The sequence below is a fragment of the Solanum lycopersicum genome, chromosome 9 (genome assembly GCF_036512215.1).
Source record: "Solanum lycopersicum chromosome 9, SLM_r2.1".
Lineage (NCBI taxonomy): Eukaryota > Viridiplantae > Streptophyta > Magnoliopsida > Solanales > Solanaceae > Solanum > Solanum lycopersicum.
In genome coordinates, this window is record NC_090808.1 from 51,059,104 (window position 1) to 51,131,192 (window position 72,089).

Consider the following 72,089-nt stretch of genomic DNA (forward strand, 5'->3'; position numbering starts at 1 on the left):
GTTAGCTTGGATAGATCAGAAGTAACGTACATGTTGGCCCCAGTATCCAACAGCCATTCAGAGGAGGGGCCGACTTGAGATGCATAACTGGCAGGGTTATCACTATTTTGGCTCTCCTTATGTCGAAACCAGCAACGAACAGCGGTGTGTCCTGTTTTCTGACAGATTTGACAAGTTGGACGATCCCGCTCGTAAGTGCCCTGCCCGCCGTTGGAAGATGACTGCCCGCCGCTGCCGAAGGAGTGCAGGCTGTTGTTGCTGCCATGCTGCTGACCGTCGTACGACGGACGACTGCCCTGCCGACCACCGCACCCGCGGCCTCCGCTATTTCTGCCGTAGCCGCTGCGACTCCCCTGCGGCCGCCACCACGCCCCCCGCGATAGTTCTGGCTTGCGGTGAGGGCAATGGCCGGCTCCATAACAGCGGCTTCTCGGAGAAGAAGTTTGCTCTCCAGATCCACGTTGATTTCTTCACTTTTTAGCCACGAGGAGAGAGTAGCCAGGTCAACGGGCGTTGGACTGATGCGAACCACCTGTTTAATGGAGGAGTAAGCTGATGGGAGCGAACGATGCACATGACGAGATCTTTTTCGGGAATGATTTCGTTCACGGTGTCGAGGGCTGTGATGATGGTGGAGACCTCATCTAAATACTCCGCCATAGTTTTCGTGCCTTTGGTAATTGTGTGGAGACGATCACGCAATTGAAAAATATGAGAGTGAGAAATTGATGCATAGCGTGTTGCGAGGGCCGTCCATAGGGCTGAAGTAGTTGTGTGGGATCGGACGTGTTTCTGAACCGTGGGAGAGATGACCGCCGGCGGCGGTTCTGTGCTTCCATCGACGTATTTGAGAAGGTAATTGGCCTCAAGGGCTGTAAGAACGGTGATTTTCCATGTAGGGTAATTTATATCTTATAATTTTTCGGAAATCAGGGCATGAAGATGCCTGAGAAGGAGTTTAACGTCAGAAGGAAGTGAATCGAGAGGATCCACCTCGATTGTCATGGCCGCCGCCGCCTAAGAGAAGAGAGGGAACGATCGGTGCCCTAAAGAGAGAAAAAAACCTAGAGAAAAGAAGATCTAGGTTTTCTGGCTCTTGATACCATGAAGGAATATTGATTGTATTGAAGTGTTAACCTAATAAGGGAATCCATGGAAGATATATATAGGAGATATAGGAAGGAGTACTAATCCTAATAGGACTAGGATTAAGGAGTACTAATCCTAATAGGACTAGGATTAGTACACAGTAAATACTAATATTATTTATTTAATACTATCTGTTATTAACCAGTAATACACAAACTTTTTGAATAAGTGTTTATATTTTAGTTTAGGATGAGTAGTATGTTAATTATATTTTTGAAACAAATTTAGATGTTAACTATATTTTTGAAACAAATTTAGAAAATTTCTTCTTAGGATATAGGTCATAATCCTCCCTATCGACTTGAATTTGATCAATTTATTTTTTAGATTGATATGATCAACTTCTTTTTTAGATTGATGCACCTCATGACCTTGAAGGAACCTTTCAAAGTTTGAACCAAAAAAAATATGTTCTTTGTAGGTTCAAAAGGTACTTGAAAGTTATAGATTGTTGTGAACAAATGATCACTGAATTGATGTATTATACAATATTGTGAGGATCATTTCCAGAAATTTGTTCCTACTGCATCTTTTTCAAAAATAAAAAACTCTTATTGACATATTTCGTACCTCACATTCAACTATTACTGCTAATTCCAAAGGTCTTATTAAATATCAATAAGCATTACATCTTAACTAGCTGCACATGCTCACAACTTTTCAAATTAAAAACTAAAAGCTCCAAAATTATCTGTTCAAAATCGATAGATGGAGTTTTCACGAATCGATGATGAAAATTAGAAATCAAACTGAGTGATTGACTGGCTGGCGGCAGGCTCAAAGGCGATGCAATGTCGTCTCTAAGCTACAGAATCGCGGGGGATAGAGAAAAGTCAAGGCTTTTTAGGTATTATAAAATTGTGGGAAAAGAGAGATGCTTGAAAAATAAACGTCTCTTATTTTAATTGTTTTCCTTTTTTTTAGTCAAATTTGGTTAATAATATTTTAAAATACGAGATCTCACAAAGTATCTTATTTTAAAATATTATTGATCAAATTTGACTAAAAAAGGAGACTTAGGGAAGTCTCTATAATTTCTATTTTATTTTTTATTTTCCTAATTAGAGACCTCGTGAGATGGAATATTTAAGGTAAAGTAGCAGCAAAATTACTTTTAAAATAAGTGATCGATATTAATTTTTTTTATATCTTATTTAAAAATAAATAAATAAAAATTATAGATCAAACTAGTGACCTCGTGAGTGTCTCTTCATAGCGACCTATATTTTAGGTCTCTTTAACAGATTTTTAGTAGTGTGGTCAATTTTAATTTCCAACATTGTTACACCTCAACTTCCTTAATAGAAGAAATAGCGACAATGAAGATAAAAGAAATTGACTCAATCACTTACAGATGATTCTTTGATATGTAACTTAAACTTTCTCGATCGTTAACCTGAAGCATTCTCCATGCATTCTGCTTTAGATGCTTATTTCTCAGCTCTAATACCATATTGAGACTAAGAGAAATGAGAAAAAATGTACATTATCTAAACTACATTTATATACAATACGACTAATTTAAAACTACTACTAATCACTATTAATTAGATAACTAACTAACTGCTAAACATAACTAACTTATGGACAACTCTCATGTACATATGCAGCTCATGTGATCCTTTTGATAGTCTTTCTCTTATGATTGTTTAGTATTTTCAGTTTTTTTATCCAATTATAAAATCGAGCAAAACATATTATAAGTAATAGTGAAAGTTGGTTTCAATGAGGCAAAACAAACATTACGAGGGTAGATAAGAGAGTATTTTGTATTCTTGTTCCTATTATAAGATCGTTAATTATAATTACCATATTTACTAAGTAATTAACAGTTGGTAACATGACAAGTTGAAATTATTTCCTAGAAGAAGTAATTGCTCGTTTTACTCATGTGCAACTCATGTGATCCCTTCAGTAGTCTCTCTCTTATGTTTTTTTAGTACCTCAGTTTTTTATCCAATTATAAAATGGAGTAAAAACATATTATAAGGAATATTGAAAGTTGGTTTTAATGAGGCATAACAAACATTATGGGGGTAAATAAGAGAGTATCTTGTATTCTTGTTCCTATTATAATATTGTTTATTATAATTAACATATTTACGAAGTAATTAACAATTGGTAACATGGCAAGTTGAAATTATTTCCTAGAAGAAGTAATTGCTCTTTTTACTCATGTGCAGCTCATGTGATCCCTTTAATAGCCTTTCGCTTTTGCTTGTTTAGTATCATCAGTTTTTTTTATCCAATTATAAAATGGAGCAAAACAGATTACAAGTAATATTAAGTTGGTTTCAATGAGTCAAGACAAACATTATAGGGGTAGATAAGAGAGTATTTTGTATTCTTGTTCCTTTTATAAGAGACTAACCTCCTAGACTATGACTGATATCATAGAGACACGTCTTAACTAAACTAAGGTCCTATTACCCCCTTGAACATACTTTTTAAAATTTTTTGTATAACATGTCACAACTCATAATAGCAAATAATAAGCTAAGAAACTAAAAATAATCACTTTTGAAAAGAAAAGGAAAAATCTGGAAAATTTCCTAAGATAAGAAAAAGAAAGTGAATTTTTGTCATTTTCAAACGGTCATAACTTCTAAATCATGATTAGTTAGAGTATGTTTTTATATGGTTGGAAAACCATTGGAGATATCTTCCCAACACCATCAATTTTGTGCATACTCAACATCGTATGAGGGAGATATGCTTATCGGTAGTTGGGCTATTGGATTGGGGAAGGTCCCAATCTGAATTTTTGTAAGGTAAAGTGGTCTTTACACCCAACTATTTCCTAATTTGGTTTGAAGATTTATTAGGGTAAAAACTAAGCCTAAGTTAGTTTTAGAAAATATTATTCACGCTTAGGGTTTGGGAGAAAAAGAGAAGAGAAAAAGGAGAAGGGAAAAGACCAAGAATTCATCAACAACGCCAAGATCGTCGAGTGGAATTCATCGGGGTGATCCCTATCAAGGTATGTGAGATCTTTCTGTGTTGGGTTAGTTCACCCACACTCCAATATATTTAAATCAGCGAGTTTTGAATAGATTTAATGATGTACATTGAAGTTCTTGAAGAACAATGACTGAATTTTTGTTAGGCGAATTGTAGTATGTTTTAGTTGATTTGATTCGTGTTTTTGTATTGCTTTTTGAGTTGAATATATTGGGTATTGGGGGTATTAGTGATCCTAAGTGTTTAGGGAAAGATCCATTGAAGATTAGAAGCTTTAGAGATGAAAAACGGAGAAAAAAAGTCAGAATTCTCATTTGAAAGACCCGTGGGCGCCGCGCCTGCCAGAGCCCCTAAGGGCAGGCTCTTGCCGACATGTTCTGGCACGCCACGCCATCCAGAGCCTCTCAGGACAGCCTCTTTCCATCAGGCTCTAGTTCCCCGCGCCTCTCAGATCACCAAGGTTGCCTGGAGACCCCATCTTTTCGTACTAATTCCTAAGTGATGTACCTACAATTCCTAGTCGATTCCAATACTTTAAGGTACATCTAAACATCATGAAATCATCCATAAACATGAAATCTTGAACCTTGAATCCATAATCCAATTAAAGGAAAGTTAAGATCGATGTCTAATAAGTTAAGAGTTAAGTTTATAAAAGGTTAAGAGAAAAGTCAAAGTAAAGTTTCTTAAAGTCTCCAAGAGTCTTACTTAAGTGTTTTAACTTCGTTTTAAGGCTAAATTTTTGAGTTAAAGAATGAGTAAAAAGTGAAGTCTTTCCTTCAAATAAGTATAAGGGAACTAAGTATTCCCTAAAAAGTTGATTAAGATCAAAAGATTCAAGTTAAGTAAAGAGTAAATAGTTGAATTCATTTCTCAAAGATATAAGGAACTAAGTATTTCCTAGAAAGTTTATAAATGTTTTTACATTTAAGTTAAGAGGAAATTAAGATCTCCCCAAAATGTTTGAACAAGAAAAGGAAACATTGATTCCAAGAGAGCTTTTAAAGCTAAGTGTTTAGCAATTATCTCAACTCAAAGAAAGGAAGTTATTTTAAAAGCATGAGCTAGAGTATATTTTGGAAGTAGTATTGAGCACCGATGTGGGTATGAGAGTTCATATTAACTCAAGTCTCCATGTAAACCATGTAATCATTATGAGTATTAACCGATCACACTTTTTAGATGATCATATAAGTTAATCTAGTGGAACCACTAAGTTAAGGAGTCCTATGCGATGACAAAGTATAGGATAATTTTGGCAGCGTGGGCAAGACGATGTATCACTTCTTAGGCTCATAGTGGTGTTGTCGGTTAGAGAATCTCCCACAGAAACTATATTAATTTCATATATAAGTAAAGTTGAGTTTATTATAGCATTTCTTTAACAAACTAAGATGTTTTACTGTTTTACAAAGCTTTATATATATTGAATGTATTTTAGTTTCCTTATATATATTGAGTTGAGAATTCATGAGTATGCGAGTTTCCTTTCAAGATTTAAGTTGTTTTTTAGCATTCCAACTCGCATACTCGTACATTCAATATACTGATGCTAGTTGGCCTGCATCATCTTATGATGCAGATGCAGGTAACCAGGATCAGCATCCAGCGCATCGTTGATCCAGTTTGAGCACTCAGAGTAAATGGTAAGTCTCATTGCATTTAGGAGGATCCTTTTATATGATTTTCAGTCTTTTTCTTTATTAGAATGTTGTGGGGTTTGTTCCAACATTCATCTTAGTATTATAGAGGCTTCACAGACAAATAGTCTGTCAGATAATCATGTTTGAGTCTCTCGTCATCTTGCATCCAGATATCCTATTTTGAGACTTAAGTGTCAATTTGGACAAGACATTCTAAGTTATTTATGATATAGAATACTCATTTTACTATTGAGTTAAGTCTTTCGTCTGAGTTAAGTAAGTCAGGCCAAGACTTCGCTCAACGCCAACAATGGTCATTCGGTGTCGACCACGTCAAGGGTGTAAGCCGGTTCATGACGTTTTATACAATCTTTTGTCTTACGTGGCACACTCTGTGAATCTACACAATTGAGACACACAAGAGATATTTTGATTCCATATACACCAAAAAGGTGCACAAAATTGCAAAAAGAAATAAGTTTGGGGGGGGGGGGTAGTAATATGACCTTAGTTTAGTAGTATATATTTATTTGAGGATATTAAATTAATATAATGAATATACTTTTTAATATTAAAATATTATTATTTAGTTATAATCAACCATAATATTAGTTTTTTATATTATGTTGAAAGTTTTGTATAATTTGTTTTTCAATTTTAATATACATATGAGAATATAGATATAATCGGTGTTTTAAAAAATGCATTGGGGTGAGTCCCGGAGCGAGCTCCGAGGCGAGACACAACAAAAACATATCGGGGTAGTGTAGAGGCGTAGTTCTCACGGGGTTACGTGTCTTTCGATGAGGCGTACATTTAGGCGCAATACACGTATTTGTGCAAAAACTTACGCTTATTAGATCTTACTAAAATTAGGGATATTTTAGAGAATTGTCACTATATTTTCTTCCTTATATACTAATATTTTACATAACTTTTACTTTTTTATTGACGTTTCATATTTGTAGATAGAATTTTCAATTAAAAAAGTTAACTTTAGCTCTTACTTATTCTTAGCAGAAGATCCTACTCCCACCATTTTGTGTTTTTGTGCAAGATGAGTGTCAATTATCTTTTAATGATAATACTTGTGAGTTTATGACCATAGATTTTTGCTGCACTAAGCTATCTTATGTTGTTTAATAGCAAATGAATTTTTTTCTCACGTTTTCAAGTACTTTAAATACATTATTCAGTTGGTTTAATTTAAGGTTTTCAAATGATGTTTCTTCTTTATTGTTTAGTTTTCTAGACATCATTTCATAGTTACAACATTATTGCTATGGTGTATCTCATGTATTATGTCATATTTTTGTGCTAATAGTTAACTCATGTAATAATTATAATATTTTTTCTATATTTTATTTCTATTATTTTTCTTCTTTTAATCTTATTTTATTAATAATTAAATGATAGATTCGTAGGATTTATTCCCATGAGATCCTGGGACTTATGCCGCGTCTTGAGACTTACGTCTTGTCCCGTAATAGATAAAACTCCTCGTCTAATGGCCCACCTTTTAAAATACTGTTTATAGTGATGTTAATATTATAAAGATTTCGATATTTGAATGTTGATTGACATTAGGTTATTTGTTTTGTCGTTGTTATTACAATATGGTGTTACTATTTAAGAAATAAGTTTTTTTTTATGTGTTGATAATGCTAAAACTTTTTAAAAAATAATTAAATATAAAATTATCAACTGATAAATAGGTGAACGAATGTTACATATTCTATATTTAATGAGGTCTCATATTTGTTTGATATAGGATCTAAGTCACATTCATTTACTTTTTGTTTTAATAATTACATTCTTTTATATTCATAATATATATCATTCAAATCGAGCTGCATTGTCCTCGTTTCAATTCATGTCGGATGTGGATCCTACATAATATAGATACTTTACAACTAAATTTAGTATAAGCTTAAACATACAAAAATTAATGATGTCTATGTGAATATAGAATGTTGATTTTTCCTTCTTAGCTAAGCTTTTTTTTTAAAAAAAAGAAGCTCTATTTTAATTTTTTCCTTGACAGAATGTTATTCAAGCCTTGTCAATACAAATTAGGAAAAATACTCGATTTAAAAGTGTTACGACTGATCTCATCGTTATAGAAAAGTCAGCGTAGACTTTTTCATAGTAACTTGAAATTGCCTAACTTAGTTCAGATTTGGACAAAATCGGTGTCGTTAAAGTGTAGGAAAATATGGTAAAAATGGGGTGATTAAGTTATGATTTTGATTACATGAGGGGATAGATAACCGTTAAAGAATCTGTACAACTTTACTGAATTTAATTCGGGTGAGTAGAACTCTCGGAATGAAATGGTATTTTCAGAATATCATTGTTTTAAGGTGTGTTATGAAATTGGGGTCTTGGAATTAATTAAATAACTCACCGTTTCGTGCAAGCCGCCTTGGCACTGCATTTGGTCGCTCTGGCGAGGCTGCTACACTTTTCGACTTTGAGAGATAAGGAATGACCTCATATTGATAGTTTTCAATCATTCTTGAGGCTAACGGTAAGGTTTTCATCTCTCGAATCCGTTTTCAATCCGTAGAACCTATTTTCTTGGGTTATTATCAATAAGGGAGGGATTTGAATTGGAAACCATGGTGGAAAAAGCCCTAGTTTGGATACTTAAGATCATGGGAATGATCAAAGGTTGTTAGAATTGTTAGTGATCCAAGTAATTAGTCATTGTTTATTGATTTCTTTATTATATTGATTGTTTGTAGACCAAGAACAAGTAGAACAAATTTAGAAAGGGAATGATCAAGATTCTTAGGGTTTCAAGCTTGTTTCGAGGTACGTGATGATTGTGACTCTATGATTATATGATGTTTGTTTGTTGTTGCTTCATTATGATGCATGTATGTATGAGAATGTTCCATTATAGATCATGTTGTTGTAAATGTGATAGATGAATGACCATATGCCAAAACTCATTTCTTGATTGTATGACTTGAGAATATACTTGCACTTGTGGTGTGTTGAAGAGATCAGTTTTCCACGTTCTGACATAACTATCTCGGATCGGTTGTCACGTTTCGGCATAAATATGAGATCGATTTCAATGCTCCGGCATAAATATGGGATTGATTGCCACGCTCTGACATAATTATTAGATCGGGTATCATGTTACGGTATGCTACAATTTTTTGTTTGGATTCCATGAGAGGACCAACTGCTTGACATAAATTGTGTATCCTAAGAATTGTGAAATTTTACGTTGTTCATAAATATTGATAATATTGTATATGTTCGGTATATGCATGTGTTTATGATGGTGTATTAATTTGCTTATGTTACACTTAGTGGGATATCCCCGTGACCCTACTAGTAGGGATGTACATAGGTCTGTTTGGTTTGGTTTTTCATAAATAAAAACTTAAACCAAATATCAGTTTATTAAATCTAACCAAATCAAACCACCTCGATTTCGACTTTAGTTGATTATTTAGATTTTTCTATTCTTTCCATTTTTACAACTAAATGGTATTTGAAAAATAGATCAAATATATTTTCACTTACATGTGTGATAATCTAAACTTAAAAAATGTTAACTGACTAGAAATTATCAAAAATACAGTAAAATTTACATGAGTATGATTTTTTTTTGAAATATCAACGTTGATTATGTTAAAGCAATAAGATTAAAGGCTACGACAAACTGAATACAAAACAAAATATTTACAAAATATGCTGTTAACTTCGAATTTGAAAAACTATAACAATATAATTGTATTTTTTTGGATTTTAATATAAAATAAAATATTTAAAAATTTTACTAGCCAAATGTGAAATAAAATATATAAATATTAGAAACTATAAGCTAACTAAAAATGTATTAACAAAGTAAATTATAAATAATATTTTTTATCTTTAAAGAAAATTGAATTTTATATATATATATATATATATATATATATATTATGTCGGTTTGGTTTGGGTTCGATTTAACATTTTTTATTTTAATACCAAACAAATCAAGAGTGGTCGGTTATTTTCAACCTCCAAACCAACCAAACCAAACCAAACCACAAATTATTTTTTTTCGATTTGATTTGGTTTGTCGGTTCGGTTTGGCTTTACGATTTGACTTGTACACCCCTACCTACCATAACAGTGTGATTTTATACTAATATAACACTTGCTCTAATTTTTTTTATGAGTACATGGCATCTTCAGGCGGCTATTGACATACCTCGCATAAAAGATCAGTGATCATTTTAAGTTCAAGGGTGAGCTAGTTCCTCCGGGCTTCCTTGGTTTCTCTTTAAGTCTTTGTCCATGTTTCTGGACTTAGACTAGTTCTTAGATGCTTCTTATATTGGTCGGGTTGTACCCATTTTCGTTTTAGACTTTGGTTCATTGTTTATATGTTTTGGTACATTGACTTTCAGATTGGTGTTATTTTTTCCCGCATTGTTAGTTGTTAGATCTTTTTGAAGTTTATGGGAACTTCAAATTTTAGCTATTTAACTTGCTTCCATAATTCAAATACCTTAGTTTGGCATAGTTGTTTTGTTTGAGTTGTACTAGTGGTTCTCCTAACAGAGGGTTAGTGTGGATGCCAATCACGACGGTCTAAGTCGTGACAAAATTGATATCAGAGTTGAGATTCATTAATCTCGTTGTACCAAAATGAGTCTAGTAAAGTTTTGCGGACGGTACATGAATGCCTTTATTTTATTCGAGAGGCTATATAACTTTAGGAAATCTCTTTGTTTTCTCTTTTCTCCTTTCGTGTTATGACTTGATTCCAATTGGTATCTGGAGATTCAAATTGGTATTTAACCTTCTTCACTTTTCCATACGGAGATGGTTAACACTAGATTCAACGTTGTTCATCCCGTCTCTCCCATCAATGCTCCAGTGGAGGACTTTGCAGCGAGAAGTTGCGATTGAGGTAGAGGTTGAGAAGAGTTATAGGAGGAGGTTGTGGAAAAGTAGCACCTATTGGGGATAAATATCCTGTTGAAAATGCTCTTATGAATGAGAACCCCGTGCACATAATGAATAGATAGAGGAGAATGTTGATGTTGAGGATGTTGAGAATGCTGAGGAGGTTGGACAAGAGGGAAAGGTACAGGCTGAGATGACTCGTGTTCCTTCCATAGACCCAGTATTAGCTAAGCAGATCATGTCTTTCTCGAAAGGGTTGGTTCCTTCTGTTCAAGCAACTCAAGCTCCCGTCAATATCCTATTGTTATCACTACTCCCAAGGTGGGCAAAAACGTGGGTAGTAAAGCTTTCTTCTGTTCTGTATTGGGTTCTGTACGACTGGTAATGGACATGAGATGTTGACCAAGTTTTAGAAGCTAAAACTGCCTATGTTTTAGGATTCTGGGAGTGAGGATGCATATGATTTCATCTTAGATTGTTATGAGAGGTTGCATAAGTTGGGAATTGTCCATCAACATAGGGTTGAGTTCGTGACTTTATAGCTTCAAGGTGAGTCTAAGCAATGGTGGAGAGCTTATATGGAATGCAGATCTTCAACTTTACCTCCACTAACTTGGACCTTATTTCATGCTCTGTTTTTGGAGAAATATGTGCCTAGGACATTGAGGGATCGTAATAAAGATGAATTTAGGGCTTTGGAACAAGGTGGTATGACAGTGGCTTCTTATGAGCCCAAGTTTCATGTTTATCTAGATATGCTACACAGTTGGTGACCACTGAGGAGAAGGGATCCGATTATTTATTACGGGACTTTATTCTTCTTACAAGTATTATCCAATCATATGACTTTTGCAGGGAGGAACCTTAATGGGGTAACTAACTATGTTAAGAAAGTGGAGATAGTGAGGTGAGACGATCACGATAAGGCATTGACAAAAAGGGACAAGAATTCAGACAAATTTTAAGGTTCTTATCCCAGAGGTTCAACCATGCCCGCTTCTACAAGTAATTACTCAGGAACTCCACTTCATAATTTGATTTAGTATAGCCAGAGAGTCATACCTTTAGCATATAATAGATTATTTTTTTATCGCACCTGTTACAACTGTGGAGATCCTAGACATATAAGGAGAGATTGTCCTCTACGACGTGTATTTGAGTCTACGTAGCAGCAGAATAGAGCAGTAGTACCCGTAGAACATGATAATAATGGTCGAAGACGTCCACAAGGTGTGAGAGGAGGTAACCAGCGAGACCATAGAGGTAGAGGAAATGATAATGCAGGTAGAGGTAACGTGCAACCAGGAAGGTTGGTGGTTCATCAAGATGATAGTGTTCAGTGTCATGATTTGCCAAGAAAGAATAAGTAGAGGCGTCTGATGGTGTGATCTCTTGCTCTATTCTTGTCTGTGATCGAAGGACTAATGTGTTATATGATCCGAGATTCCTATGCATTTTTGCAATTTGCGTTAGATTTTGATATGATTAGTGATGTACTTGATGCCCCTATCCATGTTTCTACCCTAGTTGGAGAATCGGTCATAGTCACTCATATCTATCGTATTTGTCCTGTTTTGTATATCAGTTTTCAGACTAGTGTTGATTTGGTGATTTTTGGATATGACTGACTTTGTTAATATCTTATGCATGACTTGGTTGTACTATGTTGTGTTAAATTGTAATTTGTAACTCTAAAAATAAGGGAAGAGAAAAGTTAGAGCGGGAAGGCGTGTATAAGCCTAAGCAAGTTAAGATCATGTCCTCCATTTAGGCTAGGGAAGGGGTTTTTAGATTATTTGGCTCATATTCGGGATGTAGAGGTTGAGACTCCATCCATTAATTCCATTTATGCGGTGTCAGAATTTAGAGAAATGTTTCTTACTGGTTTGTCTGGTATGCCTCCGGATAGAGATATAATTTTTTGCATTGATTTGGAACTCGATACACGTCCCATCTCCATCCCTCCATATCGCATGGCCCAACGGATTTGAGAGAGCTTAAGGCTCAAATCCAATAGCTTTTTGATAAGAGATTTATTCTTCTTAGTACTTCCCCATGAAGTGCTCAAGTTTTGCTCGTTAAGAAGAAGGATAGTAGTATAAGAATGTGTATGATTACCGACAATTTAATAGTCATTATTAGCAAAAAGTAATCATTGCCATAAATAGATGATTTTTTTAATCATTTTCAAGGTCAATTAGTTTTATCCAAGATTGGTCTAAGGTCTATCTACCATCAGTTGAAAATTAGGCCTGAAGATGTGCCTAAGACGTCGTTTAGAACTCGCTATGGGCACTGTAAGTTTTTTATCATGTCTTTTGGTTTGACAAATGTGCTTAAAACTTTTATGATTTTAATGAATGGGGTGTTCAATCCATTTCTTTATTCTTTCGTCATAGTTTTTATTAATGATATTGTGGTCTATTTGAAAAGCGAAAAAAGGCATGACGACCATCTTTGTATTGTTCTGGCATTCTTCGAAAACAAAGGTTGTATGCTAAATTTGTAAGTATGAATTTCGGTGGAATTCTGCTTCATTTTTGGGACATACAGTTTCGATAGAACGGGTAATGATAGATCCTCCAAAGATTGAGGCGATTAAGAATTGTATTTGGCTTACCTCTGTGACAGAAGTTAGGAAGTTTATGTGGATCGCTAGATACTATCATTGATTTGTGAAGAACTTTGCTTCTATTGACCACTCACCTGACTAATTTGAACAAAAATAAGGACATACCATTTGAATTGACCATTGCACCTATTCTAGCAATACTAATTGAAGGTGAAGATTTTATTGCTTATTGAGATGCTTCACATTTTTGTTTGGGGTTTGTGTTGATGTCGGACAAGAATGTTATAGCTTATGCCTCGCATCAATTAAAGGTGCATGAGAGAAATTACTCAACACACGATTTGAAGTTGGCAGCAGTAGTGTTTGCTTTTAATATTTGATGGCCTTACCACTATAGGATTAAGTGTGAGGTATTTACTAACCATCGTAGTTTCCAGCATGTGTTCACTCAAAAGGATCTGAATTTGGGATAGTGAAGATGGATGAAGTTACTCAGGAATTACGATGTGAACATTCAATACCATCCGGGAAATGCTAACGTTGTGGCAGATGCTTTGAGTTAAAAGACAGTAAGTATGGATATCTTCACTTGATTGAGTGTATCCAAGCGACCTTTAGATAAGGAAATTCAGACCTTGGAGTGTAAATTCATGCAATTGGGCATCTCAAAAAACTGAGGTGTTATCTAGCATTGAAATAAAAACCACATTCATAGATAAGATCATGGCCAAACAATTTGAGGATGATAATTTGAATAAACTTAGAAAGAAGACTGCACTTGGTATGACAAAAGCGACCAGTCTAACATCAGAAGATATACTTAGTTCCAAAGGAAGAATTTGGGTTCCTTGAGTTGAGGATTTGACTCTAAAGTTGTTGATAGAGTCCCATGGTTCATGATATTTTATTCATCCGGGTATGACCAAAATGTTCATTGGTGGCCGAGCATGAAGAAGCATATAGAGGAGTTTGTGGCTAAGTGGCAAAATTGTCAACAATTGAAATACGAAGACCAAAGGCCTGCAAATTTGCTTCAAAGAATGCCAATTTCGATATGGAATTGGGAAATGATAGCCATGAATTTTATGGTTGGTCTTTCCAAGACCTTGGGAAAGTTTGATTCTATTTGGATAGTGGTTGATAGATTGACTAAGTCAGCCCATTTTATTTCGATAAGAATAGATTATAATGCTCAACAATTGACTAACTTTATGTGAAAGAGATAGTCAGGTTGCATGGGGTGCCCCTCTCTATCATCTCAGACCATGATACCAATTTACATCTAAGTTTTTGGAGGAAATTACATGAAGAATTGGGTGCATAACTCACTTTTAGTACAACCTTCCATTATAGAGTCACAGAGAACTATTCAAGTGTTAGAAGACATGTTGAGGACATGTGTGATTGATTTTGGAGGGTATTGGGATAATTTCTTATCTTTGTGTGAGTTCTCCTATAATAATATCTACCACTCCAGCATAGATATGGCACCATTTGAGGAACCCTATGGGAAAGGATGTAGATCACCCATAGAATGGTTTGAGGCTAGAGATGTAAAACCATTGGGGTAGATTTAGTGAAGGATGCCCAAGATAAGGTGAAGAGTATTCAAGCTAAGCTCTTAGCATCCCAGACTAGACACAAGAAGTACGCGGATCATAAGGTGCGAGACATAACGTTTCAAATAAGTGAGATTGTTCTTCGTAAGGTATCATCCATGAAAGGGGTGATGAGATTTGGAAATAAAGGTAAGCTAAGTCCACGATACATTGGTCCCTTTGAGGTTCTTGAATGTTTAGGCCAATGGCTTATATATTGGATCTACCGCCTACCCTATCGGGTGTTCGTCCATTATTTCATGTGTCCATGCTGAAAAGATATCATGGTGACGGCAATTACATAATTAAGTGTGACTCAATTATGTTAATCAAATACCTTCAATATGAGAAGAAAGCAATTGCAATTATTGATCGTGATGTGTGTCCCAAGGAGATTAAGTCCGTGAAAGTTCAATAGAAGCATCGTCCAGTTGAGAAAGTTATGTGGTAAATTGAGAAAGACTTGTCAAACAAGTATTCCCAATTGTTCATCGATTCATGTACTACTCCATTATTTACTTAGCCTATTTTTCCTATGTTTTTCACTCGGGATGATTGATGGGTGAATTGGTATCTGTTGTAATGATCTGGTTCCGTCAATATAGAAAATACAACGGGGAAAAATTTTGGGTTGGAAACCTTCTTCACAGTAACATGAAATTTCCTAACCTAGTCCAAATTTGAACGAAGTTGGAGTCACTAAGGTGTAGGAAAATTTGTTAACAATCGATTGATTTAATTATGATTTTGATTATATGAAGGGATAGATAACTCACTAAGGATTCCGTACGACTTTACAGAATTGAATTCGGGTGGGTATAACTTTCGAAATTGATCTTAGAGTGTTTTCTGAGTAACGTTGGTTAGTGGTGCATTGTGAAATATGGAATTGATTAAATATATCACTTTTTCGTGTAAGCCTCCCTAGCACTGGATTTTATCAATCTGGCGGGACCATTGTGGTGGATCAGATGCGACTTTAAGTTGTAAATGAACCCCAAATGCCTTTATTCTGTACTTTTCGACTTTGGAATCTAAGGAATGGCCCTGCAACTTTTTGATAGTTTCCCACCATTCTTAAGTCTAAAGGTAAGTGTTCACCTCCCAAATCCATTTTTCTATTTGTAAAACCTATTCTCTTGGGTTATTATCAATGGGGGAGGATTTTTTAATTGGAAACCATAGTGGGAAAAAACCCTAGTTTGGACACTTGATATCATGGTTATGATATAGGGTTGTTAGAATTGTTAGTAATTCGGGTAATTAGTGACTGTTTATTGATTCCGTATTATATTAATTGTTCGTAGATCAAGAACAAGTATAACGAATTCGAAAAGGGAGGATCAATATTCTTAAGGTTTTAAGTTTGTTTTGAGGTAGGTGATGATTGTGATTCTATGATTGTGTGATGTATGTTTGTTTTTGCTTCATTATGATACATGTATGTATGTGAATATTGCATTATTGATCATACTTTTTGTAAATAATATAGACGAATGAATATATGTCATCAATCGCTTCTTGATTGTATGACGTTGAGAATATACTTGTGATTGTAATTGTGGTGCGTTGAAGGGATCGAATTGCCACATTCCGGCATAACTAATTGGCATCAGCTGCCATATTCGGACATAACTATTGGATTGGATACCACGTTGTGATATGCTAATAGTTTAGATTTGGATTCCATGAGAGGACCAACTACTTGACATAAATTGTGTATCCTGAGAATTGTGAAATTGTACGTTGTTTGTAAATGTTGATAATATAATATATGTTTGGTATATGTATGTATTTTATGATGTTGTATTGACTTGCTTATGTTACACTTAGTTGGATAACCACGTGATCCTACCAATACACTGTGATTCAGTACTGATACTGCACTTGCTCTTATTTTTTTTAGTACAAGGCATCTTTAGGCGGCTATTGACAGACCTCACTTAGAAGATCAGTAATCATTTCGAATTCAAGAGTGAGCTAGTTCTTTCGGGCTGCCTTTGATTCTCTTTTAAGGCTCTGTCTACATTTTCGGACTTTGACTAAATCATAAATGCTTCTTAAATTAGTTGGGTTGTACCCATTTTCCATTTAGACTTTCCTTCATTGTTTAGATGTTTTGGTACATAGACTTTTACCTAGGTTATTTTCTTCTGAATTGTTAGTTGTTAGATCTTTCTAAAGTTTATAGGAACTTCAGTTTTTAGCTAATTAGCCTACTTTCGTGATTAGATGTTTTAGTTTTGACTTAGTTGCTTGATTTGAATTGTAATAGTGGTTCTCCCACTGAACGGTTAGGGTGGATGCCAATCACAACAATTTGGGTCGTGAAAAAAAATTATGAAAAAGGTTATAGAAACACATATGCCAAAATAAAATAAAATTATACTTTGGTGATAATATTTATCACCCAAATACCGTTATAGACAAAATGTCTCGCCAAAAGTATTCACATCGAAATAAAGTGAATTCACAAAGAGAATTTGAAGGATAAAATAGAGCAGAGTAAAAGCAGAACAATTAAAAAAACTCTATAGATAAAAGATTACTTGACTATTGTAGAATTCTCACAATCGTCGTAGTTAAACAGATTTTTAAAAAAAAATACAAAATAAAAAAGAGATAATTGTTATAAAATTAATCCCATAAGACTAAAATCATAAAGAGAAGAAGACAAGAGAAATAGATAGAAGAAGAGGACTTTTCTTCTTATTCAAGTGTATCATACAATGGTGAATGATATCTCTATTTATAGTGTTGAGATATCATAGTCAAAGGTCACCTTGGAATTATACATAGTTATCATCAAGGTTCATATCACCTTGGAATCTTATCACATTAGAAACACTAATACATAAATCCAACTAATTGTTGGATAACTCTAATGGATCATCCATATAACACAATAGATTTATAACACTCCCTCTTGGATGTCCATAGATAATGTGCCTCGTTAAAACATTACTAAAAAAATCAAGTGGGAAAAAACTCTATTGAAGGAAAAAGAGTACACAAATCTTTTGCTACGCATTATTTGTTGCCTCATTAAAAACCTTGCCAGGAAAACCCAGTGGGATAAAACCTCGGTCAAGGAAAAAAGAATGCAATACGTATTATACTCCCCCTGATTAAACATTACTTAATTTCTTACAATGATTTCTGCAATCTTCGTACATTGTGATTTGTTATTCTTTTTCAAAGAAAAACCACACATTTACTAAATATGGTGTGTCATTTATCTCAACCAGATGCACTCTCGACTTGCTTCATGAAGGAAATTATTTCTATATAGCAACATTTACTACATTGATCGCCAGGATATTATTGTGCCTCCATATGCAAACAAATAGCATGTTTGAGATTGTCCTTTATGCGGATCAAATAAATATTCTGCATCTACGTAACCAATCAATTTTGTCTTAGAATCCTCGAAATACAATAAACCCATAACTATGGTCCTTCGAGGATAATCAGTATGTGCTCAACACCATTTCAATGTCCTTTTATCGGGGAGAAACTGAATCTTGCCAGTAAATTTACTGCAAAATAAATATTGGTCAAATATTGTTATTAAGATGCAGGAATGCCTTGATTGCACCAAGATATGTAGTTTCATCACCAAAAAAACTTTCATCCTTCTTTTGAGATCAAATTGAATCATCATTTATGTCAAGCGATCACATAATCATTGGGATACTCAATGAATATGATTTATCCATATAAAAATGCATCAAAACATATCTGTGAATGTGCACTGATAGACAAATATTTCATTTGTCAAATTATCAATCTGTAGGTCAAGACAAAATTTTGTCTTACCAAGACCTTTTCATAAAATATAAGGATAATTAGGGTCCTTCTTTTGTACCCTTATCTTCCTTGACTATTTCAATCCATATAAGGATTCTTGAAACTTTATTGAAATAGTTTCTTTCAAACTCTTATATGCTTCAAACACTTCGATTGTTTCAAGTATTTTCATATTACATTCATTGTGTAGCTAGACATTACAATTATTTATTATATGCATTCAAATTTTTCATATGTTTCCGGATCAAAACAAACCTCATTGCATCCACCAAAGGAGAAAACATCTCCAATAATCTCAGGATTTTTGTGATAAACCTTTATGCCCCAAGGCACAAACCGTATTTGATATCTTATGGCTATACTATCGCATAGTAAATTATTTGTACGCTACTGACATTATACCTTGATTTATGGACTACCAATCCAAAACGTTATTTTTTTTAAGTGAAATAAAATATACTTGAATTATGTATTTTACTTGGCCAATCATTTTTCTGTCCCACTGTATGACTGATTTGAATTCAAGATCCTCGTCATAAATTACATCATTGAGGGCTACCTCATATCAAAGATATTGTCGACGATTATTTGATATCGATTCCAACAAGACATAACTTATCGAGATCTCTTCATTTTTCATTATTTTCAGTACATGAACTTTTTCCGAGATTTTATAAAGTGTTATGTCAATGTTCTCTTTTATAGCACTTCCTCATTATCATGACCATATTGATCATTTGCTCCTTCCTTCTTCAAGAAAATTTTATATTTGGAACCGATTGGTCTATTACACTTTCGGCATATCATAGACACTATCCTTCAAGGACTTCACATTGGAGCATTTGCAGCTGAATTATATCATAGGGTCAGTGCATTCATCTGGCAACTGATTGGCAACATTATGCCACTTAATTATCCCTTGAACTTTAAGTTCACATATTTATTTAACGAGGATCTAGATAATTCATAATTAACCTCACACATAATTTTCAGTTGTCAATCATCTCTCCCCCTAATGTTAGAAAATCTAACATTCATTCCAACCTTATTTGGAAGTTCATCTTTGTACGTGGTGGAGCAATTAAAATGATAACCACACATTTAACATTTTAGATGAAAATTACATGGTTCCTGATCCTGAACCAATTTTAATGGGGAAACCTTGTTGGTTTGATGCATACATGTGTTGCTACATGTTAAATAAAATTATCTCATACCAAATCTTATTTGGGAGTTTTGTTCTCATAACCATGATTTTAGCTATAATTAGAGGCATACAATTTCTGCTAAATCAACTAGCATTATCATTATAATTTCATAATTTGGAATTGTGCTCTTAATTTAACAATTCGAGCAAACAACCTTACAAACACCAGTTTCTAAGTTATCACTAAAGCAAATCTGATCATCGCATAGATGCATCTGTCACAAAGTTGCAAATGATCCACATGGCAGGTGAATGGTCCCATATCCACCTTTTTATATGTTCCAAAAACTTTAGGGAATTACAATCCCAACCTTAGCTGGTACAATGATCATATTATGATGAGAACAAACAACACAAGAGAATTCTTGAAGAATTTTTATTTCTTCATCATATAATCTACATGAATTCTCAATTAAAATTTGCATCACATTTAAACCAGAATGGTCAACCGGTCATGCCAACCAATCTTTGTTTCAGTATACTTATATTTACTTTTGCATGTGATTCCATCAGCATGTCCACGTTTGTGTGCAACAAACAAGAGAAAAAAATGGGTTAATATTTTACATAAATATTTATAACCCGCTTCGGTTGTAGTAATTTAAAGACATTAAATCTTTTCATAATTTATAGTCTTAATATTTCTTTTTAATTCATTCGAAACTTAAAAAGTTTCTTTTGAGACTTATTACAACCCCAATATTATTCCTCTGATAATAGTACAACTCGTTAGAGCTTGCAATTAATTTTGTGTACTATCACATATTCCATGACACCATCCATATGATGAACATCTCCTCAAGGAGAAATTATATCATTATTGTCATGGTTAAAATTATTACGAGCAAGACATGTTTTTTTCTTTTCTGTTGTACCATGGGTACACAATCAATGACAAATTTGTATTGTCACACAGTGTATTTGATCATGGTCACAACCTTTATAGTCAAAAATTATTTCTTTCTTTTTGCCCTTTCGGCAATTCATAAAAAAACATATCATAATATTCATGACTTATAAATGTACACGACCATGGACCGTTCATGTCAAATAAAATTTATTTATTTCTCTCAAACTCCAGTAGAGATGAGATATGACATATATCATTTTTTTCTCAAACATTCGATAGAAGTGAGTTGGGCATATATCCAACCCCTAATGATTTTATCACATCTTGGCCCATTCTCTTGTAGAATGGTCCAGCATTCAAGATACACATCACAAGTCACATTCTCTTCAAGGATTGGACTAATCATTTATATGTACTTCATAAATTTGCATTATAGGCACATTGTCATGACCTTAAAATTCATTATATTTCCATGACATACCTCAATATCACTTTGAAAAATAAAGTGCACCACCACTTTATATTTTTTTAATTTGATGGAGGATTTATAAAACTTATCAAATATTTGGTCGACAACATCACAAGCCCAATGACCTTTCATACCATTTTGATAGTAAAAATTTCCGAAGGACTATTTGAAGAACTCATAGTGTTCTTCCTTTTACAATTACCACAACGATGACTATTATAATTCCTTCATCTCACACCCTTTTTCATATCGTTAATCATTTGTAATTTTTCAGACTAATTATTTACTGCTACCACATTCAAACGATAGAATGGAGCAAGTCAACATCAGATTTCAAAGCTATCATATGTTGCTACCACATTCTTTTCAAGGAATGGAACAAGTTCAATATGACGAATTTCAAGCTTTTCATCAAAATCTTTGTCATCATTATTTCATCACTATGGTGCATTGACTCAAACTGAATGTCTTATCCATACAAGGCGTGTTAGGCCAAATTCTAAGGGACTTGAACCCAATCCTTATCATCATGGTGCATCAAAACTCAGATTGATGTCTTATCCTCTTGGTGCGATAGAACTTGAATCTATTGTCTTACCGTCAATTTTTTTTATTATTATTATTATGTCATCCGGACTTTAACCAGATGTCTACCCCTTTGGTGCGATGGGCTTGACTCCATCGTCTTACCCTTAACCAACAATATAATAAACCGAAGTACAACATGACTCACCCTTTGAGTCTTTCAAAATAATATTCAAACTCATGCTATTACAATTTTATACCTTCTTCCATTTAAGAAATTTTGTATAGCATGTCATATTTAACCTATAGTAGTATATGTCTTTGATTCCTGGTAATTGTTATTGATTGAATACTATTGTATTCTAAATTATAAAAATATTTTAGTACATACCTGATTTTATGCAAATAATATCTTGATTCTCATAACGAGATCAATCAAAACATGAGCTAAAGAAAAATTTAACTCACTCTCAAATTGCTAAAGTCTCGTGTTGATAACGTGTTATAAAATCAAACTCATAAGACTAAAATCATAAAGAGAAGAAGACAAGAGAAATAGATAAAAAAGAAAAAGGACTTTTCTTCTTATTCAAGTGTATCATACAATGGTGAATGATATCTCTATTTATAGTGTTAAGATATTATAGTCAAAGGTCACCTTGAAATTATACATAGTTATCATCAAGGTTCATATCACCTTGGAATCTTATCAAATTAAAAACACTAATACATGAATCCAACTAATTATTGGATAACTCTAATGGATCATCCACATAACACAATAGATTTATAACAATAATCTCATTTTTATAAAAGAAACAAAAAAGACAAGATGAAAAAAATAGAAAAGAGTCGTACAAAATATGTAACTTTCTTTAGTGTTACAATTTAGTAATTTGTACAGTTACGATGTGTTACGGATAATGTTTATCATGCATTTCTATTATTTTAGTTATATTATTTTTAAAATTTGAAATTAAATTATTTTAAAAAGGGAAAAGGCTCAAAATGCCATTTAATTTTCAGAAAAGGCTCATTTATGCTATCAGTTAAAAGTTTGGCTCATTTATGTCATTAACGTTGAAGAAAAGACTCATTCATGCCATTATTTTTTAACAATGATTTTGCAAAATCTTTTTTGACACGTCGTCAATTATAATTCGGCCACATCATCATTTTTTAATTAAAAAAATCAAAAAAAAAACTTCATTCAATTTTTATTCAGAATTTTGATTTTTTATTAAAAAATTAATGATGTGGCTAATTATAATTCGGCTACGTCATCAATTTTTAAAATATAAAAAATTAAAAAAAATAATTCAATTTTTTTTTCAGAATTATGATTTTTTATTTTAAAAAATGATGACGTGGCAAATTATAATTCGTCCACGCCATCAATTTTTTAAATAAAAAATCAAAAAAAATTCAGAGTTATAATTTTTTTTATTTAAAAAATTGATGACGTGACCAAATTACAATTGGCCAGGTGTTAAAATAATTTGCAAAATCACTGTTAAAAACTAATGGCATGAATGAGTCTTTTCTTGAACCGTAATGACATAGATGAACCAAACTTTTAATGAATGACATAAATAAGTCTTTTTTAAAAGTTTAATGGCATATTTGATTCTTTTCCCATTTAAAAAAAATAAATTGTAATTGTATGTAACGAATGAATTGAAGAGAAAATGTAGAGAAAGTAAATTTTTAAGTAGGACAATATGTTAACTCTTGGTTTGTCTCTATTTTGTTTATAAAAGTGCAATTTGTTATTTAATATAATTACAGATATTTAATTTTAATTGTACCGAAAATCAAGAATTCAAAAGATAGTGAAATTACATAGAATTAGGGTATGTTTGGTTGGGCTTAAAAGCTTGTCAAAATGACTTAAAAATCAGTTTTTGACTTATTAAAGTGTTTGACAATTATTAAAGTGACTTATTTTAAGTCAAAAATAATTTATCTTAAGCCAAAAGTTAAAAACTATGTGAGGGATGCTTTTTTGTTGTTGTTGTAAAAATTAGGCAAATCACATACTCTAAGGGACAAATTACATTATATCCCTATTGTATTCATATTTACCAAAAAAATCTTTTTTAGAGTAATTCGAATACTCAAAATAACATAATGGTACTTAAGTTATAGCGGACGGATACTTTAATTATTTATTTATTTTTAACAGTTACGGCGCAATAAAAGGAATAAGAATTATCCCACAATTCACGTTGACGTTTAACAAATTAAGCGTCTAATCTGCATGAACATCATGTACTAATTTATCTCATTATTGAATTTCTATTGAAAACTTCATATTGTGAATCGGAAAAAAAAAAGTCGAGCTTGTTTAAAAAAAATCAAGAACGCAATTTGTGAAGATTCAAAAATAAATATTTCGATCTTGTTACGACATTCTGAAATATGGGAAAGTGCAGTTTTATATGAGCGATACAAAAGTGATGGGATAGTGGTTGAGGAAAATATTTCGTTCATGAATCTTAGTTCAGCAATTGCGGCTGAGCTGGGTATTGATGAATCAAAAAAAATATCGAGATTAGATATATTGTTGAAGGTGATTCGTCTCCATTGTGTATTCGGACTGATATGAGTTCAAAATTGCACATAAAAATTAAGAAACATGAGGTTGGATTCGGAACGTATCCTCTATGCATTGATACTTCAGATAAAGGTGTCAAAGAGATACTGAATTTCGATGCAACAACATGTGTCATCTTGTGTGTTGAAGAGATACTAAATTCTTGATGAATTTTTTTTCTTGTTTTATGCTTGATGTGTAATAATGTTTTTGGATATTATTAATTTGCTAATAAAAATTTGAACTTTTTCATTTGATGTAATTAAAACCATGTGAATGTTTCAAGCTACAAAGTGTATATTGATACTAAATATATCAAATTTTAACTGTATTATATGAAAAAGTTTAAAGAAATTGACAAATTTATAAATTGTTTAATCTCATTTACATATAATGATAAATATATAATGTATCTTATAACAAAATTTTGTTATCCAATGCAAAATAACAAGCGATACTAAATATATACAAAGTAGTATATGATTCAATATGCTGAACGATACTCAATAGATTCATTACATAATTTTGTATTAATTTTTATAGATACACAAATTTATTTTTTGATGATAAAATATGTATCATATACTTAATAATACAATAGATTTTGTGTATCTTATTGTAATATAGTATCATACATTTTGATTTACTGAAAAACTACGACATTTGGAGTAAATTATTTTGTATCATTTTGTGTAACAATTGTGTAAATGTAGTATCAGGTATACTTTGAACAAAGTTTATACGGTATCATCATTTATTTTGTAGATCTTACTTTTACAAAAATAATTTATATGTATTGTTAATTAACTTATATAATTGGAGACAAAAAGTTGACAAAATTATAAACTATATTATATATATATATATATATATAGATTGATAGATAGATCTATCTATCAAATGTTGTCACATAAAATGAGACGAATGAACTTTTTTTAAGTCAATCCAAACGTGCTCTTAAAACACGTAACCTCACTGATTAAAAAGATAATTGCAATAAAACTAATAAGGATATATAATTAAAATGTAAATAAATTGTTAATCCGTAATTTTTAATATATACTTTTATTTTATATATTAAACTGGTGCCTTTTTTTGTCGATTAACAATTTCTATTGTATTATTTTTCTTTGTTAAATTTCAATTGTCAGTTTTGATTATATTACTTTTTTGTTAAATTAAATTTAGAAATTAAAATAATTTGAATTATGAAATTTTAAGATTAAAGTAAAAAAATCGTAATTAATTACCTATATTTTAAGAATCCAATTATGAAATTTTAAAATTAAAGTAAAAAATCGTAATTAATTACCTATATTTTAGGAATCCATCAATTTAAACCAATTCCTAATTCTTTACCTAATTCAAATTAAAAAGATATCAACATTTACGTAAATTAATGGCTTAAGTCATCTGTAGCCCCTTAAAGTTGTCCGCATAATTCATTTAGACACTTCAATTAGAGTTACTATCTATTGAACACTTAAATATGCAAAATGTGTATCTGTTAAGCACAAAATAGTGATGTAGCAAATAATGTGTACTTCACTTTCCATGGGCGCGTGAAGATGCTAAAATAATATTTTTCATTTTATTATTTTGGAAAAGTACTTTTTTTTTACATCATTTACTTGACCTTTTAATTAATAAAGAAACCAAAAACTATCACCTAACAATAAAATAAAATAAAAAAATGTCTTCTTCCGAGGAACAACCCCAATGGCTTCCATCCACTATGGTTACCTCCCGTGCCACCAACTTTCTCTCACCCTCTCCAACTATTCTTTCATTTTCCCTCTTTTTTACAAGTTTTAAATATTTTGGCTTGACTCTATTTATTTCGATGAAAGAAAATGGAATCAATTTTTTTTTATAAAAGTTTATTATTGTTTCTTGTAACTCTGATAAATATTTGTCAATAGAAAGAAGATGAAGGCATTACGTAGGAGGCGTTGTCGATGTTGATAAAACGGAATGAAAGAATGAGGTGATGTTCTATTAGCGTGTTAAGGCCGGCAGAATGACGTAACGAAGAAGATGAGAGGGTGGGGGTGGGGGAGTTAATTAGAAGAGTTAATTTTATATTCTTAAAATTATTTTTGGATTTTTAAAAAGAACTTTAAAAAAAATTGAATTTGACCGCCACGTGTCGTTGTTTCATTGGTATATTTGTGTTTGTACTTCACGCATTTTTGTTTTTTGGTGATAGACATTTTGTGTCTAATTGATATAAATTTTTTAAGGTTAAAGTGTTCAATGGGTACTAGCCCCAGTTGAGGTGTCTAAATGAATTATGCGGACAACTTTAAGGGGCTACAGATGACTTAAGCCTAGATTTTTTGTTATAATTATTGTTCCTTTTCTCGAGAATGTTTTATTAAGCGTTCTATAGTATTTGTTATGTTTTACTCATTTTTTGCTGATATTTTCTTGATATATTTTTTCTAAAATAGAGGATCTATGAAAAATAATTTCTTTTATCGAAAAAGTAAGGTTTCATATTCTTGTGCTAATCATCTTAATCTTCAATTAAAGTGAATATTAGTACATTAAAATGTATCTCCTCAAATTTTTCATTCATTTGTCACTATATTTTTCAGTCTGTCAGTTTTCCTCTTATGCCTAATAGTCTATATTTTATATTAAAAAAATTGCTTTATTACTCTATGTATATGGTGGAGTATTAGTTGTTTAAATAAATTACTATAAACTGCAATTGTATTGTGCATTATGCACGCAGATAAGTTATCTATTTTATTGAAGTGTTGTCATACACTATTAATTCTTGACAGAGAAGCTAAAAGAAGCATTTAGATCACTAAACTTTCCTTATGTTTTAATTTCTTAGTTTTCTTTATTATTATTTTTAAACTTTCTTTTTAGAGTATATTAATGAGGATTTAATTTTATTGTCTAGCTAGTATTAACTTAAATTTGAATAACTTAAAGTAATATTTAAATTGCATGTATTCAATATTAGTGTTGTTTGATGGACATGAGCGGATTGCTTACCATCATCCGGTTTTAACTTTAATTTTATGAATTCGAATCACGAAAAAAACAAATATATGAGAACTCTTAAATAAGGGTAAAACAAATATTTGATATACATATTATTGTTATTTTCTTAAAATTATTTAGATATGTGGTTGTACTACATAAAACAATTTAATATTCAAAGTTTCATATGATAAAGTTAATTTTTTACTTTTCAAACTTTCTCATTTCTTAGAGTAAAATCATATTTAAGTCGTTCAAGAATCATGATTTCATAATCTTTGATTATTACAATATTTAACTTAATTGATGATACTCGAAATTGAATATAATTTAATAATGTTCTAACTGTCCGTGGCCATTTCGTTTGAAAATAAAACAGCATAAAAATAGGTATAATTGATTAGGTTGTAGGGGTAGGCATAACACTGGAAAACCAAAACACCGAACCAAATCGAATTTTTTCAGAATTTTGGTTTTCGGTTCGGTATTTGATTTACTTTTTTATATTTTTGGGTATTTCGATTCGATTTTCGGTACGTATTATTTTGATTTTTGATATTTCAATTTAAATCAAAATATTATACTATAATTTATATTATATTAAGTAATAATTATTAATATTAAATAATCTTTTAAAAAAAGAAAAAAGTATGTGAAACTCTATTCTTCTTCCTCCTCTTCCTCTTTCATTTTTCTCTTCTTCCTCTTCCTCTTTCAGGCAGCAGCAGAAGCAGCCACCCGCCAGCAGCAGCAACAGCCGCCCGCCAGGCGCTAGCAGCAGCAATACCCCTCAGGCGCCAGCAGCAGCAATAGCTGCTAGGCTCCAGCAGCAGCCGCAGCCGCATGCAGCGACTTCGTCTTCAACCGGCGATCTATTAAGAATCAAAATAAAAAATTGAATCGAATTAATAGAAATCGAACCGAAACAACAAAAACCGAACGGAATCGAAATATTTTGGTTCGATATTCGATTTACAATTTACAAGAACCAAAAATCGAAAAAATCGTAGAATAAAAAGAAACTGAACCGAAATACCAAATGCACACCCCTATTAGGTTGTGCATATAAAAGACTACTCTAACTTAGATCAACACTGCTATTAATATGATTTATTCATCACTTATTTATGGGCATGTAAATTTCAAACCTAATAAACTAGAGTAGAAAGACATGGATAAACAAAGTTTCATTTTTCTTTTGTAAAAGATAAAATATGAAAGAGGACAAGATTAAATTAAATCACTCAACACGAAATGAGATTGATTAATTTGCCTTCTTGAGTATTATAAGAGATTCATATTCTATTACACGTTTTGTCCGTTTTAATGTCTCATGCAGTAAATAAGAAAATAATTATATATAAATATTTAAAGGGGAGAAAGATAAATTTATCAAAGATCAATATGTAATATGAAATCAATAAGTCAAGCTTATAAGTGGAAATGAAGATATATTCCAAATGCATACTATTTTCTAATTTGATTCCTTCTAAATTTATACTAGGAGAAAAAGAGCCCCCGAGGAAGGGAACTCTGTGTCACGATCCAAAACGGGTCGCGAGTGGCACCCACACTTACCCTTCTATGTGAGTGAACCAATCAATAAAAAACCCAACATTTCGAATATAATAACACAATATAATGCGGAAGACTTAAACTCATTAATGAAAATCAATTAAATAACTTCTAAAAACTCGACAACTATTATTATCCCCAAAATCTGGAAGTCATCATCACAAGAACATCTATCCTCAAATTACTAAAGATAAGAGTATCTAGAAAGCTAGAATAAATAAAAAACTAGTCCATGCCGGAACTTCAAGACATCGAGACATGAAGAAGAAGATCCAGTCCAAGCTAGAAGCGTTAGCTCACCCTGAAATCCAGTGTAATGAAGACTGGCTAGAGTTGCGGTTGAGTTGAAGACGACGACACGTTTGCTGCACTCCACAAATAACAAGGAAAGAAACATACAAGTAGGGGTCAGTACAAAACACGGGTACTGAGTAGATATCATCGGCCAACTCAAAATAGAAAACAATATATATCAGATCATATCATAAATCAACTACAATACTCAATATGTAGCAACAACATGTAAAGAATCTTTGATAAATAACGTCAAGTACACTCATGAGGACTCAAGCCTCCACATCATGCTCATTTGGGAATTAGGTTCTTTTCATTCGAATTTATTAACATAATTCCAAGATTCATTATCTTTATTCCTCATGTGTCGGCACGTGACACTCCGCTCCCCTACTACTATGTGTCGGAACGTGACACTCCGATCCCCTAATTCTACGTGTCGGTTCGTGACACCCGATCCCCTAATTCTACGTGTCGGTTCGTGACACCCGATCCCCTAATTCTACGTGTCGGTTCGTGACACCCGATCCCCTAATTCTACGTGTCGGTTCGTGACACCCGATCCCCTAATTCTACGTGTCGGTTCGTGACACCCGATCCCCTAATTCTACGTGTCGGTTCGTGACACCCGCTCCACTAATCTCATTCTATTACTTCATCAAGCCTTCTTTTATACCAAGACATCATCAATCTCATTACTTTAGTTCATCAAGCCTTTTTTTATACCAAGGCATCATCATTAACAAGGGGTTTTCAAGATTGGAGTTCAATAGCTTCATCATGCTTATTTCATCACAATTATATAATGATATTCATGCAAGCATACAATTAAGCATATAGAAGACTTTACAATACAACCCAACACATATCATTCGCCATTAAGAGTTAACTACAAATAGTATAAAAATCATAACCTACATCCACCGAAGATTAGTGATCAAGCAAGCAAGTTCCCAAAGCTTTGTTCTTCTTCTCGTTTCTCCTCTTTCTCGTTCGATCCTCTCTCTCTCTCTTTGTGTTCTTTTATTTTTCTTATTCAAACCCTCTTTCTTTTACCCTAATTAGCATATAATTAATTATGAAAGATGACGAATTTAACTCATTAATTAATTCAAGGTTATCTCTTTTAACCCTCAAGTAGTTAAATTATTAACATTAACCCACTAAATTTATAATTATAGCAGGAATAGCCCAAAACACCCCCTTAAAACATTTAATGAAATCCGACTCAGCCTGGGATTACGCAGTCTGTGACGGGCTGTCGCAGAGTTCAGAGACTAAATTTCTATGGAAGATGTGTGACGGTCTGTCGTGCCCATGACGGTCCGTCCTGCCATTCCGTTATGAAGTTCAGAGAGTCGATTTCAGTACCCAAATTTCAGAATTCTAAGTGTTTTGGAACGAGACACCCTCGACGGTCCGTCGTGCCCATGACGGTCCGTCGTGGGATCTGTCGTCTCAGCCAGTTTTTCCAGAAATAAACTCTGCTGCTCAAAACGACTAAACAGGTCATTACAATAGATACCAATTTGCCCATCGTTCGTCCTCGAACGATCATAAGAAGAAAAACAAGGGCGAAAAGGAGTACCTGAATCGGTAAACAGGTGTGGGTATCTTTCTTGCATATCTGCCTCCTTCTCCCAAGTGGCTTCTTCGACTGGTCGATTCTTCCATTGAACTTTGATGGATGCAATCTCCTTTGACCTCAGCTTGCAGACTTCTCTATCTAGAATAGCAACAGGCTCCTCCTCATAAGACAAATTCTCATCAAGCAGAACTGAATCCCAACGAATAATGTAGTTTCCATCCCCATGGTATCTTTTCAACATAGACACATGGAATACCGGATGCACTCCGGACAGCCCTGGAGGCAAGGCTAACTCATAAACCACCTCCCCTACTCACTTAAGTACTTCAAAGGGACCAATATACCTTGGGCTTAGTTTACCTCTTTTACAAAACCGCATCACCCCTTTCATGGGTGAAACCTTCAGCAAGACTTGCTCACCCTCCATAAACTCCAAGTCTCTAACCTTTTGATCTGCATATTCCTTTTGCCTACTTTGAGCCGCTAAAAGCTTTTCTTGAATAGATTTCACTTTCTTCAATGAATCCCTCAAAAGGTCAGTACCCCAAGGTCTAACCTCAAATGCATCAAACCAACCAATGGGAGACCTACATCTTCTCCCATACAATGCCTCGAATGGGGCCATATCAATACTTGAGTGATAGCTATTGTTGTATGAGAACTCTGCTAAGGGTAAGAAGTTATCCCAATGACCACCAAATTCTATCACACTTGCACGAAGCATATCCTCCAACACTTGAATCGTTCGCTCAGACTGACCATCAGTCTGAGGATGGAACGCAGTACTAAGGTCCAACTTAGTACCTAATTCAGCATGCAATGTTCTCCAAAACTTAGAAGTAATTTGCGTACCTCTATCTGATATGATGGAGAGTGGAACTCCATGCAATCGCATAACTTTCGAGATGTAAAGTTTGGCTAACTTTTCTGCATTGTAAGTCACCTTGACCGGAATGAAGTGAGCAGACTTAGTTAACCTATCAACAATTACCCAAATGGAGTCATACTTACCCATTGTCTTGGGAAGACCAACCACGAAGTCCATTGCAATTCTTTCCCACTTCCATTCAGGAATGGGCATTCTCTGAAGTGTGCCTCCAGGCCTCTGGTGTTCATACTTTACTTGCTGACAATTTGGACATTTGGCAACAAACTCCACAATGTCACGCTTCATTCTACTCCACCAAAAGTGTTGCTTTAGGTCACGGTACATCTTGGTTGCACCAGGATGTATAGAGTACCTTGAACTATGAGCCTCTGTAAAAATAGTGTGGATCAAATCATCAACACGGAGCACACATACCCTTCCCTTAATCCTCAAAACACCTTCCTCATCCATTATTGCTTCTTTAGCCTCTCCTTGCAACACCATATCCCGAATTCGGCTTAGTTTCTCATCATCAAACTGTTTCCCCTTGATCTTGTCAAGAAAAGAAGATCTCGCCTCCACACTGGCCAAAAATCCTCCCTTCTCATTTACTTCTAACCTCATAAAGTCGTTAGCCAGAGTCTGAACCTCTCTAGCCAATAGGCGTCTAGAAACTTGCAAGTGAGCTAGACTTCCCATGCTCCCTGCCTTTCTACTTAAGGCGTCTGCCACAACATTAGCCTTTCCCGGATGATATAAGATAGTGATATCGTAGTCCTTCAGTAGTTCCATCCATCTCCTCTGTCTCAAATTCAAATCTTTTTGAGTAAAGACATATTGTAGGCTACGATGATCCGTGTATACTTCACACTTAACTCCATATAAATAGTGTCTCCATTGCTTTAAGGCAAACACTACCGCAGCAAATTCCAAATCATGGGTCGGATAATTACGTTCGTGCACCTTTAATTGACGTGAAGCATAAGCAATTACGTTCTTCTCTTGCATTAGCACTGCACCCAAACCCGAATAGGATGCATCACAATAGACAATGAAATTCTTACCTTCCACTGGCAGGGTAAGGATTGGTGCAGTAGTCAACAAGGTCTTGAGTTTCTGAAAGTTTTCCTCACATTCGTCCGACCATACAAATGAAACATTCTGCTTAGTCAAGTTCGTCAATTGGGAAGGAATGGAAGAGAATCCCTTGACAAATCGACGGTAATAGCTAGCTAAACCAACAAAGCTCCTTATTTCTGACACATTAGTAGGTCTTACCCAATTCTTCACTGTCTCAATCTTAGAAGGATCCACCATCACCCCATCCTTAGAAACCACATGCCCCAAGAAGGACACTGCATCTAGCCAAAACTCACACTTGGAGAATTTGGCATAAAGCTTTTTCTCCCTCAGCATTTCCAATACAATTCTCAAGTGCTCCTCATGTTCCTTCTTGCTCTTTGAGTATACCAATATATCATCAATAAATACGATCATAAAGAGATCCAGATATGGCTTGAAAATCCCGTTCATCAAGCTCATGAAAGCAGCAGGGGCATTCGTAAGACCAAAAGACATCACTACAAATTTGTAATGCCCATACCTGGTCCGAAAAGCAGTCTTTGGCACATCCGTTGCCCGTATTTTCAATTGATGATAACCGGATCTCAAGTCAATCTTAGAGAAGACACAAGCACCTTGTAACTGATCGAATAAGTCATCAATGCGAGGAATGGGATACTTGTTCTTAATAGTTACCTTGTTCAACCGCCGGTAGTCTATGCACATCCGAAAACTCCCATCCTTCTTCTTCACAAATAACACCGGAGCACCCCAAGGAGATGCACATGAAGCCTTTGCTTAACAACTCTTGAAGTTGGGCCTTTAACTCTCTCAACTCCGCGGGAGCCATTCTATAAGGGGGTATAGAAATGGGGCGAGTACCCGGTTCAAGATCAATGCAGAAGTCAATATCTCTATCCGGTGGCATACCCGGAAGGTCTGCGAGAAACACATCTAAAAACTCACGAACTATCGAAACTGACTCAATTGGAGGTACTTGGGTAGTATCATCCCTGAGATGTGCCAAGAACGCTAAACAACCCTTACTAACCATTTTCTTAGCACGAAGAAAGGAGATGATACGAACCGGATTGAAAGTGTAGTCACCCTCCCACACTAACGGATCTGTCCCAGGCTTGGCTAACGTCACAGTTTTAGCATTACAATCCAAGATTGCAAAATTCGGAGAAAGCCAAGTCATACCTAGAATTACATCAAAATCAACCATTTCTAAGATAACCAAGTCTACATAAGTATTGCTCCCCGCAAAAGTCACCAGACCAGACCTATATACTTTTTCAACTATCACAGGCTCACCCACCGGAGTAGAAACACGAATAGGCATGTCAAGCAATTCACAATGTAAATTAAGACCATTAGCAAATGAGGAAGATACATAAGAAAATGTGGATCCAGGATCGAACAATACAGAAGTCATGCAATCACAAACCAAAAGATTACCTGTGATGACAGCATCAGATTTCTCCGCTTCAGATCTCCCAGGGAAAGCATAACAATGGGTCCTATCACCTGTCTGCCCATTGCCCCTACCATGTTGCGCTACAGTAATTCCCATTTGTCCGTCACCCCGTCCGTTTTGGTGACCATCATTACCTCGGCCACCACGTCCTCCAGAATAGCGGCCTCTACCATGACCACCTCTACCTCTAGCTATTGGGGGTCTATAACTCTGTTTTGGGCAATTCCTCCTAATATGTCCAGTCTCCCCACATACATAACACTCCCTGGAGTCAAGCATAGGTCTCTCAGAGAAGTGTTGACCGGTCTGAGGTGGACCCCCAACTACAGTCTGTAGTGAAGACTGAATTGGTCGGACTGAGTAACCTCCTGAACCCTGTCCTCTAGAGTAAGAACCATTAAATTCACCTCCCTTTTGAAGCCTTTTTGATGTCGTTGCCATGGTGAAGTCATCTGGCTTCACTCCTTCTACCTCTATCACGAAGTCTACCACTTCTTGAAAAGATTTTGCCGTAGCCACTACCTGTAAGGCTGAAATCCGCAATTCTGACCTTAACCCCTTCACAAAACGGCGAATCTGCTCTTGTGGACTGAAACAAAGTTGTGTGGCATACCTGGATAATGCACGAAACTTAGCCTCATATGCGGTAACCGACATCCTACCTTGCTCTAGGCTCAAGAACTCATCTCTTTTCCTATCCCTCAAAGTACGGGGGATATACTTCTCCATAAACAAGCTAGAGAATGATGCCCAAGTCATAGGTGGTGCCTCTGATGGTTGACACTCAACATGTGACCGCCACCACATTTTGGCGTTCCCTTGGAACTGATAAGTCACAAACTCAACACCAAACCGTTCTACTATACCCATCTTGTGTAGTAGCTCATGACAGTCAACCAGAAAATCGTAGGCACCTCAGATTCAGCACCCTTGAAGACTGGAGGTTTCAATTTCAAGAACTTACTGAAAAGTTCATGCAGATCATTTGTCATTATAGGCCCTGTAGTCAGATGAGGAAACGCGCCTATTTCCAATGAGGCATCCATGCAGGGAGCCACAGTAGCCACATGTTGTATCTCCGGAGCCTGAGGTGTTGGTGTAGAAAACACTGGAGGCGCTTGGCCTTGATCAGATAACCCGCTAAGATAAGCAAGAATCTGATTGATCATCTCTGGGTAGGTTGGGGTGGTAATTCTTCATTCTGTACTTGTTCATTTTCCCCATCCTCCCCTTCTCTTACTACTTCCTCACTCGGTGGAGGAGTCACCTCCCTAGTACCAGATGGGCCTGGCGTTCGTCCTCTTCCTCTAGAGGACGTCCTCCCGCGACCTCTACCGCGGCCTCTTGCTACTGATCCTCTTTGAGCTACAGTCTCAGTGGCTGGCTCAGATGCATCTTGTCTTGCCGATGTTGATGTTGGCGCGGTTGTTGCTCTAGTTCTAACCATCTGCGAAATAGAGTGAAGATGATCAGATACCAATTTGTATCACCTAGATACCAATTGGATCCAAGTAATAGCACGAAAGAAAGAGAGAAAGAATGGAATTTTCCTAAAGTCTTATAGCCTCTCAAAGAAAAGTAAAGGCATCCCCCTACCGTTCCCCAAAACTCTACTAGACTCGTTCTTGTGTAATGAGACCAACGAACCTAAGGCTCTGATACCAAGTTTGTAACGACCCAAAACGGGTCGCAAGTGGCACCCACACTTACCTTCCTATGTGAGCGAACCAATCAATACAAAACCCAACATTTCGAATATAATAACACAATATAATGCGGAAGACTTAAACTCATTAATGAAAATCAATTAAATAACTTCTAAAAACTCGACAACTATTATTATCCCCAAAATCTGGAAGTCATCATCACAAGAACATCTATCCTCAAATTACTAAAGCTAAGAGTATCTAGAAAGCTAGAATAAATAAAAAGCTAGTCCATGCCGGAACTTCAAGGCATCGAGACATGAAGAAGAAGATCCAGTCCAAGCTAGAAGCGTTAGCTCACCCTGAAATCCAGTGTAATGAAGACTGGCTAGAGTTGCGGTTGAGTTGAAGACGACGGCACGTTTGCTGCACTCAACAAATAACAAGGAAAGAAACATACAAGTAGGGGTCAGTACAAAACCCGGGTACTGAGTAGATATCATCGGCCAACTCAAAATAGAAAACAATATATATCAGATCATATCATAAATCAACTACAATACTCAATTTGTAGCAACAACATGTACAAGAATCTTTGATAAATAACGTCAAGTACACTCATGAGGACTCAAGCCTCCATATCATGCTCATTTGGGAATTAGGTTCTTTTCATTCGAATTTATTAACATAATTCCAAGATTCATTATCTTTATTCCTCATGTGTCGGCACGTGACACTCTGCTCCCCTACTACTATGTGTCGGAACGTGACACTCCGATCCCCTAATTCTACGTGTCGGTTCGTGACACCCGATCCCCTAATTCTACGTGTCGGTTCGTGACACCCGATCTCCTAATTCTACGTGTCGGTTCGTGACACCCGATCCCCTAATTCTACGTGTCGGTTCGTGACACCTGATCCCCTAATTCTACATGTCGGTTCGTGACACCCGATCTCCTAATTCTACGTGTCGGTTCGTGACACCCGATCCCTTAATTCTACGTGTCGGTTCGTGACACCCGATCCCCTAATTCTACGTGTCGGTTCGTGACACCCGCTCCACTAATCTCATGCTATTACTTCATCAAGCCTTCTTTTATACCAAGGCATCATCAATCTCATTACTTTAGTTCATCAAGCCTTCTTTTATACCAAGGCATCATCATTAACAAGGGGTTTTCAAGATTGGAGTTCAATAGCTTCATCATGCTTATTTCATCACAATTATATAATCATATTCATGCAAGCATACAATTAAGCATATAGAAGACTTTACAATACAACCCAACACATATCATTCGCCATTAAGAGTTAACTACGAATAGTATAAAAACCATAACCTACCTCCACCGAAGATTAGTGATCAAGCAAGCAAGTTCCCAAAGCTTTGTTCTTCTTCTCGTTTCTCCTCTTTCTCGTTCGATCCTCTCTCTCTCTCTCTCTTTGTGTTCTTTTCTTTTTCTTATTCAAACCCTCTTTCTTTTACCCTAATTAGCATATAATTAAGTATGAAAGATGATGAATTTAACCCATTAATTAATTCAAGATTATCTCTTTTAACTCTCAAGTAGTTAAATTATTAACATTAACCCACTAAATTTATAATTATAGCGGGAATAGCCCAAAACGCCCCCTTAAAACATTTAAGAAATCCGACTCAGCCTGGGATTACGCAGTCTGTGACGGGCCGTCGTGCCTGCGACGGTCCGTCCTGCTGGGTCGTCGCAGAGTTCAGAGACTAATTTTCTGTGGAAGATGTGTGACGGTCCGTTGTGCCCACGACGGTCCGTCCTGCCATTCCGTTACGAAGTTTAGAGAGTCGATTTCAGTACCCAAATTTCAGAATTCTAAGTGTTTTGGAACGAGACCCCCTCGACAGTCCGTCGTGCCCATGACGGTCCGTCGTGGGATACGTCGTCTCAGCCAGTTTTTCCAGAAATAAACTCTGCTGCTCAAAACGACTAAACAGGTCGTTACACTCTGGTCCCTAAATGTCTGTATCCAGTCCCAAATTGTCTATTGGGACAGGAAAATGTCCTAATAGGTATCTTCGGTAAAAGTTAATTGCGACGGGCTTCTTATACCGGTCGTTAAATGGAATTAAGGACGGAAACAAAACTGGCCGCTAACAACCCTTTAAAAGTAGTGTTTCCTGGTCGTTAAATCTCTGGATAGTAGATTAATCTTTAGATACGGTAATATTTTTGTTTCTAATTGACCATAAGTAGTTCAAGAGTTTCATACATCTATTCAAATCGACGGGATTCCAAAAATAATATATTCAATAATATCATGGTTTAATACATATAATTAATTATGTATAAAATATGGATAACATCTTATTGGTGACACTAGACGACTAAGATAAAAATCACTATATTGTTTACACAACCTCTTACCAAAAGTATGTACAACCATAATGAAAAATACAAATTTTAATCTATTAGTCATTGAAAAATGATCACGAACTTAATAGCTTGCTTTATGACTTCAAAATTTATTGCTTGACTTCTGAACTCATGTCTTCATCACCTGCAATATACACAATTTAAACAATACAAAAACTATAAAGATGAACTTCTAGAAAATTAGTTAAATGATGAATTATGTCTAATAGTAACTCGAGCATTGGAGTCTCAAATATATCCATCTTCAAAATTTGAAACAACTGAAAGAAGGCTGCCCAAGTATATTCAATACTAAATTAGAATGTCAACCAAATAATGTTAAGTAGAAGTTAACATTTAACATTATATACAACCTAGACACATTATAGAAATTGAGAAAAAAAAACATAATCAACTAGTCCTTAAACACTAAAAAACATAAATTAAATTTAACATGGTTTTGTTAAAATAAACTCAAATTTAGGCCTATTTGATCAAGCACTTACACTCGAGTTACAAATTGTACCAATTGTGCACTATATGAAAAAATTTTCTCATAATACTGGACTAAATCTCTAAGTCCAATCATGAAACATAATAATTTTCTAAGATGCACGACTAAACTACAGAGCCAAACTTAATACATATTCAACAACAAATGTGTTGACTTTCATTAACTAGCTTGCAAGAATGAAGAAACTTTATTGAAAACTAGAAATTCTGGAAAAAAGTAGTTTGCTAAGATATTGTTTTTGCTATATTTATGCTTAGTTATTGGATTCAGCAACACAAAAGTTGAGGTTTATGAATTGGGCAGATTAGTCATAAGAATTAGAAATTTTGTAAGAAAGCTAAAACGGCAATGTTAAGGTTTCTTTGCTCTGTTCAGTTCCTAACATTCCAGTCTAAATAGAGTTGTGTAAACAAATTGCAGGAGAATTTCTCTCGAGTCATGATTACACTTGTCAATCGAATATTATCTACCTACGAAACATTTTAAGTTTTTGCTATACGATGTGTAGACCCTTATTAAGAGAATATAGAGATGTGATGTATATGGACTCTTACATGTATACCATACAAGTAAAAAACAACTGAGATAGAAAAATAGTTTTCTAAAAAAGTTTTCATTATTAGAAACTTCGAAAGAGAGGGTAGCTTAAAGAGAGTAAGAACGAATATGATGTACAACCAAAAGCATTAATAGCAGCCGGAATGAGAACAAAGAACATGGTAATAGAAGCCAACACATACAAATATAGTCGAATAGGGTAGATGGTCACCTGTATAGTGCTAATCTTGAGTACAAGTCATTTTATTGTTTTAGATCCAACAATAAGGTAGTAATCTTACAAAAACAAACATAAGTTATAGTCGTAGAAACTGCTTAGTAGAACAATATTAATAAAAAATAATGATGTGACACAAGGAAGATAAATTATTTTCAACAACAAATATAATACCAACGTCCTAAACTAGTGTTACTAGCAAGAAACAATATTGACACACTGTTTTTTTCAGACTCTTTTATTAAAATACATCAATCTATTCTAAAGAAGAAAAAAATAAACTAGAACTTTGATAGTAATTAGAGAAGCTATTCAATTCAACTCCTACTTTAGTTTTCCCAACTCAGAATGAAGCTCTAGTATCATCAACAGTGGACATTTAACTTAACTATAGATTCAGTTATAAGTGTTAAAAATGGTATACAGCCTTCCAGTTAAATTATTCAGAAGTATAAGAACAAATATGAGATTCAATTATTTTTTATTCATAGTATGAATTTAGTGTCTTGCTTCAATAGAGTGCAGTTAATGTATACCTGATTGAGTTTGTGTATTCTCATCGTAAGAAGTGAAAGTTCTAAAGTTCTTCAATTTGCACAAGTCCCAAAGTTTAACACCATCTTGAGCAGCAGTTGCTAAGAAATCGCAGGATAACAAACACAAAACTAGAAAGGTGAAGAACTACACAATATATACATAGTCAATACTCCAGCATTAAAGGATGAATTTTAGACCCTGCTCGTTGAACTAATCTACATTCCAGAAAATGAATTTCAAGTCAATCAAGGATACGACCTAAATTTATGAAGACAGTTCCTCTTTCATGGCTATATATTTATACAACTAAACTAAGCTTCCTGGAATTTCCTCTGTGGCAACAAATAACTTTCGTGGCTACATATTTGTTATGTACACAAATTCCTTTCTCATATATAGCGATGCATGTGGTGAAGACATAAGAATATCAAAAAGATCTAGGCATACAACAATGATAGAAATGTTCTGCTAATATTTTAATAGTTAGTACATGAATCAAAGCATTAGCTATTTCATCCACTGTAAAAGAAATATTAATTAGAGTTAGAAAATATTTAAAACTCCACACTTCTACTTTAAACACCTTCTTCATCCCCTCTCCTCCTCTACTCTAGTTTTTTCAATCATATTATGGAAAGGGTGGACATATTTACCTGATTATTAGACCATCCAACAAGGTAATGAAATCATGACACTTCCCTAAAGCTTGAAAAAACCTCTAGATCCATGCATGTAATCTTGGATACGAAAGGATGAGAATCCTATCACCAAGAAGTGAAAAGTGCGTTAATTGCTAAAAAAGATGCAAAACAAACCTAAATGCCCTAAAGAATAAGCCCTCCATCTTCCAAAATGAAAACTTAATTCTGCATGAGTTTTGAAATGCAAATTGAGAAACCCTCACCACTCCTTCACATTTAAATCACAATAATACAATATGTATACTCCATTAAAAAAAATTACACAGAAGACCAAATTAAATGATCAAAAATAAGAACAAAACCATTGATAGATAAGAAGTTACCTGTCTTTTGTAATTTTCTTCCCCAAATGATCCGTGAGTGAACAAATTGAGTTTGATTTACAGTTTTCACAAATATGATTTCTGAAAAATGAGGGTTTACATGAGCACATGTTTATTTGGAGAGAAAGAGAAGGGGGTGGGGGTGGGGGTGGGGATGGGGTTTGTGTTGTGGTAATTGTATATTGATATATTCTTATACATAATATTTTGATGGTAAATCACATAAATGTACCATATTAATGAAATATTTTACGTTTTATCATTTATGTCAACATAATTTTTCTAACTGAGAAAAGACATAAAGAGACATCGAAGTTGTCCCATATTTACATAAAGACACCTAAACTTTTGAAGTGTCCTAACACACCACTAAACAATTATATATCGTTGTAAATTGGCCATTTTTACCCATTAACTCATCTGGGTTGTTTACACGCACGTTAGGCGCGTCATGGGCCATTTTTCCTTTTTCTTTACCACTTTAAAACAGCCACATGTCATTTTCTTTCTTTAATATTAATTATTTAATCAATTTTTGTATCTTTCCCAATTTAAACTCAAAAATAGCCGTTGGTAGCCCTAAAATTTTGATTTCCATGGCAAGAACAATATTGCTGCTCTCTTTTTGACGACTTCTTCATCTTCCTCAAGAAAATAAGGTAGGAATTCGTCTTTTCTCTTTTAATTTCCAGTATAAACGTTAATTTGAAGTTTTTTTATGGTTGAATTTCTTTTCAATTTTTTGGTTAGTTTTTGATTGAAAATGTCAAATGCAATGTTGAATCGTATTTGTAATGATGAGAATGATCCGATGTTGCGAGTGAAACTGCGATGCAAACATGGTGACTTACTATCAATGCAAACTTCATGGTCGGAGCATAACCCAGCTCGAAGATTTTGGTCTTGTCCACGCTATCGTGTATGTTTACTAATTTTTTTATGGAGATCTTTTGTTTATGTATTATTCTTTAATTTGTGTTTTCCGTATTTTAGGAGGATGCGTGCAACTTCTTTAGATGGAGGGATCGAGAAGAAGTTGATATAAGATCCAAGTATGTTATTCCGAGATTAGCAAAGAGAATTAAGGAGTTGGAAGAAATATTGACATCTTATGAAAGTCGTGTTGAAAGTAATCAAGTCATGATGAAGGAGAAGAAGAAGGGCAAATGTTGTAACTTGAAGCTAATCGTCTTGATCATTATTGTGTGTTTTCTATTTTTAAGTCTAACCAAGAATGTGAAGGATGGAAGTTGTAGGTGTGTGCAACCAAAATTGCCATAGACATGTTTAGTTACTTTCAAATTTTTGAAATTGTAGGTGTGTGTACCTAGAAGCTAATTGTCTTGATCTTGCTAGTTGTAGGTGTATGTAACTTGAAAGATTGTTGAATGTTCAAGTTATTGTTGTTCTTTGTTGTCGAAATTGTTATAATTTGAACAATTAGTTAATGTATTTGGTTCTCTAATCTATATTATCGTGGCAACCATTTGAGAAGCTTCACAAGTATGTCAATTACAATTAAAAAGGCAATAACAAAACTGACAAAAAAGAAGACTTCATAATCGAGTTTGATTCCAAACATTCAAGTTTGTTTGGTTACACCCAAAATTGAGTTTGTTTCCAATAAAAAAAACAACACAAATATATGCTTAGTTAAATTTTGTTTGTCAAAATGAACAAGACAACATCAAAATGCCCTACTTCCATGGCACAGAAGTTTTTCTACTTGAAGTTGTTTGACCTTAGCTATTAGCAGCATTAGCAGCAGCTACAGACCTAGTTTGGATAACCTTTTCAGCCCTCATTCTTTCCAGATTGCTACTTGTAATAGTTGTCTTCCCCTTCCATTTGAATCCACGTGCTGGTGTGTAGCCAATATCACCAGTGACAACATCATCCCTCTTTGTAACTTTTGTACCAGTATTGATGACTCTTCTATGTCACGACCCAAACCGAGCCGCGACTGGAACCCACACTTACCCTCCTATGTGAGCGAACCAACCAATCCAAACCTTAACATTTCAATGTAATATCATCATAAAATAATGCGGAAGAATTAAACTCATTAATAAAAACCAATTCAATAACTATTATTTCCCAAAATCTGGAAGTCATCACCACAAGAACATCTATGATCAAATTACTAAACTAAGAGTATTCTAAGAAGCTAAAACAAATAAAAACTAGTCTATGCCGGAACTTCAAGGCATCAAGACATGAAGAGGAAGATCCAGTCAAAGCTAGAAGCATTAGCTCACCCTGATATCCAGAGTAATGGAGACTGGCTAGAGTTAGTGTTGAGTCGAAGATGACGGCACGTTTGCTGCACTCCACAAATAAACAAGAAGAAAACATAAAAGTAGGGGTCAGTACAAAACACGGGTACTGAGTAAATATCATCGGCCAACTCAAAATAGAAATCAATATGTACCAAGTAATATCATAAAATCAACTATGATACTCAACATGTAGCAACAGCAAGTACTATAACATTAACAATTACCGTCAGGTTCACACATGAGGACTCAAGCCTCAATACCATACTCATTTGGGAATTATGTTCATTAGATTGAGTATATTACCATCTTTCAAGATTTATTGTCTTTATTTCTCTTGTGTCGGTACGTGACACTCCGCTCCCTCATATTCATTAATCCTCTTATGTCGGTACGTGACACTTCGATCCCCTAAATCTACGTGTCGGTTCGTGACACCCGATCCCCTAAATCTATGTGTCGGTTCGTGACACCCGATCCCCTAAGTCTACATATCGGTTCGTGACACCCGATCCCCTAAATCTACGTGTCGGTTCGTGACACCCGATCCCCTAAATCTACGTATCAGTTCGTGACACCCGATCCCCTAAATCTACGTGTCGGTTCGTGACACCCGATCCCCTAAATCTACGTGTCGGTTTGTGACACCCGATTCCCTAAATCTACGTGTTGGTTCGTGACACCCGATCCCCTAAATCTACGTGTTGGTTCGTGACACCCGATCCCCTAAATATACGTGTCGGTTCGTGACACCCGATCCCCTAATCTCCTTCTAACAATTCATCAAGCCTTCTTTCTTACCAAGGCATCATCAATCTCATTATTTTAGTTCATCACGCCTTCTTTTATACCAAGGCCTCATCATTAACAGAGAGATTAGGTTTTTGCAAGATTTGGGATTCAATAACTTCATCATGCTTATATAATCACAATTATATAATTACATTCATGCAAGCATACAATTAAGCACATAGCAGGGTTTACAATATTATCAATACATATCATTCGCTTTTAAGAGTTTACTACGAATATCGTAAGAGAAACCATAACCTACCTCCACCGAAGATTAGTGATCAAGCAAGTGATTTCCCAAGCTTTGTGTTTTTCCTCTCGTTCGATGCTCTCTCTATCGTTTCTCTTTTCTTCTCTTTGTTCTTTCTATTTTCTTTATTCAAACCCTCTTTCTTTTGCCCTAATTAGTATATAATTAAGAATAAAAGATGGCAATAATAACTCACTAATTAACTTAAGGTTACCTCTTTTAACCCCCAAGTAATTAGACTTATTAACATTAACCCACTAATTTTATAATTAAAGTAGGAATAGTCAAAAACGTCCCTTAAAATGTATAAAGAAATCCGACCTAGACTGGGATTACGCAACCTGCGATGGCCCGTCATTCCTGCGACAGTCCGTCCTGTAGGTCGTCGCGAGATTCAGAGACTCAATTTCCACCAAAGTCTGTGACGGTCCGTCACACATGTGACGGTCCGTCCTGCCATTTCGTTACGAAGTTCAGAGAGTCGATTTTCAGTACCCAATTTCAGATTTTCTAAGTGTTTTGCAACGAGACCCTGCGACGGTCCGTCGTGCCCATGACGGTCCGTCGTGGGGGTCCGTCGCCTCAGCCTGTTTTTCCAGAAATAAAACCTGCTGTTCAAAACGACTAAACAGGTCGTTACAATAGATACCAATTTACCCATCGTTCGTCCCCGAACGATCACAAGAAGGAAAACAAGGGCGAAAAGGAGTACCTGAATCTGTAAACAGATGTGGGTATCTTTCTCGCATATCTGCCTCCTTCTCCCAAGTGGCTTCTTCAACGGGTCGATTCTTTCATTTAACTTTGATGGATGCGATCTCCCTTGATCTCAACTTGCGAATTTCTCTATCTAGAATGGCAACAGGTTCCTCCTCATAAGACAAGTTCTCATCAAGCAAAACTGAATCCCAACGGATAATGTAGTTTCCATGCCCATGGTATCTTTTCAATATCGACACATGGAATACCGGATGCACTCCGGACAGCCCTGGAGGAAAGTCTAACTCATAAGCCACCTCCCCTACTCGCTTCAGTACTTCAAATGGACCAATATACCTTGGGCTAAGTTTACCTCGCTTACCAAACCGCATCACCCCTTTCATTGGCGAAACCTTTCCTCCATAAACTCCAAGTCTCTAACCTTTCGATCTGCATACTCCTTCTGTCTACTTTGCGCCGCTAGAAGCTTTTCTTGAATAGATTTCACTTTATCTAACGATTCCCTAGAAGGTCAGTACCCCAAGGTCTGACTTCAAATTTATCAAACCACCAAATGGGAGACCTACATCTTCTCCCGTATAGTGCCTCAAATGGGGCCATATCAATGCTTGAGTGATAGCTATTATTATAGGAGAACTCTGCTAAGGGTAAGAAGCTATCCCACTGACCACCAAATTCTATCACACATGCACGAAGCATATCTTCCAACACTTGAATCGTTCGCTCAGACTGACCATCGGTCTGAGGGTGGAACGCAGTACTAAGGTCCAACCTAGTACCCAATTCCGCGTGCAACGTTTTTCAAAACTTAGAAGTAAACTGCGTACCTCTATCTGATATAATGGAGAGTGGAACCCCATGCAATCGCACCACTTCCGAGATGTAAAGTTTGGCTAACTTCTCTGCATTGTAAGTCATCTTGACCGGAATGAAATGAGTAGACTTAGTTAACCTATCAACAATTACCCAAATAGAATCAAACTTTCCCAATGTCTTTGGAAGACCAACCACGAAATCCATTGCAATCCTTTCCCACTTCTATTCAGGAATGGGCATTCTCTGAAGTATTCCTCCGGGCCTTTGGTGTTCATACTTTACTTGTTGACAGTTTGGACATTTGGCAATAAAATCCACAATATCACGCTTCATTCTACTCCACCAAAAGTGTTGCTTTAGGTCACGGTACATCTTGGTTGCACCCGGATGTATCGAATACCTTGAACTATGAGCCTCTGTCAGAATAGTGTTGATCAAATCATCGACGCGGGGTACACATACCCTTCCCTTAATCCTCAAAACACCTTCCTCATCGATTGTCGCTTCTTTAGCCTCTCCTTGCAACACTTTATCTCGGATCCGGATCAATTTTTCATTATTAAGCTGCTTTCCCTTAATCTTGTCAAGGAAGGAGGATCTTGCCTCCACAAAAGCTAAAAATCCCCTCTTCTCGTTTACTTCTAATCTCATAAGGTCGTTAGCCAGAATCTGAACTTCTCTAGCCAATGGGCGTCTAGAAGCTTGTAAGTGAGCTAGACTTCCCATGCTTCCCGCCTTTCTACTTAAAGCATCCGCTACAACATTCGCCTTCCCCGGATGATACAAAATAGTGATGTCGTAGTCCTTCAGTAGTTCCATACATCTCCTCTGTCTCAAGTTCAAATCTTTCTGAGTAAAGACATACTGTAGGCTACGATGATCTGTATAGACCTCACACTTAACCCCATATAAATAGTGTCTCCATTGCTTTAATGCAAAAACTACCGCGGCCAATTCCAAATCATGAGTTGGATAGTTACGTTCATGCACTTTTAATTGTCTTGAAGCATAAGCAATCACATTCTTCTCTTGCATTAGCACTGCACCCAAACCTGAATAGGATGCATCACAATAGACAATGAAATTCTTACCTTCTACTGGCAAGGTGAGAATTGGTGCAGTAGTCAACAGGGTCTTGAGCTTCTGAAAGCTTTCCTCGCACTCGTCCGACCATACAAATGGAACATTTTGCTTAGTCAAGTTCATCAGTTGGGAAGCAATAGAAGAGAATCCCTTGACAAATCGGCAGTAGTAGCTAGCTAACCCAACAAAGCTCCTTATTTCTGACACATTAGTAGGTCTTACCCAATTCTTCACTGTCTCAATCTTAGAAGGATCCACCATCACTCCATCCTTAGAAACCACGTGCCCCAAGAAGGACACTGCATCTAGCCAAAACTCACACTTAGAGAACTTGGCATAAAGCTTTTTCTCCCTCAACATTTCCAATACCATTCTCAAATGCTCCTCTTGTTCCTCCTTACTTTTAGAGTATATCAGTATATCGTCAATAAATACGATCACAAAGAGATCCAAATATGGCTTAAAAATCCCGTTCATCAAACTCATGAATGCAGCAGGGGCATTCGTAAGACCAAAAGACATCACTACAAATTCGTAATGCCCATACCTAGTTCTAAAAGCAGTCTTTGGCACATCCGTTGCCCGTATTTTCAATTGATGATAACCGGATCTCAAGTCAATCTTAGAGAAGACACAAGCACCTTGTAACTGATCGAACAAGTCATCAATGCGAGGAACAGGATACTTGTTCTTTATGGTTACCTTGTTCAACTGCCGGTAGTCTATGCACATCCGAAAACTCCCATCCTTCTTCTTTACAAACAAAACCGGAGCACCCCAAGGAGATGCACTTGGTCTAATGAAGCCTTTGCTCAACAACTCTTGAAGTTGGGATTTTAACTCTCTTAACTCCGCGGGAGCCATTCTATAAGGGGGTATAGAAATGGGGCGAGTACCCGGTTCAAGATCAATACAGAAGTCAATATCCTTATCTGGTGGCATACCCGGAAGATCTGCAGGGAACACATCCAGAAACTCACGGACCACCGAAATCGACTCAATTGAAGGTACTTGGGTAGTGTCATCCTTGAGATGTGCCAAGAAAGCTAAACACCCTTTACTAACCATTTTCTTAGCACGAAGAAAGGAAATGATACGCACCGGATTGGAAGTGTAGTCACCCTCCCACACTAATGGATCTGTCCCAGGCTTGGCTAACGTCACCGTTTTAGCATTACAATACAAGATCGCAAATTGCGGAGAAAGCCAAGTCATACCCAGAATTACATCAAAATCAACCATTTCTAAGATAACCAAATCTACATAAGTGTTGCTCCCCACAAAGTTCACCAAACAAGACCTATATACCTTTTCAACTACCACAAACTCACCCACCGGAGTAGAAACACGAATAGGCATATCAAGTAATTCACAATATAAATTTAGACCACTAGCAAATGAGGAAGATACATAAGAAAATGTGGATCCAGGATCAAATAATACAGAAGCCATGCAATCACAAACCAGAAGATTACCTGTGATGACAGCATCAGATGCATCCGCTTTAGACCGCCTAGGGAAAGCGTAACAATGGGCCCTATCAATTGTCTGTCCATTGACCCTACCATGTTGTGATGTAGTGGCTCCAGTTTGCCCATCACCTCGGCCGTTTTGGTGGCTACCATTACCTCGACCACCACGTCCTCCAGAATAACGGCCTCTACCATGACCACCTCTACCTCTAGCTATTGGGGGTCTATAACTCTGTTTGGGACAATTCCTCCTAATATGTCCAGTCTCCCCACATCCATAACACACTCTAGAGTCAAGCATAGGTCTCTCAGAGAAGTGTTGACTGGTCTGAGGTGGACCCCCAACTACAGTCTGTAGTGAAGACTGAATGGGTCGAACTGAGTAACCTCCGGAACCCTGTCCTCTAGAGTAAAAACCATTAAACTCACCTCCCTTTCGAAACCTCTTTGATGTCGATGCCATGGTGAATTCATCTGGCTTCACTCCTTCCACCTCTAGCACGAAATCTACCACTTCTTGGAAGGATTTTGCCGTAGCCGCTACCTGTAAGGCTGAAATCCGCAATTCTGACCTCAACCCCTTAACAAAACGACGAATCCGCTCTTGTGGACTGAAACAAAGTTGAGTGGCATATCTGGATAGTGCACGAAACTTAGCCTCATATGCATTGACTGACATCCTACCTTGCTCTAGGCTCAAGAACTCGTCCCTTTTCCTATCCCTCAAAGTCCGGGGGATATACTTCTCCATAAACAAGCTAGAGAATGAGGCCCAAGTCATAGGTGGTGCCTCCGTTGGTTGACACTCAACATGTGACCGCCACCACATTTTGGCGTTCCCTTGAAACTGATAACTCACGAACTCAACACCAAACCGTTCTACTACACCCATCTTGTGTAGTAGCTCATGACAGTCAATTAGAAAATCGTAAGCATCCTCAGATTCAGCACCCTTGAAGACTGGAGGTTTCAATTTCAAGAACTTACTGAAAAGTTCATGCTGATCATTTATCATTATAGGCCCAGTAGTCAGACGTGGAAACGTGCCTATGTCCAATGAGGCATCTATACGAGGAGCCATAGTGGCTGCATATTGTACCTCTGAAATCGAAGGTGTTGGTGCAGAAAACACTGGAGGGGCCTGACCCTGATCAGACAACCCACTAAGATAAGCGAGAACCTGATTGATTATCTCTGGGGTAGGTTGGGGTGGTAATTCCTCATTTTGCACTTGTTCATTCTCCCCTTCCTCACCCTCTCTTACCACTTCCTCAGTCGGTGGCGGAGTCACTGCCCTAGTATCAGACGGGCTAGGTGCTCGTCCTTTTCCTCTAGAGTACGTCCTCCCACGACCTCTACCACGGCCTCTTGCTGCTACTCTTCCTCGAGCTACAGCCCCAGTGGCTGGCTCGGACGCTTCTTGTCTTGTCGACGTTGGTGTTGGCGCAGTTGTTGCTCTAGTTCTAACCATCTGCGAAACAGAGTGAAGATGGTCAGATACCAATTTGTATCACCTAGATACTAATTGGATCCAAGTAATAGCACGAAAGAAAGAAAGAAAGAATGGAATTTTTCCTAAAGTCTTATAGCCTCTCAAAGAAAAGTAAAGGCGTCCTCCTACCATTCCTTAAGACTCTACTAGACTCGTTCTTGTGTAATGAGACCAATGAACCTAATGCTCTGATACCAAGTTTGTCACGACCCAAACCGAGCCGCGACTGGCACCCACACTTACCCTCCTATGTGAGTGAACCAACCAATCCAAACCTTAATATTTCAATGTAATATCATCATAAAATAATGCGGAAGACTTCAACTCATTAATAAAAACCAATTCAATAACTATTATTTCCCAAAATCTGGAAGTCATCACCACAAGAACATCTATGATCAAATTACTAAACTAAGAGTATTCTAAGAAGCTAAAACAAATAAAAACTAGTCCATGCCAGAACTTCAAGGCATCAAGACATGAAGAGGAAGATCCAATCCAAGCTAGAAGCATTAGCTCACCCTGATATCCGGAGTAATGAAGACTGGCTAGAGTTAGTGTTGAGTCGAAGATGACGGCACGTTTGCTGCACTCCACAAATAAACAAGAAGAAAACATAAAAGTAGAGGTCAGTACAAAACACGGGTACTGAGTAGATATCATCGGCCAACTCAAAATAGAAATCAATATATACCAAGTAATATCATAAAATCAACTATAGTACTCAACATGTAGCAACAGCAAGTACTATAACATTAACAATTACCGTCAGGTTCACACATGAGGACTCAAGCCTCAATACCATACTCATTTGGGAATTATGTTCATTAGATTGAGAATATTACCATCTTTCAAGATTCATTGTCTTTATTTCTCTTATGTCGGTACGTGACACTCCGCTCCCTCATATTCATTAATCCTCTTGTGTCGGTACGTGACACTCCGTTCCCCTAAATCTACGTGTCGGTTCGTGACACCCGATCCCCTAAATCTACGTGTCAGTTCGTGACACCCGATCCCCTAAGTCTACGTGTTGGTTCGTGACACCCGATCCCCTAAATCTAAGTGTCAATTCGTGACACCCGATCCCCTAAATTTACGTGTCGGTTCGTGACACCCGATCCCCTAAATCTACGTGTCGGTTCGTGACACCCGATCCCCTAAATCTACGTGTCAGTTTGTGACACCCGATCTCCTAAATCTACGTGTTGGTTCGTGACACCCGATCCCGTAAATCTACGTGTCGGTTCGTGACACCCGATCCCCTAAATCTATGTGTCGGTTCGTGACACCCGATCCCCTAATCTCCTTCTATCAATTCATCAAGCCTTCTTTCTTACCAAGACATCATCAATCTTATTATTTTAGTTCATCACGCCTTCTTTTATACCAAGGCCTCATCATTAACAGAGAGATTAGGGTTTTGCAAGATTTGGGATTCAATAACTTCATCATGCTTATATAATCACAATTATATAATTACATTCATGCAAGCATACAATTAAGCACATAGCAGGGTTTACAATATTATCAATACATATCATTCGCTATTAAGAGTTTACTACGAATATCGTAAGAGAAACCATAACCTACCTCCACCGAAGATTAGTGATCAAGCAAGTGATTTCCCAAGCTTTGTGTTTTTCCTCTCGTTCGATCCTCTCTCTACTTTTCTTCTCTTTGTTCTTTATATTTTCTTTATTCAAACCCTCTTTCTTTTGCCCTAATTAGTATATAATTAAGAATAAAAGATGGCAATAATAACCCACTAATTAACTTAAAGTTACCTCTTTTAACCCCCAAGTAATTAGACTTATTAATATTAACCCACTAACTTTATAATTAAAGTAGGAATAGTCAAAAACGTCCCCCAAAACGTATAAAGAAATCCGACCCAGACTGGGATTACGCAACCTGCGATGGCCCGTCGTTCCTGCGACGGTCCGTCCTGCAGGTCGTCGCGAGATTCTGAGACTCAATTTCCACCAGAGTCTGTGACGGTCCGTCACACATGTGACGGTCCGTCCTGCCATTTCGTTACGAAGTTCAAAGAGTCGATTTTCAGTACCCAATTTTAGATTTTCTAAGTGTTTTGCAAAGAGACCCTGCGACGGTCCGTCGTGCCCATGACTGTCCGTCGTGGGGGTCCGTCGCCTCAGCCTGTTTTTCCAGAAATAAAATCTGCTGTTTAAATCGACTAAACAGGTCGTTACATTCTACTTGGCAATCCAGGCTGCTTAGTCAATTATTAGACAATTACATTGAGGTTTGCAATCACAATTGTAAACTTGCATTGATAGTTGTAAACTTACATTGAGAGTTGTAAATCCATCTTTAGCTTGGTATATGCCAACACCTACCATTCTTGGCCTTTTAAAAGGTCTTGTTTGTCCTCCACTAGTGTCTTCATGTTCTACTGGTCTCTTCCCTCTTCCTAGGCCTCCTCTACTGTAGTTTGCTTCTGAACTAGTTTGACTATGTTGAGTCATTCCTCTTCCTCTACTTAGTCGTTCATTCACATTTCTTTCTTGAGTCATTTCTCTTCCTGATCCTGCTCCTCTACCTGTACCTCTACCTCTACCTCTACCATTTACAGTCTGTACTTTGAAATCAAATATTAAAGCATATCTATATTATCTAACAATGATATAATAATTAGATATATTACCTCTATGTTTGTAACATCTTCATGTGATTGAGCTGGAACACCTCTGCCACTTGCTCTTCCTCTTGTTGCTCTTCCTCTTGTTTCTTTTCCTGTGCCTTTTCCTCTACCACTTTCAGTAGCCTGTATATTAATATATCAATATATATACATCAACATATAACATACATTTGAGAGTAACAAATAAAAGTACCTGTGTATGAGAAGATGGTTCAGATGACTGACTTGGACCAGTACTTCTTGCCTGAGAAACTGGTTCAGTTGATTGACTTGGATCAGCTTGGTTTCTTGTAGGACATCCTCTTTTATTGTGTCCTTGTGTGCCACATTTTCTACAGGTCATTACAGCACCTCTTTTGCTCAACTTTCCAGTTTTTCTGCTTTCATCTGCTTCCTTTCTTCTAACCTTAATTGGTCTTCTAGGCAACTTTCTGATCTTTGGTGGCTTTACAATTGGATTATTTGAGGTTGACCACATTTTCATGTTATTCATTGGCTGAATAAAATGGGCATATGTGCTTAGGTAGGTTTCCTTGCTATAACAGCTAGCCACATAATGGATTGTTTCCAAGTTTTTGTAATGAAGGGCAGCAACACCATGAGGACAAGGAATTCCCCTAAGCTGCCAGGATCTGCAAATACACCTCCTATTAACAATGTCCACAGTGTGTGTAAACCCATGGTGTTTAATCTCAAAACCTCTTTCTCCATTCCAAGTCAAGTTACATTGCATAGACTTTTGAATGTTTTCTTGCAAAATCTTCAAAGACATAGGAGATATATCAGTGATCCAAGTGTTTGAGAACTCTCTCAAATCACCAATTCTTTTCATCATCTTCACCCTTATCTCCTCAAGCATTGTAATGATGGTTTTATACCTTGCAGACACTATCCAAGCATTAAAGCTTTCTGCCATATTGTTGTCCACAACATCACATTTGCTATATTCTTCAAAATACTTCTTGCACCATGTATTCAAATTTTACCATAAAAGATTATCTAAACCTTCTTGTCCTAATTTCCTCATTGTCTCTATATTTTCCTTCAGCTAAGCTTCAAATGTGGATTTAGCAATCCTCCAAAATACTCTTCTTCTTTCAACTCCTTTCCAATTTTTTGACCAATTTGCAAGAACATGTCTTGCACATTTTCTATATTCAACAAGTGGCAATAAAGTATCCACAACAATTTCTAGTCCCTAACAAATCAACATAACAGAAAAAGAATCAATTTAAGTGCAAAAATCAACAACAATAAAATAGTAAGATGGATATCAGTAATTACCTTTTGCATATCACTAATGATGGATAGTTGATGCCCTTCTCCAAGTTTAAGATCATTCTTCACTAGTTCAAGAAACCATGTCCAAGTATACTGATTCTCAACCTCAACAACTGGACTTTACACACACCTTTGAGAAAACACCCATCAAAACCAATCAACCTTCTAGCACCTCCAAAAAATGCTTTCTTTAAAGCATTGAAGCAAACATAAAATCCTTTAAAAAATTTCTGCCCAGTTTCAGAATCTTCTCCAACCTTCACTACACAAGTACTACCTGGATTACTCCTTAATATTTCATCTCTATAATAAAAAATCCTACCATACTCCATAATGTGATCACCCACGATCTCTTGTAACACTCTAATCCTAGCTCTTCTCAGTGTTGTCCTACCAACATTAATATCCAACTCCTTTCTAATAATGTCCTGCAACAAGACAATGCTGATGTTTGGCTGTTGAGTTATTCTTTCTTTGTATTTGGTGGCCAAAAACTTTGAGTTGCACAGGTAGTTGTGAGTTGATGTCAAACATTTATGGATAGGGTTGTATGTTTTAACAATGAAATATCCACTAGTTTTATCCTTACTTGCACACAACAACCAAGGACAACTCTCGTTACAACATCTCACTCTAACTCTGCCAGGCTCATTTACATATTTTTCAATTTGAATATGTTCTTGGATTTCATATCTTCTCACTGCCACTCTAAATTCTTTAACAGTTCCAAAAACCAGTCCTAATTCCCAAACAATCTTTTCAACAGTTGTATCAAACACAACTCTATTTGGGGTTTTCTTCCTCCTAACAGGTTTATGCACTACTTGATCAACCTCTTCACCATCTATTTCAAAGCTAGGAACTTCATCACTTAGATAATAAGGTTCATCACCTCCTAGCTTACCAACTAAGCTTTCCGTAATACCATTATTTGTCTCATCATACCCTATATCTGGACCTTTCTCATTAACATTAATCTGATCTGAAGTAGTTCCCCTACTTCTCCTTTGTGACCTTTTGAAATGCCTCTTGGTTGCCCTTATATCTTCATACTCTTGATGAACATCACTGTCAACCTCAGTATCTTCACTAGTATCCCCTTCAGATCCTGATTCATCTTCCACTTCATCGTCAGTTTGATCATCATCTATTATAGGATACTCAGATGAAGGAGGAGGCACAATAGAAGGAGATGGTGGAGGCACAGTAGAAGACTGAAATTCAAATGGAGTGCTGGAAGTTTCAGAAGGACCAGTTGTAGGGATAGAAGGAAAAGTAGAAGTCTCATTAAAAGATTCCTCACCTACCCCACTTTCAGTCACAAAGGGGACAAACTCCAATTCAAGTGGGGCTTGATTAGCTTCACTAACCCCATGAAAAACATACACCTTCACTGTATCCCCATCATTCACCATATTGAAAAGGTCAAATATAACCTTATCATTATCAACAAGGACCAATAACCCATCCCACTTGATGAAAAAATCACAATCTATTGTATATCCTAGTTCCTTTATGTAGTCCCTCAACTCAAAATAAGACATCCCATCAACATCTACATCTAAGAATTCTGTCACATGCCCCCCAATATATTTAGGTGGTGGACCAAAATCTATTCCCCCCCCCCCCCCCATGATACCATCTTAAAGTTATAAGAGTAAAAGTCATCCTGAAAAATCATGTAACAACAACAAACACAGTTCAAACACACATTTCAATAACTAACTCTAACAAGTTGTACACAACAAACATAATCACTAACAAACAACAACAACAGAAACACTAACTAACAAAAGTAGAATAAAGCACTAACATTAAGCTTTAATAGTACTAACAGAACAAAAACACTAACAATAGCAGTTGTTGGTGTACAAATTGAAGTCTACAAATGTATAAGAGACAAATAATAAGATTCGAACTAAGTGGATAACATCTAACCCTAATCTAAAACACAATCACAAAACCCTAATCACTAACAGTTGCACTAAGTCAATAACACAATACCCTACACTAACTAAGTCGATTACCCAACATACTCAAAAATATCCTAACAATGGCAACTGTAGGAGGTCGATTCTAACAATCCTACACTATAATAATCCATAAAATCAGAATAATCGGGAAAAAAATGCAGATTTTAGAACCCTAACCTGTTAGACCTTCAATCTCCAAGAATCTTCACAAATACACATCAACAACGATCGACAATGATCAACAACGAGAATTTCAACAACAACACTATCGTCAACAACAAGAACACAGTGTATTTCGTTTGATTTTTTAGGGAAAAGTTGACAAATGAAATGAAAGGAAGGAGTTCACGAATTTTCTTCAAAAAAAAGGGTCGGGTCGGGTTCCTAGAGAGTTAGCAACACGCGCATTACATAGACGATGGAATGACTAAAAATGGCCAATTTACAACAATATATAGTTGTTTAGTGGTGTGATAGGACACTTCAAAAGTTTAGGTGTCTTTATCCAAATATGAGACAACTTCGATGGTGTCTTTATGTCTTTTCTCTTTTCTAACTAAATATAATAATTTTTAAGAATTAAAAAATTGAATTGTTAATCTTTATTCGTTTTTTCTCTTCCTCCTTTTTTTTTCTTTCTATGTAAATCTCTCTTCCTCCTCTCCTTTTTTATTTTTTTTAAAATTTTCATGTAAATAATTATTTTTAATTACTTTTTCTCATATTTCACTATTTTTATTCAAAAATACGACAAGAAAAGGAATAGAAAGAACAAAAAATTGTACAATATGATGTTCTCAAATAGGAATTTTAAAATTTTAAAATTATAGAAACAAGAGTTAATCATCGATTGTCATTATAAAGATTCAATTTTATGAATTTGTGATTTATTTGGATAGGTTGTTCCTACAAATAAGTGAAATGTCGTTTGAAATTTATATCCCAATTTTAAGAGGATTTGGTTAAGTTTATAATTGATTTTGGTTAAGTTTATACTTTATTCATGAACAATACAAGTTTAGTTCAATCTAGAGATTATTATCTTGTCTTTCGTTAGTTACGTTTTTCATTTATTATTATTTTTCTCTTCTAATTCAACTTTAATATAGTGTAAACACTTTTCATGCAAATTTAATTCATTTTGTAGTTTATTATTTGTTATTGTTAGATTACTTGTTTAATTCATTATTGATATAAGTTTAATTCACTCTATAGATCATTGTCTTGTGTTTCATTGATTATAATTTTTATTTATGCTTAATTCAACTTTAATTTAATATTTGTGCATGGACTTTTAATACAAGTTAATTCATTTTGCATTTTATTGGTTGATTTGTTATGATTGAGTTACGTCTTTAATTCATTATTGATACAAGTTTTATTCAATATACAAATCACATAATGTTTTTTCGTTTGCTACATTTTGCATTCATGTTTAATTTGCTTCTCATTCAACTTTGATATGTGTAACATTTTTTTTTATTCAAGTTTAATTCATTTTGACAATTTATTATGTTTCTTCATTTGTTACAATTAGATTACTTGTCAAATTAATTGATTATCTTAGTGATAAAAGCAAAGATAATCTATAAGATACATATGATATAAGTTTTACTCATGGATAATATGAGTTTAATTCAATTTATAGATTGTTGTCTTGTTTTTTTTAGTAACGTTTTTCATTCATTTTAAATTCTCTTCTAATTTAACTTTAATATTGTGTAATAAAATTTTAAAGCAATTTAATTAATTTTGTAATTTTTTGATTTATTTATTACTATTGGATTACTTGTTTAATTTATTATTAATACAAGTTTAATTTACTCTAGACCATTGTGCGTAATATACTGTTAATTCAACTTTAATATGTGTGTGATACATTTTAAATTCAAGTTTAATTCATTTTTCAATTAATTATGTGTCTTCATTTGTTACGATTAAATTATTTAATTAATTAATTAATTATTGATACAAATTTTATTAATTCTACGAATTATTGACTACTCCACGAATGAAAGTAAAGAGAGAAATTAAAAACAAAAGGTAACGAGGGAGTGCACAACAAAATGAAAGCAAAACAGAAAAAAAAAGAAAGTAAGGGAGAAGAGCAACAAAAAGAAAAAAGTTGGCAGAGAAAAAGAGAAAAACAAACAATAAAAAGAAAGTAAGAGAGGAAGAGCAACAAAAAAAAGAGAGGAATAGCAACAAAAACAAAAAAGTTGGCAAAGAAAAAAAAGAAAAAGCGAGCAAGAAAAAAATCTTATAATAATATATAATATTATTTTATATTGATATAAATGATAATAATTAAAGAGTATAGCTAAATAAGTAATTATTTTTAAATAAGGACTCATTCAAGTAATTAAGTCATATTTTGATTAGGGTCCATACTCTTCCCGCTTATTATAAGCTCTTAGGACCAGATGCTTATAATTTTAGAGACTAGATTTATTTTCTTCCCTACTTTACAAGAATTAGGGACCATTGAATAATCTTGTCTCTGTATTATTACTATATAGAAGAGTGATGAATTAGAACGACCAAAGATATTTTGATAATTTTAAGTTGTAAAATATCCAATTTTTAAACTAGAATTATCAGGATATTTTGGTAATTTTAGGCTGTGAAATATCTAATTTCTAGAATCATCAGGAAAATTTTATCAGAGGCACAACAACATATGTCAAAAGATATCCATACGTCTCTTTCACTCTTTTTTTTTTATTCTCATCATCTTCACAACGGGTTATACCACAGTATTTAGATTTGTTCATCATTTAATTTTTTCTAAATTCTTTATAGCTTTTTCATTCACCTACTTACATAAATCTTTGAGTTTCTCTAAGGAATCTAGCAGAGTATAGATGAAAGTTTCACTGTCTTGGATAAGTTCTATCATTTTTAAGTTTTTCCGTCAATTTTTGTTTTTTCTATATATATGTCTGTTAATTTTTTGCTTAATCTTCATAAAAATTCTGTGTTTTTCACTTCTTATTAGTATATACCTAAATTGTACTCCTATCTCATGTATTATCTCTTGAGGCATGATTGCACTAGAGATGATGTCAAAGTGGACAACTTTTTAGATGTTCTCCTTAGTTACAAAACTACTCTTACTAGGTAACAGAAAGCTGGGAGTAGTGGTCCAAATGATTAATTTGCATATTTTATAGTGATCATGGTGGCTCTGGTTTGCTTGGTAAGCAGCTTATTTATGCTTCTTTTGGTTGTTGCATTGCTTTCTATAACTTACGTTTTTATACTAATTTCTAAATGGGGGTTTAATTTAAGTCTGCAACTGGAATATTTCACATCTATTGAATATTAATAACCATTGTCTCACTGTTTTTAACTGTTTAAAAAAAATGACATCTATTCGTTCTTTATCATATGTAAAAGATTTATCAGAGGTAATGCGAACTAAATATATTTGAGACTTCAAATGGTATTATGTGTTAATGAAGTTAAGATGAGGATTGAGGAGATGTGGTCCAATATGAATTCGAATATTCAATGGCTACATAGGCATGTTAAGTCCATTTTTTTCTCGGCGTGCATTTTTCTTATCATAAACTTGAATTAGGGATGACCTTTTATTGAGATGAACGTATGGATATGGTAAATATTAGATAAGTATTAATGTAAATCATAAAAGATTTATATAGTGTTATCAGCTGACTAAACAAGATAACTGAAAATAAGCACACCAAATCTGTCAAACTTTGAAATTGGCAGAAAGTTATTCAATGTTTGGTACATGTGAATGGACCCCACATAAATGTGCTGCAAAATATTTCTTTACGTTAAGACTTGTCATATCAATAGTCAGTATCCTTGTAGCACAAATATATACTCAGAACACATTATATTATTCAAAGTAAACATAAAAAGCTCAACGGAGGTAAAACACTCACCTTGAAGCCTCTAGCTTCTTCTAATTGTAGGTATCATAGAAAAACTAATATTTTCTTATTGTCTCTACATTGTAACGTCTATGTGGAAGACAATCTTCTCGCCCATTAAAAACACCATTTTTGTGATGCAATGGCTGACTTGGACATATTACCAATAATTCAACAAAAAGAGATTCTTAAAAAAAATATTGGTGTTTAACACACTATTGTTCACAAAATCCCATTTAAAATGAAATTCTGATATTAAGTTCATTTAAACATATACTCAAACACCATGTGCACACAGGATTCGGACTCGAAATATGAATGTGAAAATGCAACAATCCAAGTACAAACAAAGTTCATTCTCATCAAATGGTGTCCCACCATCAAACACAAAAGAAGTCTCTTACTCTATAATATTGTTGTACATGTCATGAAATTAAACTCACACCCTCCCTTCCATTCGGCAGGTAGAGAATACATTTCTTTATCTGTAAATGAAGAATCAATGCAATACAATACAACAGGTAACAACAATACAAACAAAGTGTTAAACTTGTCCCTAAATTTCAATTTGATACTTCAACTCAACTTTGTTCCATTTTAACTCTTCAATTCTAATTTTCATGTCCCATTTAGACACTTATGTTCAAGGAATCAACAAAGTGAGATGTGTGTATTAACACGCCCTCACTATAGCTTGACGTATTCTAGAAGTCTAAATTTTGGTGCAATCCAAAGAAACTTGTACAATGAGTTGTTTATACTCACAATAGCCTTTAAGGTTTTACGAAAATAAGGTCTACCTTGGTTTCCAACACTTTAACTTCATTTGTTAATATTCTAGCAGTGAAATCATTGAAGACATTTTCATATGAATATATTATGCATGTGTACACTTTAGATAAAAGTGAGTACTGGTGCCAATCATGTATTTTTTCGTGTGACTCGCGTAAAAAAATAGACTTTTACATTACTCTATTGAGAAAGATGTTCACTTACTAATATAATTGATAAATGAGAACTTACCATGAATTAGATTGCAATAAGAAAAACCATCGACATCATGCATATGGTATGGAGTCAAAATTCTTGCGTAGAAATTTGCTTTCTTTCCTCATCATTAAAATGTTGGTAAGCTATGAAAGAGAAAAAAATTGTTTTTCTTCTGTAGCGGATTTGGAGGGTTGTGTATTTGTTCTCTATAAAAGGGAGGACAATTCTTCATTCTCAATGTACAAAAAAAAAATACGAAGGATAGAAAAGAAGAGTGAGGCATCACAGAGGAAAATAATCTATGAGAAAAAATAGAGAGTGCGAGCGATATTATAGTCAGGTGGAAAAATCAAAAGAGGGTTATTTCTTTTGAGAGTGTAGTGGTCTTTGGAGTTTTACTCAGACCTACAAGTGTAAAAAACCTTACGATAGTGATATTCGTTGCTCCTCTCGGGTCATGATTTTTCTCTAATTTAGGAGGGTTTTCACGTAAAATCTAGGTGTCATTATTTTTCTTTTTTATTCTCGTTGATTAATTGTATTGTTGTGTTCCGCTTTTATCAATTTTATTACTGCAAATATTATTTCTGTTACGAGTTTATTCCCAACAATTGGTATCTGGGCACAGGTTCTGCTCATTTACAAAAATACTATTTCCAGCTTATTGTATTATACTCAGTAAAAAAATATCTGGAGTAAAGTACTAGGTAGAAAAATTCAAGGGTGATAGCGGTTTCTCAAGTGGCAGAGAAGGATGAGAGACTTGTTCATCCAACAGGGTTTGCACAAGGCACTAAGCGACAAATCCAAAAATCCCGAACTCATGAAACTTGGGAATTGGGAAGAAATGGATGAAAAGGTTGTCAGTCAAATCAGATTGCACTCAACAGATGATGTAGTTAATAATATCATCGATCAAGAGAGTGCATGTGGCATTTGGACAAAGTTAGAAAATCTATATATGTCCAAAACGCTGACAAATAAATTGTACCTAAAGAAACAGTTATACGCGCTATATATGGGTAAAGGTACAAATTTTCTGCCTCATTTAAATGTACTTAATGGACTAATCACTCAGCTAGAAAACCTCGGAGTAAAGATCGAGGATGAAGAAAAAGTCATAGTGCTCCTAAACTTATTGTCATCTTCCTATGATACTTTAGCAACAACCATTTTACATGGTAAGGACTCCATTGAGTTGAAGTATATCACTTCATCCCTTCTACTTAATGAGAAAATGAAAAGGCCTGAAAATCATGGACAGGCTCTCATCACATAAAGTAAAAGTAGAAGTTATCAAAGGAGATCAAGTAACTATGGTAGATCCAGAGCTTGTAGAAAGTCCAAAGTCTGATCAAAATCGAAGGCTAGAAATTGCTACAATTGCGACCAACCAGGAACTTCAAAAGTGATTGTCCAAATCTAAAAAGGGGCAAAGGGGAAAGCAGCGCCAGAAGAATAATGACAACACAACTGCCATGGTGCGAAATAATGACAATGTTGTTCTCTTCATAGATGACGAAGAAGAACGCATGTACTTGGCAGGTCTAAAGTCGGAATGGGTGGTCGACTTGCCATGCCACACCGATAAGAAATCTCTTTTGCAGATATGTAACCGGTGATTTTGGCAATGTGAAAATTGGTAACATAAGTTTCTCAAAGATTGCGGGGATTAGAGACATTTGCTTAAAGAAAAATGTTGGATGCACATTAGTGTTGAAAGATGTGCGCCACGTACCTAATTTGCGGATGAACTTAATCTCGGGAGTTGCTTTGGACTGAGATGGATATGAGAACTACTTTGCAAATAAAAAATGGAGACTCACCAAAGGGGCATTGGTGATTGCAAAAGGAGTTGCTCATGGCACGTTGTACAGGACAAATGCAGAAATATGCAAAGGTAAATTAAATGCGGCTCAAGAAGAAAATTCTGCATATTTATGGCATAAAAGAATTGGTCATATGAGCGAGAAGGGATTGCAAATTCATTCCAAAAAAATCACTCAACTCTTTTGCCAAAGGTATAACGATAAAACCTTGAAACTACTACTTATTTGGTAAAAAAACCATAGAGTTTCATTTCAGACATCATCTGAAAGAAAGTCGAATATATTTGATTTGTATATTCTAATGTTTGTGGTCCAATGGAGATAGAATCGATAGAAGGTAATAAATACTTTGTTACCTTTATTGATGACTCTTCTAAAAATTTTTGGGTTTATATCTTAAGAACCATAGATCAGGTGTTTCAAGTATTTCAAAAGTTTCATGCTTTGGTAGAAAGAGAGGCATGTCGAAAGCTAAAACGTCTCTGAATCTACAATGGAGGTGAGTACACTTCAAGAGAATTTGAACAGTTTTGTTCAAACCATGGAATCAGACATGAAAAGACAGTTCCTGGAACCCCACAACACAATGTTGTAGCTGAGAGAATGAATCTCACCATTGTGGAGAAGGTGAGAAGCATGCTCAGAATGGCTAAACTACCCAAGACATTCTGGGGTGAAGCAGTTCGGACAGCGTGTTATCTTATCAATCATAGTCCATCAGCTTCGTTGGAGTTTGACATTCCGGAGAGAGTTTGGACCAATAAGGAGATGTCTTACTCGCACTTAAAGGTATTCGGTTGCAAAGCTTTTGCACATGTACCGAAGGAGTAGAGAACCAAGCTAGATGATAAATTAGTTCCCTACATACTCATCGGATATGGAGATGAAGAGTTCGGGTACAGACTATAGGATATTGTAAAGAAGAAGGTTATCAAAAGCAGAGATGTAATCTTTCGAGAAAGTGAAACTGGAACTGCCGATGATCTATCTGAGAAGGCCAAGAAAAAAATGGTATAGTCCTTAATCTTGTTACCATTCCTTCTTCTTCTAACCATCCCATAAGTGCAGAAAGTACGATTGATGAAGTTACTGAGCATGAAGAGCAACCTGATGAGATTGTTGAGCATGGGGGAAACTTGGTGATAATACTGAACAAATGGAGTACCCAGAAGAAGAAGAACAATCTCAAGCTCTGAGGAGATCAGAAAGACAAAGGGTAGAGTAATCCAAATACCCTACCTCAGAGTATGTCCTCATCAATGATGAAGGGGATTCAGAAAATCTTAAGGAGGTGTTGTCTCATCCAGAAAAAAAGGCAATGGATGAAATCCATGCATGAATAGATGGAATCTCTACAGAAAAATGACACATACCAGCTAGTTAAACTTCCAAAAGGCAAAAAATTGCTTAAGTGCAAGTGGGTCTTTAAACTGATGGAAAAGGCAAGTTGGTCTGGTACAAAGCTCGATTGGTTGTAAAAGGCTTCGAACAAAAAAAAGGTATTGATTTTGATGAAATTTTTTCTCCTGTTGTCAAATGACTTCTATTCGAACTATTTTGAGCCTAGCAGCTAGTCTAGATCTTGAAGTGGAGCAATTAGATGTGAAAACTGCATTTCTTCGGGGAGATTTGGAGGAAGAGATTTATATGGAGAAACCAGAGGGATTTGAAGTATCAGGAATGCAACACATGGTGTGCATATTGAATAAGAGTCTTTATGGGTTGAAACATGCACGAAGGAAATGGTACAAAAAGTTTGACTCTCTCATGAAAAGTCAAACGTACACAAAGACCTATTTTGATCCATGTGTATACTTCAAAAGATTTTCTGACAATAATTTTATCATTTTGTTGTTGTATGTGGATGACATGTTAATTGTAGGACAAGACAAAGAGTTGATTGCAAGGTTGAAGAGAGATTTGTCAAAGTCATTTGACATGAAGGACTTGGGCTCAGCACAACAAATTTTAGGTATGAAGATTGTTCGAGAACGAACAAAAAGAAAGTTGTGGCTATCTCAAGAGAAGTACATTGAACGTGTACTAGAACACTTTAACATGAAGAGTGCTAAATCTGTTAGCACGTCTCTTGCGAGTCATCTGAAGTTGAGCAAACAGATATGTCCTACAACAAAAGAGGAGAAAGAGGGAATGAACAAGGTTCCTTATTATTCAGCATTGGGGAGTTTGATGTATGCAATGATGTGTACAAGACCTGATATGGCTCATGCAGTTGGTGTTGTTAGCAGATTCCTTGAAAATCCTGGAAAAGAACATTGGGAGGCAGTTAAGTAGATACTCAGGTATCTAAGAGGTACCATAAGAGACTGCTTGTGTTTTGAAGGATCTAATTCAATCTTGAAGGGCTATACAGATGCTAATATAGCAGGTGACCTCGATAATAGAAAATCCACTACTGGATATTTGTTATTACATTTTCAAGGGGAGCTATATCATGGAAGTCAAAATTGCAGAAGTGTGTCGCACTCTCTACAACTGAGGCAGAGTATATTACAGCTACTGAAGCTGGCAAAGAGATGGTATGGCTGAAATGATTTCTTCAAGAACTTGGATTGAATCAGAAGGAGTATGTCGTCTATTGTGACAGTCAAAGTGCAAAAGACTTGAGTAAGAACACCATGTATTATGCAAGGACGAAGCATATTGACGTGAGATATCACTGGATTCGTGAAAAGATAGAGGACAGATATATGCAGGTCATGAAGATCCCTACTAGTGAAAACCCTTCAAATATGCTGACCAAGGTGGTATTAAGAGACAAGTTTGAGCTATGCAAAGAACTTGTCGGCATGCACTCAAGCTAGAAACCTAGAGCTACCTCCTTCAGGTGAATGGATCTGGAGGGGAGATTGTGGGTCCATTCCCATGTACCAAACTTTGAATAACTCTCTGCCAATTTCAAAGTTTGGCAGATTTGGTGTGCTTATTTTCAGCTTTCTAAATTATTCAAATGTTGGTAAGCTGTGAAGAAGAAAAAAATATTTTTTCTTCTGTAGCACATTTGGAGGGTAGTGTATTTGTTCTATATAAAAGGGAGGACAGTTCTTCATTCTCAATGCACCAAAAAAAAATAAAAAGGAGAGAAAAGAAGAGTGAGGCATCACAGAGGAAAATAATCTGTGAGAAAAAATAGAGAGTGCAAGCGATATTGTAGTGAGGTGAAAAATCAAAAGAGGGTTATTTCTTGTGAGTGTGTAGTGGTCTTTGGAGTTTTATTCAGACCTACAAGTGTAAAAATTCTAATTATAGTGATATTTGTTGCTCCTCTCGGGTCATGATTCTTCCCTAATTTAGGAGGATTTTCACATAAAATCTTGGTGTCATTATTTCTCTTTTGTGTTCCGCTTTTATTGATTTTATTATCGCAAATATTATTTCTATTACGAGTTTATTCCCAACAGTTTATACATATTCATACTTTTTGACTATAAGCCAGAGAGAGAATAGTCAGAATAAAGAGCAAGAAAAGCCAATGCAAAAGCAAGAGTCTTTTAGAAGCTCCTGCTTTGGAAATGGGGTTACTTCTATTTTGAAGAGCTTCTTGGACTTTTAATAATTTTGAATGTTTTTGTATATTTTATTTTTATTTTTTCTGTGTATTTTATTTTTCAAAATATTATTACACTTCTACGAATAAACCTTGAAGTTTAGGTGAGTTGAGGTATTTATTGTAGTGTGAATGAAAACTTGTAGTAGTAATTTGAATTTTCGTCTGACAATGCATATGTGAACTCCCTTAATGAGGACGTCCCTTTGTAGCTAAGGAAAATATCAATACTGTTGAAATCTCTTTGCCATTTCATAAAAATGAATTTCAACTTATAACTACTGAGTATGACTTCAATAATTTTTGTTTTGCAACTGTGGGGTTTATAATAAAGCTTGTAGCAGTTTTAGATTTGCTGCTCGCTTTTTTTTGCAAGTGCTCGTCTATCTATTAGGAGCATCTTCAATTGAGCATAAGAGAGATTCTAATAATGTATTTATTGTAGCATTTGCATTTCTGAAATTTTTATATATTTATAAAAAATAGTTCAGCAGTATAGTATCCCATTGTTTTTATTGTATAGCAACAATGTTTGTTCATCATAATCAATCTACAATAGCAAAAATTCATAATTGTTCTTTTAAAATTGTACATGTTGGGCCCGTGCATAGCACGGACTTTCCATATCTAGTATATACGTATAAGGATAACATTTTCCACTCGTCTCTAAATTTTGGTCTCTAATACGCCGTTTTGTTGTAGTACTAGGCAGCCCACGCCCAATATTACTTTCGTCATTCTATTTTATGTGAATTTTTTTTAATTTACCCAATATTATTTTTGTCGTTCGATTTTATGTGATTTTTTTATTTAATTTTGAGATTCAAACTAATCTATTTTTTATTGTAAGTTTTTGACAGATATTGTTAATATTTTGAATTATTAATTATTGATTCTTATAATACTTTTGATGTAGTTTACAATTATATAAATTTCATTTTTAAAAGTAATGAAGATTTCATACTCAATTTTTTGTAAAAGTTAAACTGTTTGACTCTTGGAAAATGAAAAATTTCACAAAAATTGAAATTGGGGGTATTTATTTTGTTTAAATTTATGTGCCATGCTAATTAAATTTTGATAGTATTATTAATGATTGTGATTTATATTTTTTAACCTAATTTTCGTATAGTATTATTCCTTCCGTCCCAATTTATGTAGCATTGATGAAATTTTGACAATCAATCAAATTTTCACGTCTTTAAGTATTTTACGTTTGTCATATTATGATTTGTAATACCTTTTACGTCATTTTCAAATAAGATATGTTACACCTTTTGTTTCAATTTTATGTGAACTGACAACATTTCGAGAATGAACTAAATTTTTTATACGTCTTTTAAATTTTTAAGTTATTATTTACTATGATTTGTAATAATTTTTAGTCCTTTTAAATGTTACTTTTTTTGTTCAATTTATGTGGTGGAAGAGTCTTTCAATTTTTTATACATCTTAGTAAATATATTAAGTTGTTAATTATTATGATTTTATACTAATTTTTTTCATTTTAATTTATATCTCTTACTTACTTTTTTAGTTTATTAGAAAATTTTAGAATTCAACTCTAATCAAATTTTATAATTCAAAATTTTAATTTATATGTCTTACTTACTTTTTTAGTTTGTTAGAAAATTTTAGAATTCAACTCTAATTAAATTTTATAATTTCCAAAATTCGAGGAACACCCAAAAATTGTTTTCACTTTTTAAGTTCAAATAACTAGTAGAAAATATAAAAACATCTCTAACTCGTAATTATGGCTAAATATAACTTTAATTTTTAAAAATCATTTTTACTTTAAAAATAAAAATTGTATTTTCAAATACTCACTATATATGTACAACTTTAATATAATTTATTACTTTCTCCGTTTTAAAAAGGATGACTTAGTTTAACTTGAAACGGAATTTAAGAAAAGAAAGAAGACTTTTTAGTCTTTTGGTTTTAAATAGAAGTTATGATAAATATACCAAAGTGTCCATAATCTTATAGTCTTAAACATACCATGCGAAAAGTTAAAATTAAATTATTGCCAAAAAAGAAAGAAATCATTTTTTTTAAACAAACTAAAAAAAATAAAAAAAAATTAACAAAAAGAGTAATAAAATATTAGAAATGCAAATAGTAAAATTTGCAATGATATGAAGAAAGAGAAGAAAAAGTTTAGAGGTTGGAAAGGTTGGGAGGAATACGAATAAAAAGAAAGATGTAAAGAAAGTTGACACTAACCCCACATACCGTACTACTTTTCGGCTGCGGCAAAACGGCCAAAAACAAATAAAAAATAGCAGCTGATTTTTAAGTTAAATTTTGATAAAATACCATTTTGAAACAGTAAAGTACGATATGCGTAAGCATATAGTAAAAATTAATATACCAAAATTGTGCTTGCTAGAGAAGCAGGTCGTCGAACAGTTTATCCTCTTATATAATGTCGTAAAGGATTATTTGGTAGGGTGTATTAAAATATATAGTACATATATCATGAATGGTATTATTTATTACTATGTTTGATAGGAAATTGAGTTGATATATAACTAGTCTATGGATTAGTTATAACTTTTACATGGTACTATATGATGTATTATTAATACCTTTCATTTGGAGGTATTAGCAATACTTGAGATATAATACCATGGGATAAGTCTATTAAAGATAAAAATATTCCTCAAAACATTTTAATTATTTTACTTATTTTCTTGATTTTATGTTTTATGGTTGTGCTAGTAAATTTATTTAAATAAATTAGCTTACAAATTAGTTAGAGAGAGTTGTTTGTGCAGTCTTCTAATTATTTGTATTTTGAATAATTTATAAAATTGAATATACAATTTTATGCGTTAATGTAGATGGTTTATTTAATTTTACTATTTTTTACTGTCTTTTAAAATTTAAAATTTGATAGTTTATCTTTTTTTAAATTGAAAATTGACATTTATAAGTGATCAATTTAATAAGATGACAATTATTTATCCTCAAATAATTTAAGTAAAAAAGGCAAATATGATAACAAAATTATTTTTTTCATAGCTAGTTAGAAGGCTATAAAAAAATAAATATTTCCGGGCAATTATTTACCTTAACCAATTGTATAATATTTCAAAGGTGTAATGAAAAATAAACTTTTTATAAAGTTTTAATCCAAACACAAAATAAAGTAAAAAATAATGAACTAAATATTTCATAAAATAATCTTTATATTACTAATTTATACACTATTAATTCATGCTTATTAATCTTTCTACCAAACTACAAATAATCGTGAAGTTATGAATATGACCCATGAGGAAGATATCCCAAAATGGATAATGAGACCCATGAGGTGAGTTGCCAAGCATGCAATAGTAAAGTCCAATATGAAGTACTTGGCAGTTCTTTTAATACTAAATGTTTTTTTTTCTAAAATCATATATTATTGGGATGTTTCTGTCATCAAAGTTGTATTATGATTTTACATATAGCTAATGTTTGATCCAAATTCTAAAATATTTTTTGGCAAAACATTTTTAAATGAAGTTTCATCATGCGTTCAAGTTATAAAATTTGAAAAAAATATTTAACTATTTTAAAAAATATAATTTATATTCATAAATTATCAAATAACCTTTTTAAGTTTTTATTACTATATTCCATTAAAAACTAACCTATTTATTTGTGTCTTGTAATACTAAATTAAGAAGACATAATGTTCGTGAAAGATTGTACACATACTTCACATTTTCAGTTTGACATATCTCTATTGCTACCATTGTACTAACTTCCCTTCTTTCTAACCAAGAGATTGACAAGTTTTCTAGTTTTTGTTAGTTTTAAGCTTTTTTCCATGTAACAAAAATAACCTATGCTGCTACAATGCTTTTATTTAACTGTGCATATATAGTCCAAATTTTAGGCTTTTGCCGCCTTTTAAAGTGTGACCTAAATTAATGAAAGGTGTAGCCTTGGTGAAAGGTAACATTTTAATGTCGTCGCTAAAAGATAAGAAGTTAAGGCTACGCTTAAAAGCGTATTTAAAAATATTTTAGACAACACTTTATAAATGTTGTCAAAATTTAATATGGCCTTAAGCCGAAAATGTTGTAGTTATATCTTTCTCAAATTGCAATGTCACTTGACTTACTCTATTCGGGCTAACTCATACAAACTTTAAATTTTGACAAGTCAGGCCGGAATGATTCAATTTGTTGTGCGCAAGAAAACAAGTACATGAGCTAAGAGCTAGACTGGGTCGGCCCACTTTTCTAAAAGCATATTTTTTATAATTATTTAAATTAAATTATAATTTAAAAATATTATCGTTAAAATCGAGATAACAATATTACACGGTATTAGTGTTACCACTTGTTAATCAAATCAATAAATAAAATTATCTTTAGAGAAAATACATAAAAAAATTGAACTTGGTTGGAAAATTTACTTTAGCACTTAAACTACACGGATGTTTAAATACCCCCTTAGCATCATTGAAGTTAATTAAATACTGTTAGGTCGTGGAGCCTAATTAATTTTAGGTTTTCCTATTTATTCTCTATTTTAGGTTTTCCTATTTATTCTCTATTTTAGGTTTTCCAATTTATTCTCTGTAACCAGAAATACTCTGATTTATTAATATAAATATACCTCACCGCCGTGGAAGTTTACTCACGGGGTGTTACCACGAAATATTGGGTTTTCTCTTTCTCTCTCTAGATATCTCATCTCTTTCTCTTGAAAGTTCTTGTGTTCTTCATTCATCTAATGTGTGTGCGTGAATTCGATCCTAACAACTGATATCAGAGCTAAGGAGATTCAACACGATCACAGAAGATGGATAGCTCGAAGCTTGGAATCGAGAAGTTTGATGGATCCGATTTCAGTTTCTGGAAGATGCAGATCGAAGATTATCTGTACCAGAAAGATCTTCACGAACCGTTGACCAGGGTGAAGCCGGAATCCATACGGAGGAGAAGTGGAAACTCAAGGATCGCCAGGCTCTAGGGTTGATCCGGTTGACTTTGTCAAGAAACGTGGCGTACAACATCGTGAAGGAGAAGACTACGTCCGGTCTGTTGAAGGCACTGTCAAACATGTATGAAAAACCATCGGCTATGAACAAGGTATATTTGATGCGTAGATTGTTCAATTTACAGATGTCTGAAACTGGATCCGTCTGTGATCATATAAACGAGTTCAATATGATTGTGAGTCAACTCAATTCTGTGGATATTAATTTCGAAGATGAAATTAAGGCGTTGATTTTGATGTCATCTCTGCCTGAGTCTTGGGATACTGTTGTTGCTGCGATTAGCAGTTCCCGTGGATCTGAGAAACTGAAGTTTGATGAAATCCGTGATGTTGTTCTTATCGAAAGTATTCGCAAACGAGAAGTGGGAGATTCATCGGGCAGTGCTCTCGGCGTTGATCGAAGGGGGAGAAGTAAGACGAAAGGCCAAAATCAACATGGTCAATCAAAATCAAAGAATCGAGAAAAATCACTAAACAGATCAAACGTGACTTGTTGGAATTGTTGAGAAAAAGGGCACTTTCGGACGAACTGTACAAAGCCAAAGAAGAAACAGAATCAGAAATTTAGAGATGACAATGATTCTGTAAATTCAGCAGAGGACATTGGGGGTTGAATCATGGATTTTGGATTCTGGTGCATCTTTCCATTCGTCTCCAAGCAAAGAGTTGTTCCAAAATTTCAAATCTGGAAATTTTGGAAAAGTATATATTGCTGACAATAAAGCCTTAGAGATTGAAGGAAAGGGGAATGTTTGCATAAAGACCACCTCGGGAAACCAGTGGACATTGGAGGATGTCAGATATATTCCTGGGATCAAGAAAAATATGATCTCTGTTGGTGAGTTGGATAGCACGGGATATGCAGCAGAGTTTGGGAAAGGTTCGTGGAAGATCGTGAAAGGTGTTATGGTAGTAGCTCGTGGCACCAA

At 34.8% G+C, this 72,089-nt stretch overlaps 1 protein-coding gene and 1 long non-coding RNA gene across 3 annotated transcripts; both read right to left on the reverse strand.

Annotated features, from left to right (window-relative positions):
* Positions 1 to 38,071: 38,071 nt before the first annotated feature.
* On the reverse strand, positions 38,072 to 41,248 carry LOC104649233 (uncharacterized). 2 transcript variants are annotated; one of them, XR_011211568.1, is made up of 4 exons: positions 41,048 to 41,195; positions 40,677 to 40,784; positions 40,023 to 40,121; positions 38,072 to 38,342 (listed from the first exon to the last, which is right to left on the reverse strand). It is a non-coding gene; the product is annotated as an uncharacterized lncRNA (long non-coding RNA). The 2 variants fall into 2 exon arrangements; XR_011211569.1 differs by lacking the exon at positions 40,677 to 40,784 and having other exon boundaries at positions 40,023 to 40,238; positions 41,048 to 41,248.
* A 10,909-nt stretch (positions 41,249 to 52,157) lies between these two features.
* On the reverse strand, positions 52,158 to 53,799 carry LOC101257701 (uncharacterized). The gene is made up of 4 exons (XM_069289540.1): positions 52,807 to 53,799; positions 52,617 to 52,736; positions 52,261 to 52,545; positions 52,158 to 52,181 (listed from the first exon to the last, which is right to left on the reverse strand). The coding sequence occupies exons 1-4, from the start codon at positions 53,527 to 53,529 to the stop codon at positions 52,158 to 52,160; spliced, it is 1,152 nt and encodes a 383-aa protein (XP_069145641.1). The 5' UTR covers positions 53,530 to 53,799.
* Between the last annotated feature and the right edge of the window lie 18,290 nt (positions 53,800 to 72,089).

Coding starts and splice junctions, on each gene's coding strand:
- LOC101257701 (XM_069289540.1), bottom strand. CDS start 53,529: ATGGCAGAAAGCTTTAATGCTTGGATAGTGTCTGCAAGGTATAAAACC. Junction 52,737..52,806: donor AACCATCTTCTCATACACAG/GTACTTTTATTT, acceptor ATTAATATACAG/GCTACTGAAAGTGGTAGAGG. Junction 52,546..52,616: donor AAGATGTTACAAACATAGAG/GTAATATATCTA, acceptor TTCAAAGTACAG/ACTGTAAATGGTAGAGGTAG.